This window comes from Triplophysa dalaica, chromosome 9, assembly GCF_015846415.1.
Source record: "Triplophysa dalaica isolate WHDGS20190420 chromosome 9, ASM1584641v1, whole genome shotgun sequence".
NCBI classification, from domain to species: domain Eukaryota; kingdom Metazoa; phylum Chordata; class Actinopteri; order Cypriniformes; family Nemacheilidae; genus Triplophysa; species Triplophysa dalaica.
The window spans coordinates 15,636,830-15,708,918 of record NC_079550.1 but is presented as its reverse complement, the minus strand read 5'-3'; the positions used below and the strand labels follow the sequence as shown (position 1 = coordinate 15,708,918).

Sequence of the window (72,089 nt, the reverse complement as noted above, 5' to 3'; positions counted from 1 at the left end):
AATTGATAGTTGCATGCCTGCTATTGATCAGGATCACGCATCTGCCATTTGCAGAGGTGTGCATTTTCCATCGGCAGTGGGTTTGCAATTAAGACCCGATTAGCATTCAAAGCCAATCTGTAATTTGTTGTAATGGGTGTTCATTAACCTGCTACCTTGCATTTGGAGGTCAGGGGGAGGATCCCTAGGTGTTTACCCTTCGCGCCTACTTCATGACAGTCCTTTTATTTGCAAAGAATCATTTTGCCGTTATTATGAGTAACGTGTATTGACGTAGCACATGCATAGATATAAGCAAGAGTCTTTTTGAATGTCGACTCTCCTCAACTGAATTACAGGACGTATGAACTCAAGGCCAGCCGTACCTCCACCCCCACTTCCATCTCTTGCTGCGAAATCAATGGAGTGATGTAGGTATCTGGAGGAGGACATGAGGACAGGCTTAAGCAGACTGCTTGTCTGAGTTCCATTTCATGCATCAGCGACTACAAGTCCAGACACCGTGATCAGTCCTCACTGTTCAACACTGCTTGTGCACTGCCTCATACTAGTATGCACTGTATGCCCACACACATATATAACAATGTGGACACAAGACACATTCACAAGGTAACACAACATGTTCTCAGATGGCATATTGATCTGCTGAGTTTCAAGTCTCGCTGCACCAGCGCTTCAGTGGAAATTTTAGTATTTCTTTCTGGAAGTATAACTACGCTTTTGTCAGTTCAGACTGACATGCACATATAGGATACGTAAGTAAATATACAGGCAGCACTGGAAAAAATTAGAAACAACTAGAAAATTGGCACTTTATCACCAGTTACATGTGTTGTGTTTGTTAAATAACAAAAAAAATAAACTTAGGAGTGACATAATATTACCCAACAGCAATGTAAAGGCTGAAAGCAGGCAAAGAAAAAAATTCACCAAATATGATCTCTTCTTAAATACAGGTAAAAATACAGTAGTATTGTGTTATTTGAAAATAAACTTTGCTTTGCAATACAACAAAAATATTGCATAATTACAGTTATTTGAACTAGTTTTATTTTCTAAAAATAATTAAGGAATATTTTGAATGTGAAAATAAATCATAAAATATTTTATTAAAAAATATATATATATTTTTGACTTAAGGAGAAATGTAGCGAGTGGATCACAGATGAAACAAATATAACCATTTTACTTAAAGGGGTCATGTGGTGGGACTGTGTGTTTTTCTGTGTCTTTGGTGTGTTGCCCATGCATGTATTAGACACGTAAAATTGCTAAAATTAAAGTGACAGAACAAAAAATGCATTCTATCTAAAAGTGAATGCTCACCCAGACCTGCCTAAAACACATTGTGTAACCAAACCCCCACAAATCTACGTCAGTTTGTGGTATGATTTGACGAAGACTAAATGTATACGCAAGTATTTCCGCCATGTCCTTGCAGCATATGACCAATCACTACATACTGGTTAACTGGCCAATCATAGCACACCTCGCTTTTCAGAGAAGATACAAAAATGCACAGTATGTTGAAAATACAGCTTTTTTGAACCTGACAGTTTTTACAATTGGTTATCGACGATTTTAGAAGAAAGGCTGATTTTCTCAAAACGCTACACACATTTTTTACATCTACACACACAATTAGCAGAACATCTCAGATCTTTTGCAAAATGAATCACTTCATTCAAAACTTTACAAAACCCAGTTTTGGCACAGTATGGTACAAACATGGTTTATACAGTTGGATTCTGTTTGAACCCCTTACACACTGCTGTACTTAATCTTAAACACTTGTAAAACTTCTATTGGTTTACATTGAAAATATATTCACTTAAAATCAGAATACTCGATATACAATATAGTATATGAACAAAAACATTTGTGGAGACATAACAAGAGCAAAATTAAAGTGGAAAACAGCTAAGCCTCATCTCTTCGCCTAGCTGGATCTGGCCATAGCACTTCATCCACATCACAGGCGATGTCCTCTCTTGCAAGACAGCGAGGAAAGAATTTTCTTGAATGCCGAATCCATCCTTGCACAGACCCTTCATCAATTAGGTCACAGGCCCGTTTCATGGGTTGAATGAGGGGTATCATTAAAATAGAGCAAGAGCATTGCGTTAACAACGCAAGGTTGTGGGTTCGATACCAGGGGATTGCACACACCTATGTATAAGATAATGCAATGTAAGACACTTTGGATAAAAGCGTCTGCCAAATGCATAAATGTAAATGTAAGTGTTGTCCAGAATTACTGTAGCAAAAGTATACTCTCCGTCCAGCCTCTCTCAGTGTCAACCCATGGTTTACAACATGGTCAACCAAGTTTGCTCGAATCGAATCTGATAAATTTGGTCCCAGTCTTCCTTGTCCACCTCTTCCTTTTGCTACCCCCTTCCTCTCTCTACCCCTCTTCCTCCACAGGCTCCCCCCTCTCATCCTCACGCTTTCTTTTACTCCGATGCCGCCTTCCATTTTTGTTGAAGACAGGTAATTTCACCTGTTGCCTTTTTATAGTGCTTAGTGATTCATGAGTTTACAATTAAGCACCTAAATGTCTGCACACCTGAAGGGCGTGTTTGAAGAATTGGTCATAGTGTAGAATTTTAGAAAGCAGCTTAAAATGGCAAAGACATGACATCATGTTAGATTTCAGTGTTGAATGTAGAGCAGTTAGTGTTTTGCAAAAAGTGTGAGGTTGAGAATGTGCTCATAGCTCAAGTCTTGATCTTTGAGTGTCAGGTTTCACTAACTGTGTGTTATTTTTAATTTTAGTGTATAAGCAATCATAAAAAACTGTAAATCATGCATACACATTGCATTACATCTTAAACAAACGATAATACTCTTTTTAGCCGTTTCCTATGACCCCTTTAACCCTACCCGTCTACCTATTAATAGTAAACAAAAAGCTAAGTAACTAATTGTTCCAAACGCTGTGTGTTTTGTGTGATGAATTGAATTCATTGCTGTCTATGGTAAACTGATCCATGATTTAAAATGCATCTTGTCTTAAGCTTTACGTGATGATCGTTGTCAAATGTTCGCCGTCAAAATTTATCCTCGATGTAACATTTACCGTTTTGGATTTAAGTGGGTCTTACACTAAAACTGTAAAATCAATGTTCTTCATTGTACCCTTTAGCAAGATATTGACCTCTTACTGAAAGCAAACTTAAAGACTGGATAACATAACAGCATCCATCTTACTCAGAAAACAAACAAAATATCCGTCTCTGACAGCACAGATCTAATCAGGAGATTGTGTCCAAGTTCTAGCTCGGTTCTCCATTTGTAGGTAGTGAAGCTCCTTTTCTTTGCAGTAGCCGTAATAAAAAAAAGGACCTCCTGATCTGTAGGTGTATTATAATAATGCTAGCTGCCTATAGTTGACCTGATTCATCATGACATGGTCAATGAGGATCACACTGGTATGCCCTGCAGGGAAACTCCAATTTGTTGCTGATGGGATGGACTTCAGAGAAACAGATCTGTAAAGAAAACGGATGTCCAGCCGCGGAAACATCAGTTTGAATGATTTAACATTTTACATAACAACATTTCTCCCAAATTTCTTTTTTGTTGTTGCAGAAAATCAAAACTGAAGACACGAAATAACAGAAAAGAGTATTTGTTTTTTCCAATATGGCATAGAAAACAAGTTCATACAGGATTTTCTTTTAAGCAATAAAATAGTCATTTTTGTATATGTATGTAAAGAAAAGTTTTTTGTGTGATAACCTCAGTTTTATCAGAGTTTTCATGTGTCTTGATATGTATTCCACGTTGCTGTTGGAGGACTTTGTCACACCTGAGGATTGTCAAAATTGAACAGTGGCCACACTTCTGATCTCTAAAATTTTTCCACGGCTGCATGTGAAGACAAATTTAACTTACAGATTTAGGGTGAAAAATCTGAATGGACTTATAATGCAATGTAGTACATTTCAACTTATCAAAGACTTGCTCTCAATAGTGGTCTGATCTCCCCCGCCCAAAAAGTAAAGACTCTCTTCGTGGGAGAGAATAATGATACCATATCATGGGGTTGAATATTGCAATCCTTTCACATATAGATTCCTTCCCCATCAATATATATTAGCCGATAATATGCAGCACGGATCATTTCCAAGAGGCTTCATTTAAGTTTGCTAGGAAGAGGTGTCATTCATTGCTCGAAATACCCAATTAACACTAGGAAGGATCTGGCGGAGCAGTATTTGGGGAAATCAAATTCCTTTTCAACAGGCTCCTTGCTGGAAAGCCAGCAGTAAGACCCTTTATCTAATATATGCCAAGAATAATTAGGTTATTGCAGCGCTGCCTGTTGTTGCTCAGTAATTAGAAGAGTCTCTTATGGATTTACTCCAGGTCACAATGACCTTGAGGAAGAAAAGAAAATTGGCCACTATTGACATCTAAACGGAGGATAGCGGGTCAATTCCCACAGACGGCAGGTGCACCCTGATCACGTACTGTGCGTTCCAGCGCCGGCGATGTGGAAAACCGTTGCAAGTTGAGGACGTGGAGATGAAAAGGAATGTATGATGAGGTGCACCAAGGTCCTCAAGGAGACAAAGAAGGCTTTCGCCCCTCCCATGTCACTTTCTGCATCTCTCCTCGATGCATTTGGCCTTGCTTTTGAGGTAACTTGAGGGGATATTTCACCTAAAAAGGAAAATTCTGTCATCCTCATTTCAAATCTGTATGATTTCCTTTTATTGCAGAACACAAAAGAAGTTATTTTTAAGAATGTTGATCACCTAACAAAGGCGGTACCCATCGACTTACATTAGTCCATACAATAGAAGATAATAGGTATCACCATTGTTCAGTTACCAACATTCTCAAAATATCTTTTGTTGTGTTCTGCTGAAGAAAGACAGTCATTCAGGTTCAAAATTCTATGAGTGAGTAAACATTGATAGCATTTTCCCTTTCAAAAATGCAGAGGTGAGGGTGGCCAAACCTGTCATCGCGAAACAACATTTTATTCTATTCTAACTGGGACATCTGGGACGCGTATAGTGATACGAGAGATGCTGTATTCACACCAATTTAATAAGTGTTTGTAGGCAGCTTTCTTCCATTGTATGCCCTGATACACATTATAAATGATACATTGAAGGGTCACCTTGTAAATTGTAGCACGCTGTTATTATGATGTCATCTGCAATCTCTTTAGCAAGACAACGCGTTCTGTCAGGTAATCCATGCTTTTAAATTCCTTTTTGTGGTGATAGATAGATGCATGCTGCATTTTAATATGGAGTAAACACATTTTTGTTCATTCGTGCTGTTAGGCAATATACACGCCATTACAGATCTTCTGTCATCTGCATTGTGCTAACATGGCTTGTTACGGTGCGATAATTGGTCATATTGGACCCTTAATCAAAAGCTTATTGTTTTTGCTGTCTAAAAAGAAGCGATTACGGCTCCATGTGCTGAGATGAAATGAAACAATTATGGGTGATGGAAACCAAAAATCTTCACCAGGAAATAGCTGATTCTATTCAAGACCCATAATTGGACTAATTCATATTTTACTTTTCCTTATTTTATTCATGTGTTCCTATGTATTTATGCAAGGAAATCAATTTATGATTTAAAATATACGTTTACTACACCAACATTATTCTATTCCGTCAAGGTGACACATTCATGAGTACATGGGAGTGTTGACAAGACATATTGAGATATAAACTGGATATGTGTTAAAACCAGATAAAAATCAACGTCAGGTCATCCTCACAGGTCATCCAGTCATCAGCAGGAAGCAGAAGAGGTTGCGAAAGGTCACGCTGATAAACATCTTCATTGATGGGTGTGCAAGTCACCAGCAGCGCAGGAAATGAAGAACTCCACCCCACAGGGGTCACAAAAAGTTAAAGGTCCCTCCGAGGACACGGTTCTATGACGCAGGACAACACAAGCTGCTCTGGAAAAGATCAGGCTGCATTGATGCTATAAAGGTTTTTAATCACCCCCTTCTAGCCAGGACGGGCTGAGCTGTTAGTATAATGTCAAATCGGGTCTATTGAAGGGTTGCCATATTTTACAAGCTTTAAAAGTGTGCATACATTAATAAATGAATGAATATATAAATATGCATACGTGAATGAAATGAATAATTGAACCACTTGAATAAATTGAACTTTCATCCATCTCATGTAAATGCAGCTTTCATCAACATGCGAAATTAATCGATCAATAATAGGAGTCGTTTACAAGAGGATGGAGAATATTATGGAGCATAAATGGAAGTCTTTTTATTATTTTCCACATCAAACTGACCAGTCTGGGCGTTTACACCAACAGTTCAATTCCTTCCTTATCTTTAATATATGGCTTTGGAATTGTTTGGGAAGCATTTCTCATAACTTAAGTGCGATTATAAAATTGCAGACATTGCAGTCATGTCTTCAAATATAACAGTTATGACCATGAGATGTATTTAAAGACAACAACACGATTTCCACAGAACAAACAGGAGCACACACACACATATTAAGATGTACACAGTGAGTTCTCTGTTCAATGTAGACTTTAAATAAACTGGCACATAGTGACCAAGAGGATGCAGCTGGACCATCCATCACTCCCAACACTGGAGCTGAATAGGCAGGGGGTGAAGGGAGATAGTGAGTGAATGAAAGAAAGAGAAGCGGATGAAGGCAGAAAGGAGTGTTAGACACCGCAGCACAATGTGTGCACCTGGATAAAGCTTCCCCATAGTACTCAGCTCTCGTCCGGCCGAGTCCGGATGCCCTCAAAGAGCCTTCATCAAAGACCCCTGCTGTCTAAATCACCACCCCTCCTGCGCAACTTTCCCTTCCATTTAATAACTCCTCTTCCTGCTCTTTAATTATTTTTTTTACGGCATCACGTCTGAGCTTTAAATGCTTCCTGGGACTCTGAGAAGGTCTTGGAATAGTTTTAAGTGGCTATTAGTGAGGACATGGTGTTGTGCTTAAACTTTTGCTTAAACAACAAAAGATATTGTTGCAAAGTTAGAGCAGTATAATGTTTTAAGAGAGATCCTTTCAGAGATCTGAGAGGGTTTCAGATGTTGTCTGACGTCAGCGTGTAATGGTGCATTTCATGTGAAAATGACATGATCATTTATACAGGAACAATGAGTATTTAGCTTTTTATTTGCAATAAAATGAAATATGGCAGTAAATTTAAAAAACAAGACTGTGGTTTATAAAAAAATCTCATCAAAGTCTCGACAAAATAGAGCAAAACATTCTCCAATTACCTAATATCTATAATGTATTTTGCTGCAAAAAATAAGAATTTCTTTCTTAGGTCCTGTTTCCAGTATGAATATAAAAATTCTTAAATAAAGATACATTCTCTTGAGAAATAGATGTCAATTTAGTTTATGATTAAAACAAGCAAAAATATCTTCCAATGGGGTATATAACTAAATAACTATTTTAATAATTAAAATTAAATTAATTGTATTGAGTAACTTTATGTTGAAACTTGAAATAAGTTCATTTTTAGTAACCTTTTGGCTTAAATTTTGCTTGTTTTAAGCATAAAATTGCTAAAGTTTTAAAAACGATTTATTAATAGGAAAACAAGACTAAACATTTTATGTCTTTTCTGCTTCTCAAGTAAACTTATTTTGATTTATAAATCTTTAGATCTCAAGATGCAAAACCTTCTAAGTCTGTCAGATGACTTTCTGCCTAAATGAGCATTTTTCTTCAGACTCCTAAATTTAATTTCAGCAATATATTTTAGACCTGGTATGGCATGGTATTTAGTGGGTTTTGAAGCAAAATTATTTGAGTAACTTATACTAGAGCATCGTACATCGAACCTCATAATCTTATTTTTGACTGAGTGTTTTGTATCTGAACTCTTCATTTTTTCTGTAGTATTGACCTAAATAGTCTATATTTCCCAGTCTGTTTAAGTTATTCATTATGTAGATACATTTTTTCCCATACTTGATGTAACTCTTCTAAGGAAAAAACAAGCCCATTTGTCTGCCTTGTTTGTCTCCCAGCATGCTTCTGGGCTGGCTGCTCTATAAAAGGCAACTTTAACACTGAGGCAGAGAGGCCAATGGCCCCGCATCGCTCTGAGGGACAGGAGTGCAGAAGGTCATCTACAGCATGGCTGATGAGTCTCTGTCTGTAACCCAACTCACTGAGGGAACAAAAGGCCAAAGAGGTTGCGGCCTCTCATAGTCCCTCAGCCGACCAGACAGACAGGAGCTCGGAGAGAAAGAGTGGGATGTGGATATGATGAGTCATTATCTGCAATCAAGAACCGTGAAATAACTCGAAAGGTGTGTAAATATTACAGAAAAACTATAGCCTTTACAATAATGTCTGAGGACTGCAGTACTACATTATTTTCTCGTTGAAAGATCCGGTTTATGAAATGTAGCGGCATCTAGTGGTGAGGTCCAATATTGCAACCAATGGCTCACTTCATCTCTCCCTTTTGAAGCACTACGGCAGGTGACACAGGGCTAAGATGTCATTACTTTTTCGAAGGAGATAAGTTATTTGCAAATTAAAAATTGAGGAAAGCCTACAAGTGGAATGAATGAAGGCTTTTTTATAAAAAAAATAGATGAGTACCTTTATTGATTTTTCACCCCCATTCTCAGAGTATGGTACCACCCACAATCTCAGCAATACCTCTCACCTAATCGCCGTACCACAAGACTCTCACTAAGACTCTGACTCCATCACTTAATCCTGTGTCCTGTTTGATTCTGCGAGGCACTCATCGTAGGGCTACGTGAACGGAGTGGAATATGGTTTCACGCCTGGCTGGTTATTTGATTAGCTATACCGAAGGTTTATGTGATAAAGCGCCAGCCAGGTCTCGCTGTAGTAAGCTCTGTTCCAATTCAGAGGCAAGGACAAGAGGAACACATGTACGTATTGGACAAGCAGAGAGTTAAATGTCATCTTGCTGCAGTGTGCCTTACACACGCCTACCTGAGACGCTAAATTGTGATTCATTTTAACGTAACGTTTATAGGAAGTTTCCATTCTTATGAAACAGAGAAACTTGTAAAATAAAACAGCATGCGGAAATGTACGCTTTGCTTGGCGTCCAAAACAGTTACCCAAGAAGGGTGACAAGAACACAAACGGCACTTTTTGTTCAGTAAAAAATCAAAATCCATTTAAGCCATTTATATGTTCTTCATATGTGTTCTTTGGGACTTTCATCATATTTTATTTGAACATTTGACTGTAATTTACATGTGGAAGAAATATAATATTTAGATTTAATGCCAATTAGCTTTGTATCAATATTTCATCTCAATATTTTTATTTAATGTATTTTATAACAACACTTTTATTGTATACTATAAAATATATAATGTAATGAAAAGATTTCTTCCACTTGTAAATTAGATTCAATGACAACCATGGTTTTATTTAATTTATTAGCAATTTTACTTATGACATGACTTTTATTATATAAAATATGCAATGTAATAAAAACTGAGATCTTCTTTATGGAGTATCATTGTTAAATTAGATATCAGACCTCAGGATGAGTGAATAATGATGGCCTGCTTCGTGTATCGAACGTATTGAGCTTGTGGATAAACAGTATCATTAAAGCGTCTCCTTTAATGAAACTTTTCTCGTCCCGTTTTATTGATTTCTCTAAATTCTTCCAACTTTCAACTGCATTTGTGGCAAAGTACGCTTATCAATATGTACATACAGCCATCTTGCTGTTTCACTGTTCTCTGGGTGACACCAAAGTGGGTTTAGGGTGGTAATCTGTTAACTTTTCTGTTAAACGCATTCATTCTTGTATTTGGCCGGCACAGTGTGGGGCGTGATGCCGGGGGCCGCGGGCAGGCCGCTCAGAAAGCTGCTTCATTACCCTTTGTCACATAAGCTCAGATTTATGGGGCCTAATGGAACACACTCTGTTTCGCCAATTTACCGGGGAAGATGGGAAATCGGAAGCGTTTTCCTATCCAGTCACCACATTGTTCTGTGAAGGAGAGACTGATTTCTTTGAGATGTAGGACATCGACTACAGACTTGCACTGTCAGGCTGTGTTAACATCCATATGATAGCATCTATCAGAGAGAGACGCACTGGAAATCATTGCTTTGTTGAAATTGTGATGGTAGATTATTTTGAACAACATCAAGCTGAGATGATATTGGTTACTTAGCTTGTAAATGAAAACAAACTGGCTCAAGTGCACCATCTGCTGGTTATACGACTGCTGATGTTAATGGTAAAACCTCATAGGACGGACAAGAGAAAACGAATGCCCTGTTCGGACTGCTATCAGATTTATTAACACATCTAGTATTATGTTCCTACTTTAAAACCATAGGACACCGTAGCATTGGATCCTTGTAAATAAGCAGTGACACATTCATGTTAAAGTTAGAGAAATAATCATAGGACTCTTGAACAGGTTAGAAATTGCTATTTGTGTTCTTTGCGTGTTCTTTGTGCACTTACACACAACATAAAGTTCTTTGACACAGGACAGACTGTTCTATTCCCACAGTCTTCATGGAGCGGGCGGTGACATGGTTAGATAACTGTAGGTTTACCTCCAGAAGGTCAAATGGTCCACACCATAAAGCCTACTTTGTCTTTTTAGATTCACCTATCAAGCTATTACACCTACACAGAGGCAATCCCAAATGTTACTGATGAGCACTGTTACCTGTATTCATCGAGGCTAAATTAACTTCAAAATTTTATATTGAAGTGATTATTTAGACAGAAATCCAATTGCTTAGAAATTCAAACTGCTTTCAGCAATTCATTTAATGCATCGAAAAATTACATTAGGAGCCCAAGATTTCATTTTGTTGAGTGGTGTACCAAAGGACTGTAAGCTTTCCAATAAATTGCTTTTATTTAAAGATGAATTAATGGATCGATAGATGTAGTATGGTCGGGTGATTTATGAATAAATCACTAATGAGATGGATAGGTTCTGTTTCATCTCATAGAGAACGTTGTTGTCTAAATTGGATCTTCTATGCTACTCTTACATACTTGTGTTTTGGCTGTTGTGTTACTTTTTATGATTATCTGTTATAATTATTGGGTGTTTAATTAGTTGATCTCTGTTGCCCCCTGCTGTCTGTGCTAGTTCTGTCATAACATCTCTTTTGTAATGGTCACCCTTTGGCCTACATCTTTTTTCATACTTTAATTTTTATTTTTATTTTATTATAACATAACTATGTTTATCCAAGAGGATTATCCTCTTGTGGCAATTCATAAATCCGGAAGGTTCATTATCACTTACTCTCGCTTTACTAATTTACTCATTATAATGTCAAGCATTAGTGTCAGCTGCTATAGCTGTCCAACTTTGTTATCTGATTCACTAGTTTCTGTTTTTTGGCAACTTGAATGTTCCTTACTCTCAATAGCAAAACTTTGCAATTGCACCGGCACCTCCAACCCTAAATATCTCCCCTTAGACCAAAAAGTGATTTCAGACCTTTGTGAACATGCCGGTGGATCAAAAACAATACAATACCAATTGTTATACAGATTACATTACCCATTAGACCTCTCTGTCCCAGTTCTAATTCACTTGGCTTCATGGCCCTGGGGTACTTTCCTTTCGAGCTCTTGTTGCCAGCTGGCAAGTAATTTGTACTCTGAGATCAGATTTGCATTTTTAATAAGAGCTAAGAAGGCATGAGAGGTTATGAAATAACTGAGAGATTTAGGATAAGAGAAGAACAGAAGTGGTCTAAGTACAAATCCCTGTGGAACATCTCTAAATTGTTGGTCTAGAGATTCATTTGATGTTTTCATCCACCCTCCTGAACTTTTGTTTTTGAGTTAAGGGGTTGTTGGGGGCTCTTGATTCCCCTTCATTTTATGGACTTTTGTAACATCCTGTTTCCTGTTCTGTTCTGTTTTTATTAGCTTAGAATGAGCTATTTCTATCTACATACGTCGCAGGTTCCCTTAAAACTTTCATGTTGTTTCTACAGTAGCCATAAACGGACAAACTGCTCTACAGAATGCGTTGCGTAAATATGTTATCTCCTTTGGCAAAGAAGCAAAAACGTGACGACATCTAAGTCTTGTGTCATCCACCGTCGTGCTTCGAAAGGGAGGGGTGGAATGGTGCGTCGGTTGCAATTTGCAACCTCAGCACTAGACGCCGCTAAATTTCATAAAGCCTACTGGACGTTTGATAAATCAAAGCAACTTAAAACTAGCTGAAATTTACATTTTAAATTGTGAACAGACCATTTGTGTAACAGAACCACTAAGACGATGAGAGTTAAGCGCTTCAACAATGTTTATTTAACACACAGGAGAACAACACCTGAGCATTAGATATTGACTGATGCAGGGATACTTGTATAAAGGCCTACTGTCCTTGTATTGCAGGAGATCATGGACGGCGGGCAATTGGTTCCGGTGGAGTGCAGGTGAGGAAGTGCAGCGTGGTGAAGACGTGGAGAACTTGGAAGACTTGGAATACGTGGAGGACTTTGAACACTAGGAGAACTCAGAGAACTTGGAAGGCTTGGGAATGAACTCTGGATAACAGTAGGGTTAAGAACTTTGTTACTATGAAATACTGGACAAAATTTGATCTGTGCAGAGGTGCGAATTAGCATAGGCAAGACGTCATTCAGAAACAATGTCGCATTTGGGCCTACTTTATGTAAACTGATGCGCGTCAGAGGGGCTGTGATGAAATGACAGGTGTCAATATCATTCGCAAGTGTCTTGATATCACTGCTCCTGCTGCTGTTGCTTCAATCCGCGGAGCCCTCAATAAACGAGACATGGGAAGTCACGTACGGGACAAATCAGGCAGGCTCAATATACGGGACGTCTCGTCTAATATGGGATGGTTGGCAACCCTACAGGTAAGTCACACAGGTAGGTATCTGCATGTGAGTCCATTTCAAATTGAGACCAGACACTGACTAAGTGATGGAGTGAGTATTTTGTAGTGACGCTGATGAAGGAGATGATTGATTGCAGGCTATCAGAACTCGGGAGAGTGTGAGCAGTGTGTTGGAGTGTTGAGAAAGCCTGGTGCTTCCGTGTCTGTTTATACTTAAAAATTTGAAGCTACATTTTTATAGTGAAATTCTAACATTACTAAACTGTGCACGATTGTGCTCATTATGATGATGAGATTGCGTTCTTGAATTCATTTTTTATTCTTGGGATAAAACATGCTCTTAACCCAGTATTTTAAAAACCTCCCCCATAAACAGATCAATTGTTCTGCTTCTAATAATCTTAATTCAAAGAGGAAAATATGGGTCAGGCATGAATCAATCCCCGTCTGTTTTTTATTTTTCCACAGCCACAGGGACGGTTATTAAAGAGATTGAGGATTTTCTTTAAAAATAACCTGCTGCACACCTTCGCACACACGCACATTCCCTGGCGCATCCATTTATCTTTTCATGTTCGCTAACAATTTATTCTAATAGACGGCAGAAGATTAAGAGCCAAAGACCTCGATATGTTGAATTGACATGGCATTTCTTTCAATTTACAAGTCCTAAGAAACGAGCAAGTGAATGAACTCCTTTCTGAGAATCCGAGCTCTTTCGCTGATTAAGAGAAAGGGATCCAAGAATAGCCATGAACAGTCAAAGTAAAGGATTTAGGAGAGACAGCACACAATGATGGAGTGAAATTCAATGAAATTGGAACACACAGTACTGCACTTCTGACCAAGGTTTTGCAATATTATTTTGATATTAAAACGGACGCCAGAACAATGCTGTTATGTCACAATAATACATTTCGGACTTGTAAAAATGAGGATCGAATAACCATTACATTCCACCGAATTTAAATGAACTATTTAAGTGCATTAGTTGTACTTTCTGTGCCAGTATTATTAATCACACGAAATTGCCCTTTTCATAGCATGGTATAGGAAATGAACAGATTGGAATATTTGGCACATCTCCGAAAATCAAACCAAGCCGATTATCACTCAAGCAAAACAAATGTCTGATGACCTTCATTCTGTCCCCAGCACAGCCGGAGACAAACCATCAACACCTCACTTTCATTCTGACCTACTTCCTCCACCAGTTCACAGATTGTTAAAACAGACTCACTTCCTGTCCTGAGGCCTTCACAGCCGCAAGACAATCCACATATAAAAGATTAAAGTTCTAGAAAAGTCATCACATGCACATTAGGTAAGAAACACTCGCTGTGCTATAAGGTACTGTCATAGGCCAAGATGGTGTGGGTCAATTTCATCTTACCTAAAATTCCCCATTGGGCTTTTTGAAAGAACCTGAATGATGAATCCCGGCAGGAATCATGGTTTAAAACCATCTTCTGTACATATTTAAACATGGCCTTTGTTTAATAAAGCATTTCTCACTGCAGTATTTACATATTTCTTTGTCAGTAAGTTTTTCTGCGCAGAGAGCTTATGAGTTTACCCATAATTCCAGTGTTCTTTTGATACATGTGATATTTGTCTCTTTGGCTTGTAAAGTGAAACAAGGACAAGAAAACGTAATATTAAAATCAGACGTTTGGATCTAATCATCCTCGATGAAACTAAATATTTTGAACATTTATCCATTCGGCATACCGTAGGCTTTCATTTAAGTGAACCTTTGGTTAGATGTCAGCAGCAGATTTAACATGCTCAGGGTTTGATTGAGGGGCTTTCTGGAGTGGGAATGGTCCTCCACATCTATTGGATTAGAGAAAGGATGTCGTTCACTATTAATCTGTAAAGCAGTGGGCAGCCTGGATCACTAAGCGTTCTGCTTTCTGTCTGTCTGGGACTTGTCATATTGTTCATCCTTTGGTGTGGGCACTGGAAACAAGCCACACTTTCAAGAATGAATCTCTTCTGCTTCTCTCTGGTAAGATGCGATTCACCTTCTCCGCTCTGTGGTTTGTCATGTGTGAGTGAAACTTGAGCCGTCAGTGTATGTGGACTTAATGAGAGCAGGCATGACGTTAAGCGTGCTTTATCTGTTGTCATCTGACCGCCTGTTGACTGTTTATATTTTTCATTGCTTAAGAGGCATGTCGAAATTGGCTGTCTCAAGGGGTAATGCATTAAACGAAAGAGGAAACGTTTCTTTCTGTTTAAGTCAAAACGTTTTTGGTTAAACAAACTAAAGCACAATTGTAAATGTGTTCTGACCTCACTGAGCATCTCTGACAGATGCTGGGTTGTTTTGAGCAATTCAGGATTAATGATGATCTTACTTCACTGAACTCGTGCTGCTCTCAGTTTCCATTAGCGAAGAAATGCGACGCAGTTGCTTTGCTACTTTTGTGAAAATGTGTTTCACTTACGTTTTCAAGTAAATCAAAAACATATTCAAGAAATGATTGATTCATGCATTTTCATTGGTTTAAACCTAAAAAAAAACATGTGATGTCAATTCAAATTGTCTTAAGCTCCTTAAATACCTTATAGTACACTTCATTCCAAATGTGCATAAAACAAGTTTTACATAATGTTTCATTTAAGAATCGAGCAAGCATCTATATGCTTAGACTTTCCTTGTACAATATAGGAAAATAATTCAGTAAATTGAATTTCCATTTAATAGATTATTGTCAAAATTCTAACTGTTATAGGAAGGCTCAATGGACAGTCTATACGAGGCGGTACAGGAGTCATGTGAGGCCCAGGTTTACACAATCCCCTGCAGATCCTGCAGTCCAGCTGTTCCATTAGATGACAACAACAAATGGAGGAGTACGGGGCGTTGCATCTCAATGGTAACCAGAATTATACAATATCAGACTTGATACTGTGCTACAATGTCATGGAAAATGTATTGAGCATCTATACATCAGCGTTGCGATTATAATATTTTCATATATTTTACACGCTTTCATGATAATAACATGAGTTTTAAAGTTTCTGCCATGTAATGAAATGTCTTAATACTGTATTTATTATCAGGACATTTCACAAATCAACACAGACAACACAAAAAAGGCGAAAAGAAGGTAAGTGCTTGGTAATCAAATGAGAGAAATATTTGCTTATCTCTAAAATTGTACTGAGTGCACCTTTTGCAGATGTCCATTTGTAACAAGACATATTACTCAAAGTCATTGCTCTAAAACATGTACTTTCGTGTCATTTTCAGCTCACTACGAAAGTCTATCTCTGAAACTGAAGCTCTAGGTATGTCACATATTTTGAGAAACTGCTTGAACATCTTTCCTTCCTGTCAGACTTAACCCTACATTTCCTCGTCTTCAAACAATGAGAAGAAAATATTGCCGAGCCCTAAATGAATAAACCTTTAATGGTCATGCTGTGCTTCTTCAGATTGTACCGTCTGTACTAATTCCCTCTGGCAGGCGACCAGAAAGCAAGAAGATTTAGTCCTCTTGAGGAACAATCAGAATGAAGGTAAAACCGTTCTGAGGATTTTTGTTAAGCCTGACTACATTTCATTTACCAGACACACAGCTAGGCAACATCCACTTACCATCAGCCAATCAGGTTCTCTATGAGTGTCTGTTGTGTCAATTCCCATCTGCAGTCAATGGAGAGTGAAACCAACACGAGCACAGTGTTTTACAGACATCAGCTTACACACAACACTTGCATGTTATTTGTTAGATTAAGACACAGCAGGGTATTGTAAATAAGGAAATAGACTATACCTTCTCAGTACTGAGGAGGACTTTCACAGAAAATGTACAGTAGTGGGTAGTTGAATCATAATGTATGAATGTGTTAGAAACCTATGAACCACCTTCAAAGGTGTATGAAGATAAGTGTTATTACCTTAGAATGAGCTATTTTACACTCCGGGTCCCATTTCACGTAATTCACCCTGTTGTTTCTATGTTTCATAAAAGCGCTATCTTATTCGGCAAAGAAGAGAAATTGGACGTCATCTAAGTCCCATGTCAGCCTCCATAATGCTTCAAAAGAGAGGAGAGGGGTGGAGTGAGCCATTAGTTGCAATTCTGAACCTCACCACTAGATGCCGCTAAATTTCATATAATGGACCATTAAGATACAACACAGTACACAACTTTCACATGTATTTCATTTCAGTTGCCCATATGCTATATACAGTTCATATGTATATATATATATATATATATACTCTTTTAATTTTGTATATGTGTTTATTTTTCATAAAAAAGCAGTAATGGGGGATTCGCACGGTACGCGGTAGTCGCGTTTGTCCAGTTAATTTTCAAAGGGGGATATTTGGTATTTGGTGTGAATCCACCATAATGCTGTAAAAGTAACACACCGCAGTCATGCTGTCTTCATACTTGATTTCCTTGATTAAACAGATTAAAATCACCACATGATATTTCCCTTCGTCAAAATATGCAGGAAACAACGTGCTAAACCACAAAACTTTTCTCATATGGAATGTACTATTTAAAGCCCTGCACTGGTTAACCCCTTTTTGTTTGTAGTACCAACGTTTCTATAGTGTCATGGTGTGTCATAAAGTCCTAGTGACATTAACTTCTGAGTAACAAACAAGGTTAAAGTTGACTGTATAATGATTTCTTGGTACTACTGTGTACCAGTTACAATTTATTTGTACATTTCAGATTTGAGACCTCTAAGGAAGGCTGAATATTCTCAGACTCAGACCGGCTCTAGAAACACACCACAAGATCTGTCTGTCCAGGTCAGGAAATTGTGACATTTGTGTCTGACTGTAGTTACATTGCAGTTTTGACCTAGAAATATAAAAAAGTGTTTAGATCCTGTTGTTATCTTACACTTAAAGAGACATCACATTCTGTTGTTTTTTTATTTTATGGATATAATGTTAATTCTGAAGAATGCAATTTAAGTCAATATCGGCCCCACAGCAGTGAATTCAAACCCTCCATGCCAAGATGAGTCATGCCCGCTGCATGTGTCCCAATATCAATCACGTATTACATTGTACATCAAAACGGGAACAAAAATTGTAGCTGAATAAGGGAATACACACATATTTGATTGTATCATTTGTTGTACAGATGGTTAGGTGTGGTACAACATTTTGCCCAAATGGCATCATGTTCCCCCAGGGCTACAAAAATTGTTATGTTATTGTATATAGTAACATATAGCGATATTGTTAGCATAATAAAACAGTGTTATCGCAACAAAACACAATACTTAGTAGACCTACATCTATTTTGTCTGTCAACAGACTGAGACAGCAAGCAGAGAAATGATCCCACTCAATGGCACAAGATTTAAAAAAGTTGATCGGATGTTGAATCAAAGAGGGACCCCAACACAATACACAGCAGGTAAATGTGAATTAATTTATAAATAATTTTATGTACAAACATACTCAAACAAAATCTGCCAAACTAGTTTGTACGGTGAAAAAGTGCCAATGTCATTCAAAGCTATTGATTTTTATCTCTGTCTTTCAAAGGTGCCAAAGGAATGGTGCCTTTATTATTAGATGTGGGAGCACAGGTACATACACAAGAGAATTCTGTGGGGTCAAGGGTCATGGAGACAGCATCGTCCAGAAAACGCTGGAGCAACCCTGCTGAAACACCCCTGACCTGGGTACAAGCACATCCTTCCGGTCAATCCGTTGAATATCGAATCCACAGCTCTAACCGCACAACATCCAAAAGCACAAATCAAGGACATCAACTCAGTGTTCAGACCATAAAGAGAGACCCCTCCCCAAAAGGGGTTGTGCGATCGACAACCAATGTGGATTTCCGTGCGTCTAATGTAAGTCCTTTATTCAGTTTAAAACTGGCTATATACTGTATACACATGCTTTTTACTTAAAAAACGGGAACCGTTTTCAAATATATACGGGTAGATTACATTAAATAACAAGACAGGGTGCTCCGTGCTATTGAAGCATCATATTTGTGCAAAATGCTAAATTGATCCTATACAAACTTATATAAGACTCACAAAGACCATCCTGGCATGCCATCAAGCTTTAGGGATTGAGAGGTTTTCGCATACATTAAACGGTCAAGACTTCAAGTGGTGGTATATACAGTAGAAACAGGAAAAACACAATTTGCTACAAATTCTAATCTTCAATCATTATTTCCTGTTGTACACTGTAACTGGATCATCATTGAGGTTTTCTAGCACTGGATAATGGTAAACTGGCACAGTCTACTATTTCTCTCTGATAAAACTAACAGGTTAGTGAGGGTTGTTTGTTTATGTGGGCTTGTGGTCCTTGAGGAAATAGATTATAAATGTATAATCCTGGATTTATTTTGGCGGATTGAACACAGAGGATTAGACTGTTATTGTCCATAGGCTTGATCGCTATTGGTCAGTTTTTATTCTCTGTTTCCAACTGCGGTATATATTGAAACTGTCCTTGCTCATTTAAAACACAGTTTAAACTTGAGAATTTAAGAAGTGCTGGATATGTTTCATAAAAATAAAAATGCAAAAGGTTGCAAAAGTAGACAGGAAGTGTTTCGAGAGCATAAATCCTATTGCTTTGCATGCAGATGAGTTTACTTCCCCAATATAGAGAACAGATTTTGCAATTTGGGCAAAGGAAATAAAGGAATTTGGAAATAAGATGCATATATGTATATATTTACTGGTTTATTTGTTTGTTTTTATTTGAAGTTTGCCATCTTAAAGGTCCAAGTAGAAGCACAGAGTGTTTTACATTTATTTGAAAATCTGAGAGCCCCTTGTAACGGTGCAGTATATTATGTTAACATCATCTCCATGGAAATTTTGCCACAATGGTCCCAGTTACAAAACTTGTGTTACTCGAAATGACTGTGAAGTGGTGAACCACAAAATGCATAGTCAAGCACTCAGTGTTTTCCCCTGTGAAACTGTGGCCACCAACATAGGCAGAACACGCATTGGCTCACATCCTGTGTCATTTAAGGAAGTTCTTATGCTACACCGTTCTGCTGAGACATTGCATTTTTCACTTTTGGAGACGTGAGGCAAAACCACTAGTTTCTGATTATCATTCTGAGCTCAACATAAATCATAGAAGCAATGCTTCAAAGAGCTGCCTCCAATGCTTCAGACAAACCAAAAAGTCTTAAACCTAAGGTAGGTTTTGTAATTGTGTCTTGTTGGAGTAAAATGTGAGTGATGTAATTGTACGATATAGTCCGGTAGAACTAATATATGCAATAGAAAATTTGGACCTTGATTTTAATTTAACATTATTTTATTTTGAATATATACATTATTTCGGATTAATTCAGATAATTATTTGTCATTTTCTCGTGGGATTTTTTTATTGGATTTGAAATCATTGTGTTTTAGCTGATTAGACAATAATTGTCAGTTGTCAACGTTGTAATTTAATATTGTGTAATCAGCTAAAACACAATGATTTGAAGTGAAACTTTCAGCACTTCAGCACTGAAAAATAAACTAAAACTGCACAGATAACCCTAGATTATCAACTCATTAATACTCATTAGACCATTGTGTTATTGAAAAAAATATTTTATGTGTGATGATGTTAAACGATTTATTTTTCTGTATATTAAATGTGGTCTGTTTTGATTCACACAGCGATCTACTAGTTTTGGAAGATTTGACACGTTCAGAAATCAACACTCTCCTTCAAAGCTTGAAGAAAATGGAACAACCGAGGTAGACATAGTTTACATTACAAAACAGATTTCAATTCGCAAATGTAGTTCTCAAAATGCTTTCCACTGTCCTCAAAGGCAAAACGATAAACCCCCTTTCTATTGTAGTCCACAAGTCTTATCCGTGACTAAAAGACAAAAAAGCTTTACCAACAGTATGCATATGGAGTAATTTAAAACTTTTTTATGAAACAGGCAGAGGGTGAATCAACAGCAGAGAATTGCGAGAAACCGGGAAGTCTGGGCAAAAAGATGAAGGCTATCTCGATGACTATGCGTATAAGGATGGGCAAGAAAAACGTCAAATCTTGCTCAGAAGACATAGTGAGTCACACTCCGAGTTCCTCATATGATTACCAGCAGTGCTTAAGCAACTAAATCTTAGACATCACAGGTTCAGTGGACCGTGTATCATTATATCTGCAGGATAGTTGATAGAAAACTGATATTTTAATTGACACAGGCAGATGACACGGAAGGAGAAGCAGAGAATGGGTTTCCAGTGGAGAAGAGCTCAGATCAGACCAGAAACTCCTCAGAAAGTCTATGCAGTGGACGAAGTTCCTCCAGTAAGTATCTGTGCACAATAATTCATGGAGTCTTCTGGGGAATCACATTAAAATACATTATACCCATTTATTAGAAAAGCTTTTCATAATAGCATTGTTAATTCAAAGTGGCTAATCTTAAAAGCAACTTTCCGCCTTGGAGTAATACTTTTATTGTGACTTAGGTGGTGTGGCTAGCAATTCAGACGTCTCCAGTAACAGAGACAGTCTTAAATTGGAGGAGGAAGTGACCTACACAGGGCAGTTTTGCGGACGAGCCAAAGTACATACTGACTTTGTCCCCAGTCCATATGACACAGACTCCCTCAAACTCAAGGTGAGATAAACACTGTGTTCTAGGTTCTCTCATGTCCTCTTAAAAAAGATTGTATCAATTGCTAGGAGGAAGTTGTCGTTGAATATAGAAAGAGAATTGTACATTTGTTTCTTAATGAAATGTGCGTATTTTTATAGGTCGGAGACATTATCAACATCATTAGTAAGCCGCCGATGGGCATATGGACCGGCATGCTCAATAACAAAGTGGGAAATTTCAAGTTTATTTACGTGGATGTTCTACCAGAGAAAGAGAAGGAAGATGAAGAAGAAGAGGCCCCAAGAATAAGACCTGTGAAAGTTTGCAAGAAACCACGACCAAATACACTGCTGGAGTTATTAGAGCGGCTTCATTTAGAGGTAAAACCAGACAGGAAGTGATAAGATATTTGTATCTTTAAAGATGAAATCCATGACGTCACACATACATCTGTGCAAATCAGAATAAATAAATAATAATAACTTTGATTAGAAAATAACTTGTTGCATGTTTTGTCGTAGGAATATGCATCCTCGCTACTTCTAAATGGCTACCAGACAGTAGATGACCTCAAACATCTAAAGGAAAGACATTTGATCGAGCTGAATGTGACGGATCCAGATCACAGACACAGGCTGCTTGCTGCATCAGACTGTCTCTATGTCACAAGCAGTAAGTGTTGTTACAGCAAGTTTGATTGACAGCTATCATTAAAATATTTCCAGTTGAAGAAACACGATTTTGTTTTCATCGTGTTTGCATTTGTGAAATACTAGAAGTAGGTTACGAGGGCCTGTAGTTCTGAAAGTCACAGCATTCCTGTTTTAATTTAATCCGTAACGCTCTGTGCGGCGAAGAACGGCCGTTCCTGTAAAAGCAGGTCGGGATTAATTGCTGTTTGGATGTGAGCTCGCTGTAATAGCAGGTGGCACATGGCTGGGCTGCTCTGGCTTAAATGAGTCTCTGATAATAACCAGGAAGACACACTGTCATTTAATTAACATTAATTACATTTGGGTTTTCGGGCACATGCAAACCTGATTTGTTAGGCAGAGATGAAATTAACCAGCAGGAGTTTATATGAGAGATTTAACCTTTCTTTGCTGCGCCCTACAGGAGACGAACAGGAAGAGATGAAGGGCGAGGAGGAAGACGAGGCTAATGACTGTCTCAGAGACTCGGGTTGTTTTATTCCTGCAGAATGTTCTGACAGCTGAGAGACACTCATGGAATAATGTCTCTTTCCTAACATGTATCATATTCATAAAGCTACACACACAGACACAAAACTTAGTTAGGATGTTGTCACTATATGTGTTTAAGATCTTTCATTTAGATGTGCTTGGTTAATGTAGCTTGTTTGCGTATGGTAGCTTTTAACATTTTTACATGTGTATGTTTGTTTTGCTACATGATTTGTATATAACACAAATATTAATAAACTATTTATTCTGGATCCATGATTTAATCATTTGATTATTATAATTCAGGCATTCATTTAGCTGTTGTTTTACGGACACAGCTTGCTCAGACCTTGAAGATTTTTGCAATTTGTTTTTATAAAACTATATGGCTTAGCTTAACTTGGTAGGATTTGCTAGTCCTGTGCTTTAAGACTGGTTAATATTTTCACAACAATCCTCGATCAAAATGATAACGTCTATTTCTGCTAACTTTAACTGGAAATATATTGATGTCCGTTTTTGCATTTTTTTCTGTTTGAGAACAAATGTTACCTGATAATTTAAACCTGATAATTTAAACCAACCAAAGATCAATCTTAAGCAATTCATAGTCACAATAAATGATATTATGTTTGTACACTGAAAAGAGTTTTAATGTGTCCAACACTTACTTACGTTCATAATCCCCGTTTCTCCCAAACCCTAGACAGTGCCAGAAATTGATATTAAAATAATATTAACGTTGAGAAATGTGCTTGTACTAACTAAGAAATATAGGCAATAATAAAGTAAGCTTTGTGTGTCCTACGAAGAGAAAACGACTGACGTAACTCGTGTATTTCCGTATGTTCTCGGCCATTTCCGTAGGTTAATGCCCTGTAAAAATGCACTGTAGACAAAGAGATATAGATAATTTTAATAGATTAATCTAATGTTGAATAATGCTTTTATTAAATTGATAACTGAATGGTTAATAAAGCTAAAGTATCAAAATTCGCAAATTAAAGAATATCATCAAACGTCACGTTTTTTGCAAACACACAAATATAATAAATATTAAATATTAACTATTTAATATTTTTACTACAGGATTTATATTTTCTATACATTTAGCATTCGTTGTCGTTAAATAAATATAAACAACAGGGAAACGCGCAAAAGTCCTCAAAGATTCCTTTGCATTATGGGAAATGTATTTCGCGCAGTCATGCCTCCGCTTCCGTCGCCGTCATGTCTTTGATGAGAATAACTACAACCTCCATCAGCCCAGCAGTCAGCGTTAAGTTGACGTGTATATGTACGCACATATGACACTAGCGGCTAAGTACAGTCGGCACAGATACTAAAAGAACATCTCATATTAAGCTTTTCGTAACTTATCGAGTTGAAGAGATGTCTGGTGAAATGTCCATATTAGGTGAGTATTAAATCAAACTCAGAATACCGGATAGTATTATGTTAAAATTGACAAAACAACATAGTTTTATGTAGCCATCTGCTTGACTGACGCAGTTGGTGTCCCCAGTAACAGTAACGCTACATGAATGACTGTAGAAATTAAAATCATGGTATTAAAATATAGACGTTATTCAGTACTGCGGTATTTAACGACCTGTTATTATATACAGTACGATACACTTGAAATCTGCCAGACTAGTCTCACAATCTTTCATTCTGTTCCTGTATTTACCCCCACAGGTTCTGTCATCCTTGCTTTATTTCTAGCGGGGTATTTGGGGCAACAGTATCTGCCTCCTCCAACGCCCAGGGTCATTGGTTTGGATCTTGGAACAACATTTTGCTCTGTGGGAGTGTTTCATCCTGGCACAGGGGAGGTCGAAGTTATAGTGGATGAGAAGGGTCACAGAAGCATCCCTAGCGTGGTTTCATTCACCCCCACTGGTGTGTATTCTGGTCACGAGGGACTGGAATTATCCGACATACCTCCTCAAAACACAATCTACGATGCCAAGAGATTCATAGGGAAGATTTTTGAACGCGAGAATTTAGAGCAAGAGAGCGCACGGTATCCGTTCAAGGTAACAGTGTTGCCTGCAGTGAGCCCTTGATGTTACTTGTGTGAAGTGAGGTGTATTGAAATGGCCTCTCTGGTTACAGGTAGTGTTTAACAACGGGAGTGCCGAATTTTTGGTTTCTACAAATAGCACCTTCACAGTTACTCCCGAATTCATCGGATCCCGGCTCCTGCTGAAAATGAAACGGACGGCAGAGAAACAACTGGGAATTCTTATTGAAAAAGCGGTCATATCGGTGCCGGCAGAGTTTGATGAGAGGCAAAGAAACTACACAATAAGAGCTGCCAACCTCGCTGGTCAGTTGACTGTTTTAAAGACGAATGTTTTTTGACCGATTTTTTTTTACAGTCTTTCCATGTTTTCACTGTTTCTCTTCATGCAGGGCTGGAGATTTTGAGGGTGATCAATGAACCCACTGCAGCAGCAATGGCTTATGGACTCCATAAAGCAGATGTATTTAATGTGCTGGTGGTGGACCTGGGAGGTGGAACACTGGACGTGTCTCTGCTCAATAAGCAGGGTGGCATGTTCCTCACCAGAGCAATGGCTGGTCAGTATAAATGACACACTGTGCCATATATGTTAGAGACTAATTAATTTATCCATGATTTCATTGAAGCATATGGTGACCAGAAAGTCTCTCCGTAGGTAATAACAAGCTCGGCGGCCAGGACTTCACCCAGCGTTTGTTGCAGTATGCAACAGATCGAGTGCGGCAGCAATACGGTGTTCCCCCCACGCTCAAAGACGACATCCACCTTCTCCGACAGGCCGTGGAGGTGGCCAAGCTCAACCTCACCAGGGAATCTCATGTGCTACTCAAAGTTCCTCTTCGCCTGCAGACGACGGGTGAGAAAGGGGAGCAGGAGGAGAAAGTCCTGTTTCAAGAAGAGCTGACTCGTGAACTCTTTGAGGAGCTAAACGCAGATCTCTTCCAGAAGATTTTGGCACCCATTCGGACGGTGCTCTTAGAGGGCCATTTAGAGAAAGAGGAGGTGGATGAGATCGTTCTGGTTGGAGGGTCTACGAGGATCCCCCGCATTAGACAGATTATTAAGGAGTACTTTGGCAAGGAGCCAAACACCTCTGTGGACCCTGATCTTGCCGTAGTGACTGGCGTGGCTATTCAGGCAGGCATCATGGGCGGCTCTTGGCCCCTGCAGGTCAGCGCTATTGAAATTCCAAACAGGCACCTTCGCAAGACCAACTTCAGCTGATAAAGAGACTAGAATTTCTGCTTTGTTACATGACTGATGTGTGCCAGAAAACCAAATCCTGGTTAAATGACATATGTTTTATGACTTTTTCTTTTATGCATTAGCTTTGCAATTCTTGTCATCGAGCCAAAAATAACAGTTCCTTAAGTATTTGTACTTGTAGTTTGGACTTATTGGCCTAACTTTATCATCAACAGAGTCTGGGTATTTATAAAGTTCAGTCCATTATATAACGTTTTTCTCCTGTTATCCTGAGGAAGTGACTCCTTTGGATTTTATTCGCAATGACTGTTGGTTAGTTTATTGGCATCTTTGTGCCTATTTACTGTAATTACTGACTGTGCAATAAGCCTATTTGTAATTGGACTCAATGACACTGTTTTCAGGGAATAGCTCTTTGTATGTTACTGTGACTTATCATTCCAGTCTCTATTTATTTATTTATTTGCCAAGTTAGCTGTTTGTTTCAGCTAGCTGTTTTCTGTTTACTGGAGCTTTGCTTGTGGCTTTATAGCATAACCATAGTCTGCTCAATGTAAACAGCAGATTAAGCATTGTTTTTATGTATGTCCAGTTTTTATCCCCAAAAACGTTAAATAGAGTTAAGAGTTTAAAAGATAGTTTAACCTAAAATATATATATGTCATAATTTATTCAGCTTCATATCATTCAAAAATTGTACAGATCTTCTGTGGAATACAAAAGAGGATATTTTTGAAAACATCTAGGATTGTTTGGTTACAAATGTTCTTCAAAATATGTTTTGTGTTCTGGAGAAGAAAGTCGTACGGGTTTGGAATGGCAAGAACTTTAATTTTGGGCTGAACTGTCCCTTATCTGAAATGTACAAACATTGCTATTTGTTTACATGTAAGCAGGCTAACGCTTTTTATAAGAATGTCGTTTTAAATATACGTTATACATAAATGTATATTGTATAATTTAAGATTTAAATGTTTTGTGAATGGACCAACTTGGGAAAAATCTAGAGACTTGAAGATTTTTGGTTTGTATAAAATATCTAAACCTGAAATCAGCCTGAAACATGTTCAAACGTGATCACAGATTATTGCGCTTTACAGAGAAGTTAAGTTTAATATGGGTACAAGGAACAAATGAGGGGGGTGCAAATGTGATATTTGTTAATATCAATGTGTTTGCACTTGAAATGCATGAGGGATAGAAAACATTCTACAATTCTATTTTTGTACAATCCTATTGCATTTCAATTGTTGCAATGTTGTATTGCCTTTGCATTATTAAAAACTTGAGACCTTTTTTTATTCTTTCTGTGACTCATAGAAAAACAAAGACTGTAAAACCAGCAGTTTTTTATTGATTGAAACACATCAATACAAAATAAAAACAGCACAATCATTCAACCTCTGTCCTCTGTGACGACAATCCACTGTAAACAATGTCACATCTTACATTTACCATATTAATGAAGGGGTCACGACCTCACTCAATGGGAAGCCCTGTACAAAGTATTTATTACATGAAATGCCATTTTAATAATCAAGACAGAGGCTTGAAAGATAAAATGACAAAATTCACTGAACAATATTTAGACGCATATATAATCTAAAACAGTGATATATTAAATATTGCACTGCATTAAAATTCCAAGCCAGTTTTCATATAAACAGTGTTAAACTACATCAAAAGTTTTAATTACCATTTTCCGCCTAGTTTGGCTTTTTATTTTTGTTTAAAGTTTGTTCATAACAAACCACAGAGATTAAAAATCTAAATATATGCCAAGTCTTGTTGTCTAACATGGTATATAAAATAATACGATTGTAAGGCGTGGTGATTTCCTCCCGAAATGACACTACTCAACCACATGCAAAATGTTAACTTTGCTAAATAGGTTTACATCATCAGAAGGATAAAGGCAGGCACAGTGTAAACACCGGTTTGCTCATTCTTTCAATTCACAACAATTTGAACAGAAGGCATCATTAGACTGTGAATACCACATCAAATTGGAACACAAAAAAACTGCCATACGTTATATTCCACATCAGCTGTCTAAGGAAGATTAGACAAAATAAAATCCTCAAGAACCGACAGATAAAATCCACAACGTTATTACAGGCATGCTTGCAATACGAAGCAAGTAATGAGCATCCCAGCATTTACTTAAGCATTTAGTGGGGACAGAGGCCACAAATTTGGGTAAAACTCTAGAACAGAACACTATTGTTTCTGGCCCACAATTTAGAACAAGCAATGTAACAGCCGAAGAAAAATAAAAGAACAGTTTTTCTGTACACGGGTCCATAATAAACAGCAGACTGTTCAGTAGTTCAGTGGAGATGCCACAACAAACTGGATCAGGCCGCAACGTAGTTTTTCCAAAAAGAAATCAGAACACTGGCTGACCAATGATTTAATTGCTGTAGAAGTTATACCCATTTTCCATATATGCCTCATCGCTGTTGACTCCATTGCTCACCTCTGTAAAATGATAGGAGAATGACAAGACAAGGCAACATGTTAGTAAAATGTATAACTGATGATACACATAAAAAACATAAAAAAAAAAACAGAGAAATTTTAATCACACAACATAGACATTATTTTTAGGATTCATAGTTGTGTTCACAACACCAACGAATATTTGCTACCCAATACGGTTTTCCCTTTTAGATGAACTTTTAGTCTTATGTTAAAAACAAGGTTATCGAGGTTCTCCGTAGATCATTTTAGTTCAGTCATTTATGAAATTCCTTAATTCCTAACATTGCCTTAGAGGGTAGCTACCTTCAGTAGTGAGCAGGGCAGTTATCAAGCCTTAACTCCTCTGTATAATTTTAACCCATCTGAATGATCAGGCAGTTCTAAACACCTCCATACTCACCACATGCAGTCCAGAGGCACCAAGTCATTGATGCTACAGCCCTGCATGAGCTAGTAGAGGTGTGGGATATCAGCGACGTATTGAATGATGCACGCATGGATGAATGGATGCTGGAAGTGCAGGACGGTAAAATACAGGCGGGAGAAAGGTGGGAATGAGATGGAATGGAAGGATGTGGCCCCAGATGGGATGACAGAGGACTCAAACCCGGGAATAGACAGCTACTGGGGCTGATCTTAGAGACGAGGTTTAAAAGAAACACACAGAGAGGCATGCAAATACAATTTGGGACACATGCATCAACCACACCAACCATTAGACAATGTATGAGAGATCTCACCAGAGAAGATGAGCTTCTCCTTCATGATGTTGACCTCTCGGCTGGATCTTCTGACGGCTGCACTCAGCATGATCTGCTCTGGGTTATAGCTACGCATCCCGCTCATTCTCCACCTGTGATCAGATGTGCACACAAGCACACGTGGGATAAACCCATAACCAGAATCATCAGTACAGTTTCAGCGATTTATGCATTTGATAGATGGACTACATTTACAAACTCTGAGATTTAAAATACAGCGCACTTTACTAAGTACAGAACTGAGTACAAGTACAGAGATCATTTACCAAGCTCTGTATGACTTGGTGTTTTTATTGACCATCTGTTTTATTTTGCTCAAAGTACATTTTTAATCTGATAACAGCATTTAATCTGATGCCATCTGTCAAAAATGGACATTTTGAAGTTCTGTCAAATCACAACAAGAACGCTGATTCATAAACCATGTCGTTCATGTACAATGTACATTTATTTAAGTTACCATGTTATATATCAATCCACCACAACTAAAAATAAAAGCAAGCTACAGTGCATTTCTAAAAGTGTGTCACCCTCTAGTGGATCAGAGCAGAAATAGTCGCATACTTCCTGTTAGCCAGCGCTCCCAATATCCCTCAATTATATCTTGATGAAAATAGTATTAAAGTGAAAATACTCCACATGTGCGGTGTAGTTTAGTGAAACAAGTTAGTGGTAGCATTGACAACAAAATACGGTAGAGAGAAAGACAGATAGAAAATGGATTATATAGAGAAAATGGGGCAAGAAAGGGAAATACGCTGTGTATTGGCAGCGTGGGCCAACAGTAGTGACCCAATTACCTGATTATGTGATAGCTGAGAGATGCCAGAATGCAGCAGAGAAGAGGAGCATGCACATCAGGCAGAGAGTGAGAAGAGGAGAGGTTCAAGAGAAGCAAAATATTAAAAACACAGGGAGAGAATCAAGAGGTCAGTTCAGAAGAAAAGCAGATGCACGTGTCAAAGGCAGCAAACGCAGAGAATCCACAGAGCCTCATTGTATTCGACACAATAATTCACAATTAGGAGAAAACATTTACCAGTGACGCTCTAAATTATCAATAATATATTTGATTTTATTTTAAAGATAGAAAGAAAGAAAGAAAGAAAGTGCACACTGCACATTTAGGTGCAAACATACTTGGCAATAAAGCTCTTTCTGATCGGATTCATTATAGATGTCTTGAAATGAATCAATAAACAAAAGAAAACAAGACAAATTCAAACTAGTGCACACTTACTTCTGGAATACAAATATTCCAATAACTACAGCAAAAGAGATGAGATCAGCGGAGATCCATATCAAACTGTACTCCTCTGGACTCTGAAACGAATCAAATACTAATGACACAAACGCACCACTAGATGGCACTATGTACAAAGCAAATGATTGTAACACCAAACAATATTTTCACAATCAAGAAAAATGACTCATTTTCAATCTAAGACAGCAAAGAGCATTGTTCTGTAAAAACGTAAAATATCCCTTATTTATGGTTTAGGGTCGATAGTAGATCTAGAAATGGTCTTAAAGGGGTCATATGGCACAAAAACTTGTTTTTCTGTGTCTTTGGTACATGTTGTACATGCATGTATTAGACACCTAAAGTTGCACAAATTAAAGTGTCAATCGGAACGAAAGACACATTCTATCTAAAAGCAAATGGTCACTCAGACCTGCCTGAAATGACTCGTGTAACCACACCCCCACAAATCGACGTCAGTTCGTGGTATGATTTGACCAAGACTGCCCGAATGTATACGTAAGAAAGGTGGGCGTACCTGTCAGTAAAATTGCTTTTGAACCTGATGTTCAAAATATGGTAAGAGGAGGTACATTTCCGTCACACGCTTGCAATATTTCGACCAATCACTACGCACTGGTTAACTGGCCATTCATGGCACACCTTGCTTTTCAGAGCGATGAGTTTTTATAAAAAGGTGGGGGAAAAGAGGAGATACAACCAAGCACGCTATGTGGAAAATCCAGTGTTTTTTAACCTTAAATCGTGTATACAGATTGCATCTAAAACAAACTATAATATTGTTTTTTTAGCAGTGTCATATGACCCCTTTAAAACAAGCAAATCATACATAACATCCTACACTTAATAAAAGAATCACATATTATCCCAAAATCATGAGATGCAGTGTATCTTAAAATTGATGTCAAAAGCACAAATGCAGCAGATGCTGAACGATGAGATATCAGGCCAAGTGAAAGCTTGGTGTCATTGGACCGTATTTTCACTGCCTAATGAAGTTGCAGATCTGGGCTTTATACCATGAGCCAGAGTGGAGAGTGCAGCTTCCTCAACACCTGCGGAGCTTCCGAGGAGACGGTCGGCACCCCGCTGCACCAAAGCAGAGAGTAGAGCCATGGATCATTCACCGAATACAGGATCAGACTGATGTTGTGTTCATTATAGAGCCTATGCAAACAAACACACGTACAAAGACAGATGAACACACTTGACTGGGGAACAAAGGCACCACGTGCATCACACATTTCAGTTTATTTTCTTTCTTTGCTTGTGTTCCCAAACTGTCCTCTATACATGAGAACAGGTGGTGTGAAAGTAGGGCAGGAAAGTACCGAACGTCCTGCCCAGACGCTTGATTGTAGCGCAGCAGGAGACCACCGATGCCTTTATGATGAAGTGTGTTGGGGGGCAGCATCTGCAAGGAGGTCTGCTGTAAACCTGGCGCCACCTGCCTCACCATCTCTCTGTCACTGTCTACGGTCCACACCACCTACATGTACAGACATAAAACCAGATTTAAACAAAAGAAGCACAACTTGTGCACTTTTTTTATTTAATTTCCCTACATTTAATTTACTTGAAATTATTTGAAATTAAAACGCAAAGTAACAATGTGGTTTTCTTATTTTTTCTTCTGCACAGCTAGGGGGCGCTTCATCCCAACATATTTAAAGGCATAGACATTTAAATCGCTCTTAAATATATTTGTTTTATCCCAGGCCAAAAAAAAACGAACATTTTAGTAGTAAATGTGAGCATCACTGCCTCGACACACTAACCTGCCGCTGTGGTATGCCTGACCTCAGAACAGTGTCCAGTGTAAGGTTGACCCAGTCGTGGTAGTGGGGATGGCCAGGCGGCGGTCTGTGTAGCATGAATACAGCCAAGCTCCGCGACCGAGCCGCTAGTTTGAGCATCTGTTCAAGGCTGCACACTGTCTGGTTCCCCACTAACCAGCGTTCAGACTGTGACATGTATTTCACCGCCCAGAAGGGATCATCCTGCGTTAAATCAAATCAGTAATAGTTTAGAGTAATTTATTATGAATATTATGAATGAAGGAAATCATTAATCGATGCAGTATTAGGCAGGAAACTATTTAGGGAGGGGCTTGATTTTATCCATCATGATTTGATCGGGTGGAAAACAAATGCTGATATACAGTTCAGTATTACATTAAAAACATAACACTCCTTCAGAAATTATTTCGAGCCATAGTGGCACACCTTCAGAAACCACTCGCCAGCATTTAGCGAGCGCAGATCAGTCCAGTTAAAGAATGAAGCGTCGTCGTACTGTCTCTCTGGAAACATTCTTTTCACATCGGTGGTTCTCCTCAACGTCCGGTCTCTCATGAGGAAGGGCACACCATCTAGACTGCAGCCAGAGACAGTTACACAGCGGTGTATGTGATTAGACAGCACTTATATGCAACTGAGAAAGCTCTTCCCTTACGGCTCAACCTGCCACTGCTGCTATGTAATATTCAATGATAAGAGAGAATAGAAGTTGGACGTAGCCTTGTAGCGTGATAGGCAGAAAAACATCCAAATGCATACACTTGTCCTAAACCAAGAAAAAACAACAGATGGACAACTTCTGCTCCATTATCTAAAGATATGTGTTAAGCAGGCAGGGTAGATTATAGCTTAAGGGACTTTTCAATTACCATGTACTCTAGTGGGCAAGAGACATCACGCCACCCTCTCATTACAGCAGTCTCACAATGTCACACAAGGATTCACACACACGGATAAACATTGTGGCCTTGTGCCTTTAGATCTGACACACACGAGCAAACACACAGCTGTGTACTTTGTTGATTTAACTGTATTATGAGGAGAAGAATGAGACTAAATGAAAAAAGGAATACCTGATGGTCACATCCGCCTCCAGGCCGCTGACGTTCCTTTGTAGAGCTCTGTGAAAGGAGAGGAGAGTGTTCTCTGGAGCTATCTGTAAACAATAAAGATGACCTATAGGTTAAGACAATTTTTTTATGCAGTATGAATTTAGAGACCTACAAAAATATGGTCTCATCAAGGGTTAATATCATTTAGTTTATTGCGCTTATTTTACGCTTCATTTTTAAATGTAGTTTCCTTTGTAGCCATTTTGTAACGTGTTTTGTTTTATTATTTATTTTCAGTTAAAAAATATATATAGCCTGAACTTATTTTAGTTTATTTTTGAAGGAAACATTTCAAATTTTTCATTCATTTTGTCTTTCAAATATTTTTTATTTCATTTACAGAAATGTTTGACGTTTAGTTAACTGTAGACCGTTTCATCAGATGCCTGACCCCCAGTTAACATCCAGTTTGTGTTTGGCTAGTTAATATTAATTAATATCATTATTTTATTGTATAATAATTGTATTGAATAAACTGTTTGTTGAATTTTGTTGAATGTTCATTTTATTAAATAAATAATTTTGGTCGCATTTAAACAAAACCGTATGGTACATTGACCTCTTGCTGTTGAGCTTGCTATCGTAGCCTAAATTCAAAATATTGGAGAGTTAAGTTTAGCCAAGTAACGGTCAATCTCGGTTTCTTTTGATAGCTATCAGAAATAATCTACATTCACTCTATTGTTTGTGAATGTGTACCGGAAGAGAAGTTATCATGTGCTGTAACGTTTTTTTATGTTGTTAAGATGAAACCATCTATAATGGCCTCGGTCTCATCTTATCTAAGCAAAAAGCCCCAACTTAGTTTCCATTTGACGTTAGTGGGGTATTAAAATGCACTTGGTCACATGACTGAACACAACTGGTCATAGGGTAGAAACAGAAGAATAAAATTTATAAATAAGCAAAAATAAAACAACTCCACAGATTGGCAGTTGCTAAAGCTCCCCTGTTATTTTGGTATTAATCAATAACTCATCTCATGCAGGTTTCATGGAGTGCTCGAGGGCTCGACCAGATGCACGATCTACGGCTCCTCAGTGATGCGCTTTTCTTGTGCTGGCATGCAAGCAGCAACTTGAGATCATCTACACACAGCAGGTCTTGATATACTAGCGCACGTGACTTTAATGCAGAATGAGGTCTAGATGCGCATTAGAAGATGGGAAGAACACAATATAGATAAACGATTGCAGTGTGCTGTGTGTCTTCTGAGAGCCCTTACAGTTATGGCCCTCGTCTTTGGCGTTTATTGCCATTGGGGTCAATACTACACTTTGGTGTTGCGTGAGCTTGTTTTGGACCTGAGCTTGGCTTTTTACAGCGGCACTCTTTTTGTTCTTCCAAATAAAAAAGATGATCACACATCATTCTTTAAACTGCCAGCTGAAATGTCGTATAACAACGTGGGCTAGACCAAACGGAGTTGTGGCTTGTCATTGATGAGAATGCTGGGATGTTGTTCATTTACACCAAACGAAATTAAACAGTGCAAAACATATTAAGCAAAAGAAACCTGGGTTAGGGTTTCATGTTTAAAACGATTTATCATTTAAAATAAAATATTAAAACCTGTCTACACTTTATTTAAAACCAACACAATGTACTTTAAAAAACCCAGAGTTAAAAGAATAGTTCACCCAAAAATAAAAAGTCATCATTGACTGAAATTGAAGAATGTGGGACACCAATCTGTTCTAGGGCACAATTGACTCCCATAGTAGGAAGAAAAACTATGGTACTCTATGGTGCCCCAAAACATTCCTCCAAACATCTTTTGTTGTGTTCAGCACGAGAAGAAAATGTATATAGGTGAGTAGATTCATTTTTATTTTTGGGTGAACTGTATTCCTTTAACATTCTTATTCACCATTTCTTATGGCCAATAAAACAGTAACTGCACGATCATGTGCTGCTTCAGAGCAAAATACACACGGGTGTTCAAGTATATGAAAAATTCTTTATAAATACGCCTACACAGAGAATATCAGCGGCTCTTTCCCCGAGTTATTTATAGCTACTGGAAGCAAGGGAGAGAAATATGAGAAAGATAAATTGATGCAGAGACGGCAAGAGAGAGAAAAAGAGCGAGGGATGGAAAGACAGAGAAAGGATGGAAAAGAGGGGGAGGCAGAGGTAAGAGGAACTACAGAGCTTCCGCCGGCGTCCAATGCCACACTTAGGGAAGGATCTATCCGCTCACCATCGGAGCTCCTTGATGGCCGATGATGCCTGGGGCCGCTTTGAGACTCCCACGGTCCATGATGCAGGGTGAAGTGATCGACAGAGGAATAAAGTAGAGTGTGAGGAGAGCGCACAGGTAGATGAGGACAACCATCACCTGGAACCCTGTGAAAAACAACGGATTAGTTGCCAAAACAATATACTGACAAAAAAAAAATGGCATTTCATCTGTTCGGTTATCTTCTGAAGGAGCTGAGAGACTCAAGTTAGTTTTCATCCTAAATGAAGTGTCTAATGGAGCTTTAAGGCCAGAAACATGTTTAATAGGAGTATGCAAAGCAGACAGTTGCACTGTTATTCCAGCAACCAGCTTTAGACATGTCAACAGTTAAAGGGTGTGGCTGCTGATACAGCAAGATTGTCTTTAAACTGTTGCTCTCATAACAGCAACCGAACTGAAAGAGAAAACTCACTGTAGAGCTAATGCACTATAACATCCCTTGAGGCAACACTGAGAATGCACCGTTCTTCCGCTGCATTGTAAATTTTGTTTTGACACATTCGCAGTGACATGTGAAATAGCTTGTGTAGCTGAAAGCTCTTGTGTACACACTACACATACTTGTGTAGGGCATGTTTTGATTCTTCTGATATAACGAAACATGTTAGTATTTAAATGAATGAAGCGACTACTTCGCGAACTTCAGAGATCATTGAGGACAAAATATGTCCCTGTGGAACTCTTAATTTTCAACAATGGAGACTAAAGCAACAGGTCACTTAAATTAGAGGAGCCAGTTAAATGTGTGCCTGATAGAATCAGATGAGTTTGGTTAAACTGAAATGAGGAATCGATACGGTGTATTAATTCAGCGTAACGTTGTAACATGAAACAAGCAGCTCATTGAGTTAGTGGAGATAACATAGTCTCATGATGTGACGATCGGACAGAAGAATGTATCTAAAGGTACAACACATTTTTCTCACGACTCCTTTAAATAATTAACATCTGGTCAATAGTGATTCGTAACTGATTGTGAACCTTATAGTGGATGTGGGCTTACTGGTTTTCTCTGCTCTTGCCACCTGTCCAGCTATCAGCCAGGCCAAAGCTGTGAGCGCAGCTAAAGCACCGATGTGCAAGAACGGACCTGTAGCCTGAAGAATAGACAATCATCTATTACGATTTTTAATAGAACTTTCCTTATATGGCATAAAAAACTCATAATATCTGCAGAAATTGGATGAAGATCTGATGCTAAATACAGTTAAAGCTGTAACATTTTTATTTAAATACAAACAGAAAACCTTTATGTGCATGCTCAAATGTGTTAAACACACTCACCACGATTCACAACTGGAATGATTTATACTATGATTTACAGCCATGGAAAGTAGGGGTGTGATGAGATCTTGTGGCACAACATCTTGCAAGAAAAATGATATCCTCGAGCAAATTGGCATGATGCTGTGCTGGGTTAAAAATTGTGACCATTTTCGATGCATATGCTCCCTAAATTTAGCCAGTGCAACCTCAAAATATATTTGGGAGCATTTGTGTGCGAGTTCACATTTTGTTGTGGTGCAACCTGTTTTCATTACTGTAAAGAAAACACAAAAATAACCACACAAAGTATGTGCGTGGTGTGGCCCGGCCCAGCCACTCATAGATAGGGATGGGAATTGATAAGAATTTAACGATTCCGATTCCTTATCGATTCTCATTGGGTGAGGGAATAAAAGTTAACTTCGGCATTAATAGCAGATGACGTCTCGTTAGCTCCGCTGCTGCTTGACTCACTTGTTGTTGCTCTGTCGCTAAGTAGTAGTGTATCAAACACGCGACAGTCCTGCAAATGCACTAGTGTTTACGCCGGTTCGTGCTGCCAGTAACGCTTCGGGAGCGTGCGGCTGAACAGCAGCAGACTGTACCACAAGTACAGTATAGCAATTGCAAGTTCACATTACGTTATTTTAAACACATTCACAGAGAAACCTCTTTAAAAATCATCTGTCTCTGTGCAATGTAAGAATAAAACATGTGTTTATGAAGGCTGTGAGGGTTCAGTCAGTGGAGGAAGGAGGATTGACAGTGTGATATGATCGCACCTCTGCTAACACCAGCACTATACAAAAGCATATAGAGAAAACTACTCTTTACTAAAAGCTATGCCTCTTAAGAGATCGAACGCATCATTTTTGTGCAATTACTGCATGTCAGTTGAGTTTGTGACAAAATATTTTGCAGTGTTTTCCATATTTCTTATTACTGCATAATATAAATCATTAAAAAAGAAGTTTATTTTGTTTCATAAAGTACATGTTGATTTTATAATGGCTACATTTTGTGTTTTTAAGGTGAATAACATACTTTATATATTTAATCATTGAGAATTTCATTTAAAAAGTTAAACATTCTCATCTTGTCTCGTTCTCGTGAACAGGGTCTCGTCTTGTCTCGTGGAATAAGTGTCTCATCACACCCCTAATGGACAGCTTATCTTCTTTTTAAAATGGACCATTTTTAGGTATGTGTTTATGTGAAATACTAACAATATTATTTACCAAATTTCAAATAGGAAGATTGTTTTTGCATTTATTAGCAAAAACTGAAAACAAGCGAAAAAGGCCAAAATAACAGAAAAGCTGCTCTGTATTTTTTCAGACCTTAAATACTGCAAAGAACACAAGTTCATATTTACTTTTAAGCAATTTAGGAATAAATCTATTTAGGAATAGTTAATAAATAATTTTTAATGTGATAACCTCCATAATCTCATTGGATGACTTCAAGTTATGGATTGCAGCTTTAATAACCAAGAGTGTGAATTTTACATTTTGTATTAAAAATATTATATAAATACTGAAATAAACATACCTGAAGAGAAATCCAGATGACATCCCATTCCTCCCCCCACATCTGTGTGACCGATATCACACCGATTATTGTAGAGAGCAAAGCAACCGTCACACCAATCTAGCAAAACAAAAACTTACTTTTAGAATACCACTACAAATATTCTACACATTTTGTGTAAACAAATCCTAACTGTCTGTTCATAACTAAACAGGAAAGACCACTTCACAGTGCCAGTAGACATAAATCTTCATGGCATAACAAGATGCATGTGACATTGTCAAGGTTCATTTGGCCCGTCTTGCACAATCAGATTTTTCTATTCTGGGTATAAGAGCAGTTAAAAGGTTGACAGATACCTTGTGGAGCCAGTGTAAGTTCAGCTGCTGCCCGACACCGACATGACACAGAGCTAAAATCTGCAACAAAATAAATATATCTCAGAAACAGAGTAAAGTAGACCCTAAAACCAACAGAAAGCATTTGATCAAATAAACCGAGAACTGTGAAGTTAAAACATTTCAGAATAGTGAACTAGACACATGTATGTGAGAGATAGTTGGTGGTTGTGGAGAGGTTTTGGTGTGTAAAGCTACAGTGCAGCAGTATTGGTGGCAACTTACCATTAAAAATGCAATATAGGTGAATCCAGCAGCTGTGATGGCCAGTATGGGAACGGTTCCATCGCTCCACTCCCCTGAACGGTTGTATAAAAACCTGCATGACACACAGTGTATTTAATGGATAGTTTCGCATATTGTGTTCACTTTGCTGAGCTAAACCAGAACATATTGTCTTTATTTCTGTGCCTGTCTGTTGTGGACTAATACCAAATAAGTCCACCCTTGAGAAATACAGCAAATTAAGCTTTTTACCGATACCATTTCTCTGGTTCACTTTCATGAGAGCTGGGGATTGTATAACAACACTTTTGCAAAAGAGGAGGATGAGCGAGACATCTGTTTCGCAAAAAAGCATCCGATTCCTAGTGGGTATCTTTGAAACAAACAACAACAACAACAAAAAAACGGTAGGACGCAATATCAGAATCAGGATTGGCTTTCTTCGCATCTAAACAAAATGTTCAAGATACAATACAAGCTTTTTACTAGCTTTTCAGTAAGGTATTATTTTAAAGCAAATCTTTCAAAAAGAGTGTCAGAGGGAGGATGTATTTTTGTATGAATAACCCATGGTTAGCAGTTCGGCACTTCTGGTTTCATCGTCCTAAAGTCAATGTTTTATTGATAAATGACTGAAATAAGACTTACACTTAGTAAAGCTTTAAACATTTTCATGTCTTATTCTACAAATAATTCTACATGGGCACAAATCGTATCTCAAAAAAATCGGATGGAGATTCATTCACAGAGCAGTTTTTAAAGTGGGAACATGTTTGTAATAAAGCAGGTTTTTTATGCATACATTATGTGTGAAATATGGATGGAACTGTATTTTTGTATGCTAGTCTAAACACAGTTTAAACCATAATCCAAAGAGGTCAGTCTGATCCTAGATCAGACCTTATTCCTTCGCTATTGACTGACCAAACAGCAGTTTGGTGGGTGAGGCCTTATCAATGATTTGCCAGCTGGATGCATCTACTGTCTTATCACCGATTCTACTGACACAATCCCATGAGACATTAGTGGAGGTTGTTATGAATCAAGCCTCTTGTCCTCTACAGTTGCCTCAATGACTCATGTACTACTCCTGAGAGTATGCGGGGGGTGATGGGGGCGGGAGTGTGGAGGCCACATAAGGCACAGAGGTGACATTGAAACTGAAGAGGAAACAGGCGATGAACGAATAAAAAAAACAACCTTGAGGGACAAAGCAAACAACGTCCTTTATTTTGACCGAGTATGTGGTTCCTGGAAGATCAGCTGACATGGTAACTGTGAAAATGTGATTGTTCAGTAGCTAAACTAAGAATGAATATAAATGTGAGTGTTTTTTTTCTCTGTGTGTGAATGTTAGACAGCATTATTCAGACAGTATGGAAATTTTCAATATGCATAAATACATAAATAACAGACAACATTTCTGACAAAATTGCGATATACTGCAGAGCCCAATGAACTGTATCCCACAATGCAATGCGCCCAATTTTCCTTTATCATGTGAGACTATTCAAAAGTAATTACAACTGTGTTTTTTAACGTCAAATGGCCAAAATTTGTAAAAACAAATTTGGTTTTCTAGGATTTTAATTTGCCTCTACTTGCTATATGTGTATGCAATGTCAACATTATACATGTTGTTGTAACGTAATACAGCAAAATACATACAGTATATGTATTAAAGGATAAAGTTTTTTTTAGAAGTATTCAGTAAGCGAGAATTCTAACTGACCATAAAATCATTCAGTCTGTTAAAGTTTTATGCAATCTGTTTTAACAGAAAAATCTGACCTCATGACCTGCGGATTACGTTAAGCGCTGGATTATCCCAAATTTGTTTCAGAAAAGCTCATGAGGTACTCGTATGTGCTTCTTCGGAGAATGAAAGATATAGGATTTTGACAAAGTATGTTACTCATTTTTTACTTAAGTATAATGTTACAAAGCTTACTTACCAGTTAAACTCACTGTAGTCATTGTGGGCTTCCCACCAGAAGTAAAACCACACAAGTAACAACGAGAAAGTGCAGAAGAGTATGAAGGACCACAAACACTCCCACTGAAACAGAAAAGCACAATATACAAAAAACTGATGAACCACATGTTAGAGGAATCTGGTTCCACATGATCTGACAATCAGCTTCAGTAATAAATAAGAGTGTCATAATCTAACACAAGTGGTGTGCCAAAGGATAAATCTTCGCAATAAGATGGGAAACAATTTTTCGAGAACCATCATCAAATCAATTATATATCCACTTTTAAAGAAATTCTAAGAAATGTAATACAAGTGCCTCAGGATATGACTGCACCCATATGAAACTCCATTAGGTTTAATAGAGCTGCTTCAAGAGTGAGATTTGCCTTCATTATCGTTTCATTAGTGAAAAATTACTTCTGTTCTCTGCAGGGCATCTCCGTTACTTTTATAAAAAAACACATCAAGTATGATATAAAGGCAAAACATTCATCCATGCAACCTTCATGTGTTTATCAAGCACCATCATTCTTCACACGAAAACAAAGAATAACTTTTCTGAAATGGACTTTAAATTTATTGCTAGCACTTCCCACACATTCTTTTTACACTCACCCCTGGCTCAGCCTAACGCTAAACAATACCCAACAAACCACAAATACAAACACCTTCATATGAGAATACCACTATTTATATGCATCCCAGGCGATTAAGACATTGTGTTTTCAAAAGCACAAAATGAAAGTGGATTTGTGGATTAATCAAATAAATCGCTAAAATAAATCAAATCACAGTCATTTCTCTTAATGGTTGTCTTCTTTTATCTATTGTGGTTCATTGCTAAAGACACTGCAACCACACTGGGAAACAAATGACAGGAATTCCTGCTTACTACTTGGATGGGCGTTCCTTGAAAAAGTAGACAAATTACATAATCAGTTAAACTTGTGCATTTGTCTTTACTTTCATGTAACACATTTCAGAAGGTTAACCTGCAATGACAGGAGTAATTCGATAAAATCCAGCTTTGATGCAAAAAACTCACAACGTCAAAATCATTTTCTTCATCTAGAAAGAAGACACAGTCTGTCATATGGAGTACACAGCAATACACAAGGTTGGAAATGGATGCTCCACTTGGCACACAAAAAGCAGTTAAAAGCATGTAATAATTCCTAAACCCCATCATCCAAAAACACCTAAATATAGAAATAAAGAGGATTATGGGTAATTCTAAAAGAACGAAAGCATAAATAAATTGAGCTAAACCGAGAATCTCCCCCCAGCACCACATGCTGTCCGATTACATCAAATCAATGAGCGCGTTTACACGCACAGTCTTACGCTGATTATGCTTAATGAACTGATATATGTAAGGTCATGTAAACGTGTAAAACGCTTTTCTTTTATCGGGGAAAGGTCATAAACGGCTTAAGCAAAAACCGATCGGCAGAGATAGCTTTTTGCCCATTACTCCGATTTCGCGCTGCATATAAACGCATTTACCGGTTTTCTCTCAGTTTTGTTTATCTGCGCATGTTTGAAAGCCTAGTAAAAGTACCAAATAGAAGTAATAGTAAAATAACGTATAAAAGTACGCTCTCGAATTATGCAGTTGATGTAGAAATGACAAAATGAAGAACTATTGTTGCATATGCTGGTACTGAGGACATGATAAGAGATATAAAAATACAGCTTTTTGTCCGTTTTCCAGCTACATTTTTAATTACAAAACAGACTATCGACGATGACATCACTGCACGCAACAACCCGGCAAGTCTCAAACTTCCGTGTAAATGCAGTTTTCTGCATCTAAGATTCTTTTTGAGCAGATTTTTGATCGATATCCGTTTATTTTGTGCACGAAAATGCACTCACTACATCAAAAACATGTTGAAAATGTGCTTTTGTGATTCCAAATGAATTCCCAGATATGTCATAAAATATCAACAGCTTTATTGTTTAGCACTGACATTACAAAATAATGACACTGACACCTGATAAAAATGTCATTGTGTCATGTGTTCAGTGAATCTTTAAAAATCAACTAATTATAAACTATCTCCATTCCACCCGGAAGGGGTGGAAGTAGCGTATAGACTGTGTTAAACCCAACTGTGTTTTTGACAGCAACATCATTACGGACATATAAATAAGAATAGTTTAATCTAAACTATACGTCATTAAATCTAGAAGTCTTATTTACAAGTTTATTCATGGCAAGCTGATCTGAAATGACATCACCACTCAGATCAATTCAGGGCAGATTTCCTGAAAGGAGGGGAGAATTCTTCCTTCATCTAAATCAAGGCCATCACCATCATAGTCATTGTGGAAATGCTTTTATAAAGATGTATGTAATAAGATAAAAATACAGTAGAATGAGTCACTTAAGCAATCCCAGCAAAGCTCCACAGCACATTTGTTTTACAGCTATAATTAAAGTAAATGCGGTGGACATTCACTAATAAGCAAAAGTGGGGTAATATCCCACGATTACAGTGGCTGACTTTAATGATTCTCATTAAGTTAAAGAGGCATATCTGAAACTAAAATATAGCGGGTAATTACAATATCTCAAACTAAAATCTGCCATCAGGACAATTATGAAAATTAGCCATCAGTTTCCATGTTTGCATTTCCTAGACAAACATGGAAACCAATTCAGTTTTAAGGCATTCAATTTTCATCTATGTAAGCTGTCTTTCATGCCCCTATCATATGATTTATTCATACAGTAAGTATTTACCTTCACACATCTGTTCCCTAGTGGCACAGACTGTAGTGAAAAATCCCACTGACTGCTAAATACCCAGTCGGGAAAGGAAAAGGGCAAAGAACACAGGAGGCCGGCTGCCAATGTGAGCAACGAGAGATGTTGTCATACGGTAACAGTATCATTCAGTGGTAATCCCATCCGTAACTAAAGTTAGATGCAAAAAATCTAGTTATTTTTACACGGTGGAGCTAACACGAGGAATAACATTGCAAAAAATTATTTTTCTAATGGGGTACATGCACACGAGTCCATGACGTACTTCCAATAAAATCTCAGCAAGGCTGTTACATCCGGCGCCATAGGGAGCAATGGCGTTTCGCTTCAAGACGCACATAGGATTACGATCAACAAAGTGAGTCTAAATAAAACACTTTGCCATACGTCGACAACCAAAATGGAGAAGCACTTTAGGCTATCCGTTTCAAGGTACGTCAACAACTAGAAAAAAAGCACAAAAACAGGCACTTAACAATGCTAACCCGTAGTGCTGTCTGTCCGTTATCACTTGGTGATCTTATGCTGAGTTTTCAGCGGAAGTGTGTCATCGTCCCTGTGCATATACCCCATTAGTTTCTGAACAGGACAAAATCCCTTGAGGAGCAAAACTGTAATTGAAATCTACTGTAAAACAATAATCTTCATGCTGACATGAGAGTTTAAACATGACAAAAAGATGCCTTATAGGTCACCTTGCTGGCATTAGGAAATGTGCTGGCACTAGAATTCACCAACAGATACCTTTGACAGGGGTGTTTAAATGCTGACGTGCTCTCATCCGTAATCATAATCCTAAAACGCAGTGTGAAAGGAGAGTGGAGAGACTCCTGTAGAGGGGAAACTAAACAGTCCTAGTACATCTGAATCCACATTAATACAGAACATCCCATCAAGAGGATTGGATGTGCAAAACGTCGTCTGGGCAGCAGAAAGTAAATCACAGGCCGAATCGAATATTTTGAGGGATGAAATGACTTTAAGAGCCCCGTTGCTTGTGTTTCTGCATGTAACACAATAGTTGTCTCCGGGGGCATCATGTATGTACTTGTTTTTGAGGGGCCGACACTGGCAGTTGTGTCTCGCGTACTGCTCTGGGCAAGATCAGAGCCCTTGAGAGAGACAGTCGTATCAATTCACTTTAAAAAAAACAGCGTTTTCACAGCAATGGCGGTTCATGGAGCCCCTCAATAGTTCCCTTAAGTTACCAGCGACACATGGAGCTGCGGCAATACAGGCCGACGGAGATGAGCTTTTTCATTGGAATAATAAAAGGTATTAAAAACGTAACGCTACATTATAATGTCTTTATACACCTCAGAAGACATATTTATGATTATTATATTGCATTCCTTTCAATAGATCCTCCAAAAAATACACACTGGACGTTCAATGTCGCTGGTATAGTAACATTGTGAGCAGTATTGCTTTTACAGAGCTGGAGCCCGTGGAAGATGACTACACTCTTATTCAAAGGCCTTTTGTGTTGGAAGTAAAGGGATGAGTAAATGGAAAAACTCTCAATTATTACTGAGGAGGATCTCTTTTCAGTGGAGCACACGCTAGCCTAAACATCTTAAACAGTAGATGGTCAACGTATACTCTCACACTCACCAGACACAAGACTGCATACAGGTAAACTCAACAGAAGTAAATATCTGTAATATTTATAATTCATTCAGATAGTACTGAACGTTCTGAATGGCTTTTAACACAGAGACTGGAATCATAAAATATGTCTCTTTGCATCATCGATGGCCACTGGGGAAGAGAGAGAGTTTAGGGACGAAGGTCAAATTCTGATGAAGCGTATCCTGTATCTCTTTTAAAAGTGACGGGAAACTACACTAACTATTCAATGACAGGACTGGCTATGATGCACAGAGTGCTCTGGTTTTGGTCTCTCTCTCGCTCTCTAATTCGCTTGCTCGCTCATTCGCTGGCTCATTCACTCGCTCGCTCAGACAGCTGAACTGGCTGTTTCTGTGGCCAGGGTAAGACCTCCTGGTGCGGATACACAAGACTGAGCCAAAAAATGCTGACGGCACTGTATGAGCAGCTGAGAGTCAGAGAACAACAGGAAACCAGGGTAATGTGGAATGTAAATGGAAATCTATATCTGCACCTTTTTGGCTGTTTTATTGTATTAGGCATCGACCCAACGCCCTAGTTATTGTAGATATGCATCCAAGCACATAGGCACCTCGTCATAAGCACATTCTGAATCTTTAAAAGGCATAAAAAGCAAACTCATGCCCTTACAAACACAGTGATCAGATGCATACCATGGTATTTCGACATTGCACATACCCCTGAATTGTTGTATTATCAAAGTATTTACATTTCAAGGTATTCCAGTTTTTCTACAATTACAGACAGTAATGTGAGATGATCATGCTTTAGATATCGGCACACATCTCTACAAACTTTATCTTGGTTTCTCTGACAAAATCTTTCCTGCTCTGCAAGCTACGCAGCCACGGACAAAATCTGTGTCACCAGTTTAACGCAAAGTCTCCTCCTTTCGCTTTCATCTCATCTTACACAGTCTGGATCTCTGACACGCAATTGTGCCCCAACTATCTTCTCCCAAGGGACCTTTACAAAGTACACATGTGTAAACAGTAATGCTCCAAGGCAAAACACTCTCTTCAGGAAAACAAACCATGTAATAATTGTGCCTTCTGGGAGTTTTAACTGTTTGATTAATATTATTTTTTTAAGTACAGTACGGGTTAACCAAAAGTTTATCAATGTAAAGGTTATTGAACAGGATGCGAAAAATGTCCACATGTGTTTTCACATAGTAACACAAATTTCCATATATGGGTCAATGACAAATAAGAAAATGTCAGGTGGTGCGACCATATATTAATTTAAAATAATATACATTTAATGTATTTAGCACTGAGTATTTTTCCCCTCATATATAAGAAATTTAACATAAAATCATGCCAAAATATTTTATTAAGAATTTTATTGAGAAAATTAACATTTATTTCTCAGTTTTGTTCTCTGTTTGTATGTTCGGACGGTCGCACCACCTGACATTTTTGGTCTTTCAAACACCAAAACTCAAAAAATCTATTGAATTTCAATAAAATGAAAAGGGTTTCTTATAAAGGACATATTGTAGATCCATTTGATATATGACATGTATTTATTCAAATTCTTTTTAGGAAAATAATGAATTTGGACAAAAAATACATGTCACGTCATTGACCCATATACAGAGCTTTAATGTACTGTATGTACCTGTAATACATAATAACCTTTTTATTATAATATTTTAATGTATTTATTTAAGAACTGTAACAGTAATGTTAAATAGACCTGTCATGTTTGATTAGAAGTAGTGCTAAAGCAGAACATCTCTGCTCCAGGACTCTTGGCCTATTTCGTTGCATTAGGCAATGAGGATGATACCATTTGTGGACAGTCTGCAGGCAGCGATTTGAACACACATAAATAATGTCCCAATTGCACTGATGCGCAGTGCTTGTTCTTTAATCAACTGCACAGAAAGGATGTCCTAGAAAAAAAGGTCTAATACATAAAAAACCATTCGTTTCCTGAGTCTATTGAAGAAGCAGATGTAAGCGTTTCAAAAGAAAACCAACTAATAGGAAAAAGACGCTGCCTTATATAATGTTCAGCCACTATCAGCTAATGTTAAGCATTATGTAATGTAAAAACAGTAATATCTCAAAACTGGACCAACTAGCTGTAATAATTACGCTCTCTTTCATTTGAAACAGCCTTTGCATCGAAAACAACTCAAAGCTGAGCTTCCAATAACTTAGTTTCATAATAAACTTTTGGTTTCATACACGGACACACACATCTTGTCTATTTAAAACACTGTAAGTGTTCGCTTGTAAGTTCTTTTTTGACCCCGTACTGCACCGTGACCCTTGACTACTCAGAACTTTGATTTTGTGAAAAGTTTTCTTCGAAACTCTGACTAATCCTATGACCCTACGACCCTTATAAAAACCATTGTTGTAGGTTGTTCTGAGAAATGTTATGCTATTTAAACTGCGCCTACTCGTTATTTAAAAAAAAAAAATTTCCATCCACATACTGTTCCGTTTATTTATTTTTATTTTTTATAACTATAAATAAAAAAAATGGCTTACTTAAATCAAATGTATCAAGACCCCAACTCAACGTGTGCCAAAAATCAGCATTAAATCTGAAAGCTTAACTAAAGTCCTTGAACATCAAAGACACATGGCATTAGTAATGACGGGGTAACTCACCTTGGTGGTCTCATCATGTGACCGCTGGTAGCGTTTCCAGCGGCAACCGTAGATCCCGGTCAGACATGACAAACACAACTGTCTCTCATAGACCTGTAGAGGTTGGTGCTTCACCATGCTCCTTCAATCCAGTCTCCAGCCCACCTCACTATCATCCCAGTGACGGCCAAAGACCCTGCAGACACACAGCAACACAAACAGCACTGCATAAACAAACAGCACATTAGCATTACTGCCATGTGACACTTACTAAAATAGGTGACACACCCATAAATCATATAAGGGGAGGTGAGGAGAACTAAGGGTCTATCTGTCATTGTGCAATGCTGCACCAGAGCTTTTGAATCTGTTAAATAATTTAAAGATGGTTTCAAAGCAACAACATAAACAGAGGTTACTGCACATGCACGCTTTTCTAGTCCAAACTTAACTCCTGGTACACATCTGCAAAGAATAGAGTCCCTGATAGTTATTTCTGATTACAGTCAAAAGAAAAAAACAAGTAAACTACACTAGCTAGCAAGTTAAAAGTATGTCTAGTTAGTTTTATTTTGGAAAGAATAGTTATTTGGCTAAACTTAAATGCAACCCATTCAACAACTTGTTTCTTTAAGACAATAATTATTCAATAAAATATGAATACAAATTAATATTAATATCCATCCATCCATCCATCCATTTTCTACCGCTTATCCGAACTACCTCGGGTCACGGGGAGCCTGCGCCTATCTCAGGAGTCATCGGGCATCAAGGCAGGATACACCCTGGATGGAGTGCCAACCCATCGCAGGGCACACACACTCACTCATTCACTCACGCACTCACACCCTACGGACAATTTTTCCAGAGATGCCAATCAACCTACCATGCATGTCTTTGGACCAGGGGAGGAAACCGGAGTACCCGGAGGAAACCCCCGAGGCACGGGGAGAACATGCAAACTCCACACACACAAGTCGGTAGCGGGAATCGAACCCCCAACTCTGGAGGTGTGAGGCGAACGTGCTAACCACTAAGCCACCGTGCCCCCTAATATTAATATAATTAAATAAAATATAAATATTAGCCACTAGCCAGACTGATCAGCAAACACAGAAAGGAAGTTAACTCCGGGCCAGGTATGTACATCTGATGAAACCGTCTATAGCGACTTCTTAACCTGACAGCCACACAATTTTGTCTGTCTGCTTGACAGTCATCTGCCAGCAAAACTCTACTGTCCCCTTCAACACTCATGTCTGTCTGACGCCAAATTTGCAGAATGCCTCTAGTAATCATTACTGAATTTCTCAAGAGAGTTAATTCACATTCCTGCAGTCTCAGCTCAGGGATTTTCTACTGCTTATCAGTCACTGCGGGAGAGGAACTAAACCTCTTATCGGGCAAACCAGGGCGTCTACAGAATCAGCCAAAACATTGTCATGTAATGACGGAGCTTTTTCATCAACATAAATAAGCTATGAGGAAATACAAAAATACGAGAAACGCAAGCGCAAAAACCTTTTTACATATTTTCTGTCGAAGTAAAAATGAGTAGAAAAAAAACACACCAGACTTGCCTCCCAGGAGGGTCACCAAATTCACAAGCATGGTACATAATATCTCCTAATAGCTAATCTGCCTATCTGCTAAATGAAGCATTGCTGTGTGGGCCCAAATGATAATGAGGGACATCAGGCAGAGAACGGAGACCACCAGCAGCCTTTTATTTGCACTGGTGAGAGGCGTATCCGGTTATTAATCTACCCAGCAGAGCAATGGGAGTTAGTTCCGTCATCAGGGCCTCATGTAAATGTCACAAAACCCTCCTACATGTTAAGAAAACACTAATGCTGCGTTCACACCAAATCACGTCCCTATTACTTTATTACTCGTGGGTCATGGGGAATAGTTCTTTATTTTCGTTTGAGTGATGCTTAAAACATCGTGCAACAGGAAGTGTCTTCCCATGTCCGGACGTGTTAAAACAGTAGGAATTTCTCGCTCAAGTTGAAATTTTTTGCGACTGATGCAAGTTCACGTCTATTCACTTCTTTGTATTGACTTTGTATGTAAATGTATGTAATTTACTGGCGCAAAACACTGCATTAAAGAGTAATAATACGTTATTTTTAAGGTCCTACTTTGGTTCATGGAGTGTCCAACAACAAGTTTACGTACACCGCATATGGAACATAGATGGGCATTACACATAGTGACGCAAATCCGACACGGAACTGAAATTAGAACAACAGACGACTTGTTTGCGTGATTCAAGCTTTTTTCACAAGCCAATGACTTTGTTATTCGTTCATTTTCAGCTTTATGACTTTGCATACTGCTTACATTCACACACAGCAACATTACACACTACATGAAATGTCATTTTAAAGATATTGTAATATTTACACTTTAATGTCTCTACACAGACATGGCTCTGCGCGACATGTCACGATAAAAGCCAATAGAACGCATTAAAACCAATTATAATTTTACATCTTGTCCACACTGAATGGGGCGCGACCCGTTGCATCTGGTGCAGACACGGTGTAAGACATCTGAAGGTAAGAAAAAAATACATTTACACAGAGGTTGTGAAACCCCTCCATTTTCTTTCATTTCAAAAAGAACAATCCTGCAATGACCTACAATGAAGGTCATGGGCGACACTGTTCTATAAGCATCGGCTAATCTGTTTTAACAAAACAAGACCGCATGTCCTTCCAAGGTAATTGCATAAACAAAAAGATATGAAAAAGCTCAAAATGCATGTTCAAGGTTGTACTAAATATGACCAAATGACAAATGTTTGCTTTAAATCTGTAATAAATGGTAAATTGGCTGTAAGTTCTTGCAAACTGAGGACAAGCAGTTGTTACTGCACGCCCGTGCGGAGGACAGAATCCATTTTCTAGAACTGCTGAATAATTCAGCACCTCCTACTGTAGATTTACTGCTGGGTGTGTGGCACATAAAGGGGCGGTTTCCTGGACAGGGTTTAAGGCTAGTCCCAGACTAATTTAAATGTTAGAGGTGTCTTAAATGAAAACAACTTCCACTGACATATCTTAAAATATATCAGTGTGATTATTTTGTCTCTAAATACCGACCAGTAATGTTTTTGTAACGTATGTTTTTAAAAACAATTTAAATGTTTAATTTAACCAAGGCCTAGTCCCGGTTTAAGAAAACCCCTGTCAGGGAAACTGCCCCCTAGATAGTAACAGTAATCTAAAGAGCCGGCGGGATCATTTCGCGGCTAATCTGATCTGGCCGCACACCAAAACACAGGTGAAAGGCTAGATTACAGCACGGTTTTAACAGAATGTAGAAAGAATCAGAGAGCAATGAGCATTCATTGTGGGAAGTTCACAAATTTTTACTCCTATTAAGCACACGTGCAAAGCACTCTGTGTACACAAAATAAAAATAAGTCATTGTGCATTGTGTTTATTTAGTAAACCCATCCAAACATTAGATGGCTCAGGTTTATACAGTCAATAATGCTGGAGGTCACAATGATTATGATTAGTCACTGTTGTTATAAGCCGGTGATGAAATGCAGTCGTCAGCTGTTCTTCGTCTCAACTGATCCTTCAGAAAATGAAAACATGCTGGTGCACTAGTGAGAGTCAACACAATCATATACTTTTACCAGTTCTCTTAGTAATCATCAGGTGAAACAGCAATGTTCTTCAGAAGGAACTAAGATTCATCTTAAGACATTGCACATTCAATTGTGGGTTTAAAATTTGCATTTATTGATCCGAGCAACAGTAAACGATGAACAAAATTGTCAGAATGTCTTTCAGTAAGAGACGCAAAGTCACAGTATTTCCCATTATCCTAATTTTCATGTGAGCTAGTTCACTCAGAAATGGGCAAGTTTAGGAACATTATTCTCCTTTCTGCTGCCTCATTTCCTATTTCCAGAAAATAGCGTCAAGCAGTCTCCATTAGGGGAAACAGTTCAGCAATTTAAGTCTTAAGCAACTGAAAGCAGAAGAGATAGGAGATCTCTTTCCTTAGACTCAACAAACACAGTATCAATGAAACATTCTTTGATCTTAAAGGGGGGGTGGTTGATTTGGAAAGGTGCAAGGGTCCAGACTTTTTTCGTCACTGCTTTTTCAAATAAAAATGTTTTGTAGATCTACTTGTTGTTGCTTCCGCAGGAAAGTTTGATTGTTGCCGTTTGTCCGCCATTCTCCCTACATTGACACAGCGGATTTGAGCGCGCTGCGGCGCGGATGACGTATGATGTCTGCGTGAAAATGTACACATGACCAGTCACAGTGCTCGGCCAGAACGTTTTGATTGGGCGAAAGTTTTTTGGTCCTACGCCTTTCACAGATGATATAAAAAAATTAAAATATGATTTGACCACTATACTTTTTGATTGCTATCAGATTGTAAAGAGATTTTTAACCAACATGGCAAAAAAAATCTGTACAGGATGGCCCACCCTGCCTTTAAGCAGATAAGAAGATAAAACAGAGCTGATCTACATCCAGTGTCTTAAAGCCATGGAACAGGACACAAGTGAGTTTACATCCTGAAGACAAACAAGGCTGTGAGCCATTACTAAAGATGTCAGTGTACCAGGGTCAAAGAAATAACAAGGGCTTCTCAAACTGATGCACTACAAATTACTGCCATTGCTCTCTGACAAGTGAGGAGACAATTGCTGAAACAATGGAGTCTTTGCTACAGGGAAAGGTGGCGGACGTAAAGCTACTATTCTGTGGCAAGATGCCAAAGCTGATCAATTTACAGTATTAAAAAATAAGTATTTTTCTCAGCAGGACATTCACATTCTTAAAGGGATAGTTCACCCAAAAATGAAAATTCTGTCATCCTTAACTCACCCTCTTGTCCTTTCAAACCTGTATGACTTTCTTTCCAAGAACACAAAAGATGCTGTTTTGAAGAATGTTTTTGTGTCTATACTAGAGGTGCACCGTTTGACCGGTCAGAGACATGAATGGGCCGGTTTTTCGCATGATCGGCTGGGGCCGGTGACCTGTCAGTCAGTCTCACGTCTTGCCGATTCCAAGCCGATCTTCTGTTTCCCACGATGCAGGCAATAACATCACAGCCGTAAGTACACTCAAAGCCACAAGTAAATATGTAAATGTGTGTGCGCACAGTCTGTCTTATAAGGCTTGTTTTTACTCGCATGTGGGTCCACCGTACCGAAAAACTCTGCTGACTGACACGCATCTCTCATATCTGCTGACTGCACTGCGTATGCTAACAGTGATGCTAAAAAACTCTGACACATGCTAAACTCATGTTGAAGTCGTTCACTCTGTGTAAAACAAATGCAAAATTCCTTCAACCACATTGCTTTTCATGATTAAACTTGTTTTTAAAATCCATATAAATATTAAATATAAAACATGAATAAATCAACCTATATATGTGATTATATGATTCAGTTCATTACCAACTCAAGACATGTGATGATTCGTATAAATCTTATTAGAATTCATACATAAAACAATATTCTTATAGGAGGTTGGACAATCTGATAAGTTGTAAAAAACGATCTTTACACAATTTGAGCTATATATATATATACACACACACACGAGACTGGAGCCGTCTGGCAGAAGCCCCTCCCATGACGTGAATTCGCATCTGTAGTGAAGCGAATTTCATGCGCGAATGAAGAGAGTAAACTCAAAATGTTCAAGCGTCCGATTCATTCGCGCAAGTCACGTTTGATGGGAACACTCTAGTAGACTTTTGCGAGACGAGGACAAAAGGAAACCGGGTCAATAAAGTGATATTTTGTTTAGTTACATGTATGATTTCTCCTCCTTTTCAGTCACAGAGCTCTTCAAAAATTTACATGAAAGAAAAGTAAATATGGTTTTATATATACTGTTTGTGTACATCAAATATAAGTTTGTATAAGTTTGTGGATATCAAATTGCAGGTTTCAAATATAATAAAATTGCAAACCGGAATCCGCCAAGAAAATTGAATCTCTAGTCTATACAATTAGAAGTGCTGTTCGGATACTTATTTTCTTCAAAATATCTTCTTTTGTGTTATGCAGAAGAAAAAAAGGACTGGGACATACTAACGCAAAATGGAAGTGGACGTTGTTGCCTAGATGACAATGTAATAATGAACTGCCACAAACCTCAAAATACAACTCTTCTTTGCATTTAGATATTTATAGATTCATTATTTCATATGTAATGTTTACAGTATACTTACTGCACATTTATTAATTTAGCAAGCATCTTTCATTTATTTTTATTAAGGTAGTGGAGGATCAATAACTCCGCCCTCTCGCGGTGAGTTGTGGGTAATATCAGCCGTTAAGTGACCATAGATTCGAGTTTTCGCCGAAAATAGTAGACCATTGGTGTCCTTTGAGAATACTAATTTCAGCACACAACCAGTGCTCTATGCGTTAGTTTTATTATAGCGTGCAAGGTCAAATTTCACACTGTCGCATAGGTGCAAGTGCGTTAAACAAATTTTAGCCAGCCAAAGATTTATTTTAATATTTGATGTGATTTATTGAATCTCGCGCTTGTGATAATTGCAGGAAAGAGCGAGGATAAAGCTTGTGCACTCCCTCTGTCTCCAAACTAAAGACAAAAAGTGTGTGTTTGCTCTTTGACTTCATTGCGAATTGGAACACAGCAATGTTATCATAATGTTATTTCACCTTAATAATATACCACAATATACTGTAAATTCAATTGTATGTCCTCTTGACCTGTATGATTATCTTTCTCCTTTTTTTCTGTCACACAGGAAACCCTTGGCCATTTATTTACATACCACCGTATACACAAAATAGAAATATCTGTTGTGGTTGACATTGTAATAAAGAAAGGACTTTTTTGTTCTGTTTTACATATAAATAGTATTTGCTTAAAGAAATAATTAGTTTAATGTCCAATGAGGCTGTCAGAAAGTATATCACCTATGTATTTTATTGTTACTGTTCTCAATCTCTTTGAAGATATCAATCAATGCATCTATATTACCGGGGGGAAGGGTACAGTAATAACCCTCTGTTATGACCTGACAGGTTGCTTGTTAGCAGGTTGTTTGTCCATCTTCCATCCAATTGAACTCATTCCAATGCTGAGCCAGCATCTCCACTATATCTCCCTCTCAGCTAACGGTATTCCAGTTACCATCTGTTTACTTTAAACTGCCAAATCCCTAGCAAGAAACCTCCCTTATAATGAGGTAGGGAGTGTTGCCTCACAGATTTAGACCATTTTTCCAAAAACATTTCTGTCTGGAATTTACCATACCATAGTTCAGACTTGACCCCATCCAATGTAGACATAAATGCAGGAATGGAAGACCATCCAACAATTTGCAATTTTGTGTGCTATATTATTCAACATCAAAAAAATATAAGCACACAAAATTGAATGGTCTAGTCTTTAGTAACTTATGTTGTTCACCCACATTTGGAACATGAATATTAGGGACAGCCTCAGCAGACATTATGTAAACAAGAAAATTATTTCATTTAAATTCAAATGTTGGCTATTGAATTTGACAACATTGCTATCCTATACATTTGGTGAATCAATATTAATCATACATCTAAAAAAAAAAAAAGAGATTAACGTCTCAATGGTATCGAAAACAGCATTATAAAAAAAGACTGATCCTCCTCACACAGTTATTGCTGTGTGCATTCTTGAATAAAACTGTCCAAATTTTTCGAAGGAAAAACCACTCAAGCCAAATTAGGTTTATTCTTGTGACAGAAATTGACAAAAACATGAAAGTCTGTTCGATTTCAGACATGGATCAATTTTATCCAAGAAAGGTGTGATGCACCAACTTCAGCGCAGCCTGCTCAGAATGCTAATGCACAGCAAAATGCTGATGTGGAAATCTCTTAATTCAAGGCTTGTTAAATGCAGAAATAGCACAAAAATTACTGATGTGTGTTTATGTAATGTTTGGAAACCATTAAAAAGCTGTAGGCAAATATAACACACGAACAAACAGACAAAGTCACTACTTGTGTGTCAAGACACTGGAAATAAGCCAACAGATAAGGCTTAAGAATTACATTCTACTGCAACAATGTGACTGCTGTGAAAATTTAAAACACAAAAACAAATCTTAGAAAGTACTGTTTGCAAGCTTCAAAACTGAAATCATTAGACACACATCAAGCATGAAGAATTAATTATTGATCGGCTTTGCATGCTAATGGGCCCTTAGGAAAAACAAAATGGCTGTTTTCCTACGAAATAATTAAATATGTGATTCCCATTCATTTCTTATGCCAGCGGCCCTTAGGAAAAACAAAATGGCTATTTTCCTACGAAATAATTAAATATGTGATTCCCATTCATTTCTTATGCAAGCGGTTGATGGAAATGCTCGGTGGATTTTAACACTGATGCACAGTTCATTATCGGTACATCTATCACAGTCTCCATCATCTAATTTAATTGCAGGCTAGTTTATGGGCACATGCCTGTTGCCACATTTCTCTGATAAATAATTGTAAACAAATATGCATCTCATTTCCTGTCATGAAATGACAAATAGACAGTCAGTTAATAACGGCTACAATAATCTCAGAGAACCGATCAAGAACTTGCCTTGACCTGCAAGTTTCCTTATTTATTTTTCATTCACTGAAGGTATTTATTATATATACACAGTTTTCATCTCCAACTCCAGGCCAAGGACAGGACATCTTCAGTAAGAAAAAATTCTGCAGAAAGCTGAGCCAAGGGAACTTGAAGGAAGGCCTCGCGCTGATTGATCGGCACCGTAATAGATTTGGGATAAATATAGCTCCTCTATTGTGTAACACAGGTATTTGATGCTCGGTCATCATTACACCTGCTGTCTCTTTAGAAGACACATACTGTCAAGACCCAACAGGGAAAGTTTTGTAACACCATTACTAGTATAACCAATTAGAAATTAGCGACAGGGTTTAAATCGCTATATCGTACATGGCCACCACAGCCCTTAGGTGACAACAGAAGCTGTAAACCTCATAAGGAAATAACATTTTATGAGATTTCACTTGTAATCATGTTAATGGATGTTAAGTGACAGAATGGGCATCTTGTGAAGCAGAAGGTTCAGTCGTTCATTTTAATAACAGACACGCAATCAGACAATAAAACACTTTAAAGCAGCCCTGCAACGATGCGTCATGCATACTGACTTATTTACAATGTTAAACGTGCGATCTTCGCATGCTTAACATGGTCAACTTGTCAAAAAAACGTGTTGGCCGTATTACGTAGTATTTCCGTGCTCGATACACTCCCCCAGCGATCGTACAGGTTTCGAAAGTTTTTTTCGAACATAACTGTTTCGCAGCAACTTTTCTTAGTCCCTTATTCAAGGGAAAATTCTCCCGGAAAAGCACGCGGCACGGCCACATGAGAGCAGGAGAAGGAGCATGCGCAGACCTCACTTTCACTTTTAAGCAGGAGAGAGAGAGCATATGTTCGCGAAGTTCAGGTGTTTGTTTGTTCACTGCATTTGGGTGATGAATGTTATATTAACTGTGGATATAACGCTGGATTTGGAGATCGTTTGAAACTGATACATGGAGCCGTCCCAGCGCTAAAAGATGCCGGACATGAACCACATGCGCTGAGTGAAACTGATGTCTCTGTTTTTTTGACAATGGGTGCTTTGGTTCAGCCTACCTGTATGTTTTCGTATGCTTTGGTTCAGCATGGGCCGTATGTTTTCGGAAACAATCGTAAAGCTGTATCTATCTTTTATAAATATGATCAAACTAAATATTCTTAGAAGATACGAAGTATGCAATACTACCCTATAGGTACTCGAAATGAATATGAGATTGGCAGAAACCCTGTGTGTTACAGCCCGCTTTAAAGCATTATACTATAAGGACCATGGTATGGCTTAATTTGACAAAACTATGCAGTAATATCACACAAGATTGAAACATTTTTCAATATTTCTATGTACTGTTACAACATTTACTATTTATAAATATATTAAAGAAACCGTTCACACAAAAATGAAAATTCAAGTTGTTCCAATTCTGCATAAATGTCTTTCTTCGGATGAACACAGAGAAAGATATTTTGTAGAATGCTCGTAACCAAACAGTACATTTGCCACTACTGACTTACATAGTAGGAAAACATGCTTTATACATTCTGTTCTGTTGAACACAAAAGAAGATATTTTAAAAAAAATTATAGGAAAGCATTCTGGGGCACATTTGACTACCATTGTAATTTTTCCTACGATGGTAGTTAATGGTGGCCAAGAACTTTTTGGTAACAAGCATTCTTCAAAATATCTTTCGGTGTTCATCAGAACAAAGAAATTCTTAACAGATTTGGAATAACTCGAGGGTGGGTTTGATAACATCATTTTTTTTTTTGAGTGAACTATCTCTTTAAACGAAATTCTTTGTTATGAAGATCGTGATATGCATTTTTGGGAAGATTGCCCAGCTCTAGCCAACTCACTTTATTTACGAGCCAATAACTTTCTTATTCCTTCACCTTCGGCTTTACAACTTGGCAGACTGCTTACATTCACACGCGGCAACATTACACACTGCATGAAAGATCATTTACATGATTTCGTAATATGTACTCTTTAATTCTAATATTTAAAAAAGATACAGATACTCATTGGCAAAAGGTGAATATGACAGTTTTTTTCACCACCTTAGCTACTAAAGAGCTACCTAAGAACTAAATAAAACAAGCATTATTAACAGCCCTGCGACAACTGATACAACACGTTTTGCACAAAGCAACAACCTACAATTTACACTTCTAATGCCTATCAGTGTAATTATAAGAGTTGCATTAGAGACTGGAGACACTCTATGATTCTGGATGTCACAGGAATGAGACATGCTCGGTGTTTGTGGACACAGAATATTTTAGGCACTTTCTGGCACTACTTAAAAGCAGCAGGCGGTGTCATCAGAGTACAAAAGAAAGGTAAAAGAACTAACCAAAACAACACAACTGACAAAGCAACAATGACCAGCAAGTAATTTGCTTTAAATTAACTGAAGCAGCTCTTTTAGAGCTCAATATTTGCATTCACAATTGCAGCAGACAAGTTCTTCCATTTTGCAATACTACAATTATTTTCCAAAATAACTAGCAAGGACAAATATGGTGAGTGTCCAACATTCAAATAAGCTCTCTCTTTCTCTTACATTGCTTTAACTGGGCTGTACATTACATATATGTCGCACATGCTACGAAAAAAAATCGGTCTGTGCAACAAATAAATCTAATAGTGTAGCACGCGTGCTACAAACAAGCTGAAGCTCAAGTTTCTTCACATCCATCCGCCAAAATAAAAGTCTGCCTAATCTGGACCAGATGATAAAATAATCAACTTGTAGTAAATTTATAAACTGTAGTAAACACTATAGTATACTTTAATATTTACTATAGTAATGTTTAAATATACTATATAGTACACAAGAATCTACTAAAGTCTACTAAAGTAAATACTACAAGAATTTTGTAAAAACTAAATATTATATGGCCCTAATTTATGCATTTGTATAAAGTTAATGTCCTTTATCAGTTGCCCATCTATTTATGTTATGACCTGCACTTGTGTTTTTAAAAACATGATAATAGACGTATACTTGTGCCACCACTATTTGGTCTGTGCTACAAAACTTTTAAACTGTGTGAAAAAAAAGCTAACGTACAGCCCTGTTTAGCTTACGTTAGGCAATATATTTTTAATTATAGGCAAGCGAGAAGCACAAAAACCACCAGGCATCCAAACTCACCCAATACATCACGGTGCTGATGTAGAAAACCAACGTTTTTAAAAGATCAACTGTGGCTAATTCAATCCCCCATCATTTATTCAATAAAGTAATGGAGCTAAAGACATCACATCACTCAGGGATGCTCTGTAAATAATCATTCTTTCCCAGCCAACTAATAGACTGACTGTTAATCTTCTTTCTTTGGTTAGAATTCACTCCTACGCCTAATGCTCCCGGTTGTGTTACGAAGGCTGTATCATCTTCGTCAGAAAAAAAACACTTTATACAAGTAAACACAAACATGGAATATCTTTGGAGACTCAAAACTACATGATGATGTAAGCATGTATGAAACACCATGTGACAAAAATGAAAGACTTGACTCCTCCAACACACGAGGGACAAATCAAAACTAACAACAAACCAGGATAAACATACTGTGCTCAGATGGCTTTACTCTATCCAAACAGAGAGATGCTGGGCTTGGCACGTTTTCCATCCAGCTGAACCCACTGCCCTGTTGAATGATAATGCTGAACGCACAGATTGGTCTAAAAAAAAATCGGAACAACCTCTAGTGATGAAGTCCAGGGGACTGGTGAGATGAATTTTGTTTTCTGCACAGGACTTTAATCTTACAGTAGGAGCTGATACATTTCTCTGAATAACAGCACCCGACAAAGGCATGCAGACATAGAAGGAAGATTTTTCTGGTGGAAATGAAAGCCTTTTTAGACATAATTCTTTCAAGACCTTAAACCCTGAGGCAGTAAGCACAGGTTCCATGATCTGTCCAGCTACAGGAAATGCGCAGCCAATGCACATACTGGGCGGCTTTGAAGATGCGCTGCAAGAATCACATTGGCCATGAAGTATTTAGTGTGATGCAATGGTTCTCAACACACGAGGCCACGAATGCACCTTCTGAGTGAACAGACAGCTATTGTGGGCAGAGTTTGGAAGAGATACTTGAACTGATATGGTTGTCAGTCTGCATCAGTCAGAATTGTTTGCATTCGATGTTTTTTTTTTCATAAAATAATTTTGCAATGTAGCCTATAATAATAAACAATCGTTTATTCATATTTTTGCTTGTGGAATGACACTTTTTAATGAACTGTTTTGTTGTAGGGGTGCAGAGTAACTTACATTACATTCTTTTAGCAGTCAGTTATAGGCCTAATTAATATAGGCAATTCATGAAGGGAGAGAGCTTAAAGAAAAAATGATTTACTTTGTTTTGCTCAACTTTATATTTAGTTGTATTGCGTTTTAGAGAGACAAATTATAAAAGGCAGATTTTGACTATTCAGTTTGTGCAATAGTGAAACAAATGGCTTTAAGAGCATGTTCCCCGCGATACCATTTTTCACCCTTTAGTTAGTGTGTAATGTTGCTGTTAGAGCATAAATAATACGTAAAAATGATAAAGCTCAAACTTCAGTGCCAGGCGAGGTATTGTCTTTAAAATAATTTGGTTTTCAAGGACTACAGAGAATGGCTGGATCGTACTACAGCCCTCTACTTCCCGGGTACATAATGTCACCATTCCGAGTGCTTTTAATAACCTCTGCCTAAAGGAAAACGCCAAAAAGATGTCTGTTGTCATTTCCCTCTCCATAGTAGAAAAAAATGTGATCAATAACAAAGATTGACGTTCGCGTATGCACTTCGATACACTTCACATCTTTACACAAACACTATAAGCGGGGAACCAATCACGACAGACCTGGTCAGCTTTACCAAACCGAGTGTTTCGGAAGGCAGGACTTTGAAAAACCGGAAGAAATCCAGTCGTTTCGTGAGAAGAGAGACAGCGGCGGACAATAGACTTGAAATATGTTGAACATCAAGTTTTTTTAAACTAGAAACATGAACATCCATTGTTAAACACCCAAAAAACACAATCAAAGCTTCGAAACCAGGGAAAAAACTGGGCCTTTAATAAATACGAGAAATGCAAAAAAACATGTTCGGTATTATAAGGCCTTTGGCCAAGTGATTCATATCATGTTCGACTTCGGCCAAGAATTCGGTCTGTGCATTCGTTTCGGTGCCTCCCTAATTTACATTTACAATTAAAGGTATGCATGCTACCTTAAAGGGGTCATAAAAGCACAGCAAAACAGGCTGCTCCATATGCTTATAAATGCTCTTACCGAACACTGATGTCATATTCCAATCGTTGTGCGCAGTGCTTCATGAAGTCGAACACGTTGGTTTCTGAACGGTCTCTCTCCCTCACGATTCAATCAAGGGCAAGGTCGGTAGACAGAATCCATGTTTCGCATGGAGAATATTTTTACTTGTATTGCAGCTGGGTATGAATGTGCTCAAAAATATGTACCCGGCTCCCTTTTCTTCCCTGACAAGTGTTGGGCACATGCAGCTGACCTACAGGAAAACTCCTTTCCAGTGAGCTGAAGTGTTTTGCTTTTTAACTTCTATCTTTTGCGATATGTCCACTTATGTCCGATTTGCAAGGTAATGACTCATTTAACTCATTTTAGCTCATATATCACACACTGAACTCTGAACTCACAGACTGAAACCCATCAAATCAGTCTCTCAAAACACATCAGAACACACAGCATGCTGAGACCACTTAACAAGAGTGGTTAGTACGATTTAGTTTTTAAAGTTTATTATTGACAATGTGTAGTAAATAGTTATATATAATTTGAATATAAAACAAAGTTTATTTGCATTTATATGTGCGACCATTGGGGAAAATGAGTCAAGAGCCTTGTATGCACTGGTTAACTGGCCAATAATAGCACACCTCGCTTTTCAGCGATGAGCTTTGTAAAAAATGTGAGCGTTTCAGAGAGGGGGGGCAAAGAGGGAACATATACGGTATGTGGAAAATAAACAGTTTTTTTATTTCCACATACCGTGCATGTTTGTTGCATTACATCTGGCACAAAACACATGGTGGCTGCCTGGCACAAACCATGTTTACATTCATTTTACATTTTATGTAGCTTGTGCCACCAGCCCCCAGTTTCAACGTATGCCCATTGCCCACTCAAATCCCGTTTCTTGACAGGGTGCATGTCATTTGGTCCATTAATGTAACACTGAGCTTTACGTCCCAAAATCTCCTCCATTATTTCTTGACATGTGGGAGGGGGTGTGGAATACTGACCACAGACAGCACATGGCTCAGTTCTCACAAGTCTGACAATAATAAGAGGTCACTTCACAGCATCACCCGGGTATCTTATGATAAGGACATATAAGTTACCGTTACCCCCTCAATGCTTGATAAACTGTGACCCCGTTTCCGTAGAGATGGGCAGCAGTGATTCTTTTTATAGCCGGCTCGTACATGCTTTTAGCGGGCAACAAGGCAGTATACATATAAATAGAGTTTATTCACTGATGTCTATCACACTTTTTGACAGCGATTACATAAGAGGAGGAGGCTTATAATCTTAAAAAGAAAAACAGCTCATAAAGTTATATTGGCAGTGGCAAGGTCTTTCAACATCAACAACAAATGGACAAATGTGACTTCCTAACTTTGAATATGCCTTGGATAATACACTGATAACTATCAGGTCAAAGTGCAACCCTAAACTGAGCATATCTGAAGTAGATTATGATTGTACAGATTCAACAATCTGATTTTTGTTATTTTCCAAAGCAAAACATTTCCTTAATCAACATCTTTTGTTGGACATGCAGCAACATTCCTATTCACAAATCTTTTATTAAAAAGGACCCACGTCCTGTTAGGAGTGCTGTTAGAATTTGAGTTGGTTACGGATATGTAACTCCAAAATAAGGGTTCAGGACTATGCCCAGCTTGGTCAAAGCACATTTTGCCATATGCTTGCATTATACAGAGGAAGACGCAGATGCGCTCTTGTCACCTGACGTTACCCGAACGGGCGTAACCGCATGCCAGGTGCAGGGAAACAAACAATTCAATCCTGTTTACAAAATCAAAGTCAATGAGGACTTGTATTTAAACTGCTTTATAAAACATTACGCACATTTCCTGCACATCATAAAGGCATTTAGTATAAAGTTTTGAATTTCCAGATACTTTACCCAAAAATGAAAATTCTGTCATCATTTACTCACCTTAGAGTTGTTCAAAATGTGCATAAATTTCTTTGTTCTGATGAACAAAGAGAAAGATATCTGAAATAATGTTTATAACTAAACAGATCTCAACACCTATAGACTACCCAAAATTATTCTGTTGAACACAAAAGAAGACATTTTGAAGAATGTAGGACAGCTCCGGGGCACCTTTGACTACCATTGTTTTTTTCTTACAATGGTAGTCAATGAGTGTTGAGATCTCATTTTTGGGTGAAGTATCCCGTTTAAACGAAGGCACTTATATACATACGAAAGAGCACCCCTTACAAAAATAAACCGTGGTTTTACAACACTAACCACAGTTAAACAAATGTACAACTGTCTCGCCATAGTTCAACGTGGAATTTGTAGCAAATGGGTAATACAAACGGTTATCAAAACCGGGAGCAAAACCATAGCCGTTACAGTTTTACTACAATAAAACCATGGATTTTAAACTCATTTACATGATTTCTTACCCTCTCTAGACGCGTTTGCCTTCTAGTGTTTCAGCAGGTGAAGTTTGAGTAACGTTTCCTCTAACGTTACGCGTCTCTTTCGCACCTAACGGGACAGGTAACCCTCAACCGACACAAGCACTCGGACGATGAATATTTAAAAAGTATAAGAGAATATCAAAAAATACTGGTTCCCAAATGCGAGATGCTACTGAAGAAACAATAAAAACTATCTGAAGTTTAAAAAAGCGGTTTATTTGCTCTGCTTTTTGGCTCTTTGTGTTGACAGCAAACGATGTACCTGTGCACGCGCTTCTGGCAGTGAGAGTGACACTAGAGACGGTTGTAGCACTGCCGATTGGTTATGGGCGGGGCTGATGAATTATGGGCGTGGCTAACTTGTGCTCTGTCTTATTGTGCTCCCTACTGTCCAATATGAAAAATGTTTTTGCTCCCTACTTTCCAATGTTTGTTATTTTTTTGCATATTTACATTATTAAACAAATTGCATGGTTAGTTATGGCATTCAAATGATTTTTTTTACATTTCATACATTTTCATTAAAATATAAATGACATTTTAAAGAATCCTCTGCTGTGCAGGTGGTAGCTCATACTGCGTTAAATAGCTGCAAAACACATCCAAATTAAAACATGTAGATTTATTTTTGGACTGTTGTCGGCATGTAGTTTAAGGTGCAACACATTTTTGAAGTTTAAGTTAGATGCTATAGTTCTCACATCACAGACACAAACAAACTTCAGTGATCCTCAGCAATGTGAGCATTTGTGTGTGGGCACGTTTGCATAGGTTGAAGGATAATACGCTGACAAAAAATCTATTTGACACCCATCACACGTTATTCTCTGCACCCAATTTCTCATTTATCTTTAAACTCCACTGTCATAATAGTCTGAGAGCAAGTATTGAATAAGTCACTGCTTTTACATTACACCAATAAGGTGACAATCTAATCATTGTGACTACCTGAACAGATTCTAACTTATAACATTTTGATACAGTTGAGTGTTGGTCAACTTGAGTTCACTCATTAGATTGCATGCACTTCAGATAATGGATTGTTGTTTTCAACATTGTATAACTCACTAGGAAACAGATAAACATTTTGAGAAACTATTTGGACTCCACGGACACAACACGAGGCCTCTCAAATACCAAACAAGTCTGCCCTGCCAGTACCATTACAAAGCTGACTGATTGCTGCTCTCTATGTGACATGTGGTCGTGAGGAATTTTTCCCTTCTATGACCTTCTTGTTTGTGGAAATGCCTGCACCTTTACTCATCATATAAGAGTCATGTGATGTCTCTAAATGTGCTATTTTATACATATGTCTGCAAAAAGGAACACACACACAAGGTTACATTTTTTGTATTTAAAAATAGTCGTAAATGTAAAAACCAGGGGTAAATGCAAGAAGCCAACAGAAGCCAAGGGCTGCATGACACAACTGCCTTGTTTGTTCGCCATCTAGTGGTTGACGCTAAAACATACGTTTCCAGTTTTATAACTTTGTTCCGAATACAAGGGCGAAGTTATCTTAATAATTACCTTTGAAACAGGATAAACACCTCGAGAACTTTATTGTGCCCTCAATTAGTAAGATTGGCCGAGGGCACTGTTAATTCCTCCTTATCTACTCCTGTTCATTGATGCAACAGACTAAAGCAAGAGGCCACTGGCCACTGGAGGGCACTGCATCTCATACGGTCAAAAACTTTTCTATTTAATTATGACAAAGACAAAATCATTTTAATGATATAATCCACAACTGAACCGAGGCACCAGGTTATTTTAGTTACTGGTGCGATTAGAGTTTTTAAGTCTTAAAGGTTTAATGTGTATACCACATACGTCTACACAGCATGTATGTACTTCTATGAGTGGTTGTCACGGTACCATAAACGTGTTTTACTATACTAGCTGAAGTATCTCGATACCAAGTAGTATCAGGATGCTGTGCCATGTTCATAATTCAAATCTATCTTAAACATTTTGTATTTACTAAAGTAAACTGTATTATACTTTGCACTAGAATAAGTTGTTGTACTAACTCATCAATTGTAGCAAATACTGTTGTATACTTCAATATTTGGGTCAATGACAAATAAGATTTTCAAGAAGAAAAAAAAATATTTTAAGCAAAACAGTTTGAAAATGTATTTTTATGTCCAAAAAAATGTCTTGTGTTGATTTATATTGGTTTTACAGCATTTTAGGGAGCATTAATTCATTATTAAACAAGATTTCTGATTTTACCACCCAGAAAATGTCAGGTGGTGCGACCATATATTAATTTAAAATAATATACATTTAATATTTAGCACTGAGTATTTTTCCCCTCATATATAAGAAATTTAACATAAAATCATGCCAAAATATTTTATTAAGAATTTTATTGAGAAAATTAACATTTATTTCTCAGTTTTGTTCTCTGTTTGTATGTTCGGACAGTCGCACCACCTGACATTTTTGGTCTTTCAAACACCAAAACTCAAAAAATCTATTGAATTTCAATAAAATGAAAATGGGTTTCTTATAAAGGACATATTGGAGATCCATTTGATATATGACATGTATTTATTCAAATTCTTTTTAGGAAAAGAATGAATTTGGACACAAAAAATACATGTCACGTCATTGACCCATTTACCATTGTAAGCCTAAAAAACACTAGTGAATTTTAGTAGTTTACTGTAATAAATACTAAAGTACACAAGATCAAGATCAAGACAAATTGCATTGATCCAGCAGTCTTCATAAAGGGAAATATTAGGCTTACTTTAAATGCAGAACTAAAACGGCCAGTAGGTGGCGTCAATTTTCCACTGAGTTAGTGAATCATTTAACCAACTCGTTCAAAACGCTAATTTGATTCATTATCTCGTCCGAGTCATTCAAAACACACATTCATTTAAGAGATTAACACCGCAAAAGGCAGATGCAAGTGTTCAAATGAATATTAATGCAACATTAACTACAGTACTACGATGCTTTCAAAAATAGAGAGGCATTGTGGGTATTTTAAAGCTTTAGCATCGCGATGCTACCGTAGCACCAGTACACGTGCAACCCTACTGTGTAGATCTTGGTGTATACAATTTTGTCATAAATGTGGTAGGACAAATAGAAAATAAAATGTTAAAACATCGAGGGGCTGTTTCCCAGACAAGGATATCTTAAGCAAGAGCTCAGTTAAATAAGGATATAAGTCACTCTTATTAAGATGCCAGATAACAAGATTACTTGTGTGCATCTTGAGACAAAACAATGCCACTGATGTATTTTAAGATATGTCAGGGCAATTTCTTTTAAGTTAAAGGGACTAGTTTTAATAGGCTACTTGTCTGTGACAAGGCATGAATTTAAAACTGTCAGCAGAATGTAGTTTGCATGTGTGAAATAATCTGGATATGGGTAAATTTGAAGAAGTTTGATAATTTTTTTATATCTGCAATAATATTGATTTTTGTGAGTTTGTGATTGTTGTGATCTCTTCTGAAACTGAGATTTTTGGGTCTCTATTTAATCTTATTGAAATTACTGAGATATTTACTAAATCTCGTTTGTGTAATGGGAGACATATATGTATATATGTTTTTTTAATTCTATTACTTATTTTCTTTGGTAAATGAAGTACAACAAACAGCTATGAGGTGCATTAAAGACCGGTAAAGAGAAATCATTTTCTAAACACATCATAATTGTTAGAAATATCGCTGAAACATGTTACAAAGACTCAGAAGTATAAAGTAGGGTTGTCACAGTACCATAAACATGTCTTATGATACTATAACAGCTGAAGTATCTTGATACCAAGTAGTATCATGATGCTGTGCCATGTTCATAATTCAAATCCATACAAAAAGCACAGATTTACATGAAATATTTTGTGTTTACTAAAGTAAACTGTATTATACTTTGCACTAGAATATTTTGTTGTATTAACTGTAGTAATTGGATAAATTGTAGCAAATACTGTAGTATACAAAAATTTTACCATGGTAAGACTCAAAAACACTAGCGTCTATGAGTTTTAGTAGTTTACTGTAGTAAATACTAAAGTTCAATAGATAGTTTGGGGGACAAAATTCATTGATACGGCAGTCTTTATAAAGGGAAATATTAGGCAAAACTAAGACAGCCAATAGGTGACGTCAATTTTCCACAGAGTTAAATCATTTAAGCAACTGAGCAACAAGGCCATTGCAAGAATGTAAAGGGTCTGATGTTAAACGGGTAGCTCCTCTAGTGTAAAAGTATGTTAAATAGGATCCCATATGTGCTCAAGTTATGTAAGAGATTTCATTTATTTGTTTTTTTAACTTTTTTTATTGAATTTTTCTAGGGACATCTTTTTATCTTGTAAATGCCTCACTCCTTGCCAGCACATATGATCATTTGAGAAATCCAGCAGTCTTGGAATAAATGTTTATTTCACTATTTTAAATAACTAAGAGGCTTTAGGGTCTTCAACGACGAAGAAATAATTGATTTGTGCAATTACCATTACTAGAATGAACGTGGATAAGGTGAAGCCTGAAGTAAATCAATCTGTTTTATGCAAACAGTTTTGCTCGCAATGGATTAGATTGATCTAACTACAGTTATTTCACTTTTTTATGCATGTGCAATACAGCACAAAGTTTCATCAGCATATAAGAAGTAACCCTGTTCGTGTCTTACGTCATACATGTTTAGCACAGCCCCTCTGCAGTCCCCTTAGCTCAGCCCATAACTCCATTACTTCTTTGTGCAGATTTTCTGAGGTTCCTTAAGCACATTTAAATTTACATTTAGGCATTTGGCAGACGCACATTTTACATAGGTATTTGCAATCCCCTGGGATCAAACCCACAACCTTGCGTTGTTAACGCAATGCTCTTACCAGTGAGCTACAGGAAACATTTAGGCAGATGTTTGCATTTCACACTTGTGTAAATCTGACACTTGCAGTATTGAAGACCTGGAGGAACTGAGCTATTTAAAAAAATTCTCCTGTAAACACCAGATTGTCATTAACAGCAGTGCTATATGTTTGAGAAGCACATACCACATACCACAACAAAGGCGGTCAAAGAACAAAACCCCCATTCTTTTGTCCTTCAAACATGTATAGTCATGTAGCAGAATTTCAGTTACTTAAAGGAAACTTTTATCTTTTATTAAAAAAAATCATGACAGGTTTGTTCAGATTTTTCAAGATTAACATTAAAAAATATTTTGAGTTTAATGCTTTTATTACAAATTTTTTAATAAAGCATATTATTGGGTGGGTTACATGCTGCAGGGGCAGAACAGGTATGAGTGTGGGTTGAGGTTTTGGCTTTTCTTACATAACAAGTTTCCTTAAAAAAAGCGTGAATTACATATCTAAGACCAAAAGATCTAACAAAAGTATTAAAAAAGATCACCACAAATTTCAAGGAAGCACTGCATTATGTTTAATGAATGATTGCAAAGTACATTTTAAGCAGCAATTCCTGCACCACACCCACAGCTTAAAAAAGAATCCACAGTTTGACGTGGCAGGGGTTTGGGGGGAGGATGGGAGCTTGGTAAGCATGTCCGTGCATCCCGAAAGAAGAGTCCAGAAGGAATGTTAAATAAACTTTATTTTACAATTTAATTTATACTTTTACTGTTTATGTATCCTGAACAGTTCACATACTTTTTCTATTTGTAGATAAAATGCATATTCTGTTCTGTTCGAAACATTGCCAACTCAGCAGACCAAGTCTGAGTCTCAATGGTAAAATATAACACATAATACCCTTAATGTAGGCTACACTCTTTATGACAAGAGTCATTATTTATTAAAGTTTTTATACTTTTAAAGAACAAAACAGCAGTTTAATTGTAGAAACTAGCATATGGTTTTGTAGATTTTACAAGGCTTTAGAACCAAGCAGAGATGGAATTTCCTCAGAGCTGTGGTCACTTGATCCAGTGGGAGGTCTCTCCCAACTTCACTGGAAGGCTCAAACATCCTTATTTGAATATTCCTGCACCAGCTTCTAGAAGTTTCTTTCACAGAGTATATATAGGCATCTGCAAACAACTTTTCTGCACCGAAGAAGCATCCGAGATAAGAAGAGGAGCCCTTCCGCACAGCAGTCCAAGGTAATGCTTGGGAAAATGCTTTCCTTTCAGAGATGTTTATTTGGAAATGCTTCTCTTTTGAATGCAGTAAAAAGGGGAAAAGAGACTTCTCTTATTACAGCTAATTCTAAGATGTTTTTCCATTGAACTGCATGCTACTTTAAAGTGTTTAAAATCCACTTTGAGGTTGTTTTTTACTTTTATGAGAATCAGATGACTTTTATGACTTTTAGATTTTCTTTGTTATACATTTAGATTTGATTATTTCTTCGCATAGGTGTTCAAAAGTTACCCAGATATTTTTTTACCAGAATATCATGATTTCTTGCAGTCATGGGTGTTGAAAGTTGCATGGATGATTTTAATCCACATTTATGCATCTACTGATTTGTGCAATTCTGTTGGCTGATACACACTTTTTGAGAAAATTACAAATCTGAAATGGTAGATTATTTTTTATAATTTAGATATAGATTTCCCTAAACTTAATACAGATTGATAAAACTTTTCCATTGGGCGTGGCTTGATGCTGCTAGATCTAAATCTGTGTTTCCTCTGGAATTCAGACAAAGCTCTACTGTGGCAAATCTGATTGGTCAGCGTTTGTCCCTAGGATCTGCTAGCCAATAGAAAGACTCTACATGTCTTTTCTTTGCTCTGTGTGCCAAACTAGCAATAGAGTTCTCAAACTTCTGCTCTAATTATTTGCGTAGTAAAAGGAAGATCCGAAATGTAAAGAAGTCACCTATTTTTCATTTTGAACATTACCTCCTGATCTGTGTATAAAACATGACTTTTGTGTAGATTATCTTTATACACCTCTTGTCTTTCAGAGTGAAAATCACAATCGTTGACAACTATGAGTATGAAAACCTATGAAGGTATCCAAGATGATGAAAAAAACAACAAACCAAAAAACTGAAAAAAGACACAAACAATGCTGATTTACCAGCTGATGTTACTTTGCTAATGGTTATATGACACGAAAAGCTTTGTTTAGAATATGTTCACATTTTATGGCTAAAAGAGTTAAACGTACACATGAAAGGCGTATGCCAAGCAGCGCATTCCTGACTGATGAGACAATGCCGGTTGGTGACGTTGCCTTTGCTTAACCTACTGTAAAAACATGGCCTGAAGGCTTTATATCTCACTGTAAGTTTACCAACAAAGGGTGCTTACATTTTTTAAATCAAAATACAATATGAAGATATTAAAACTGATATAAAACCCATGATCAAGCAAACACAGTGGATCTCATCGCTCCTCGCACAGACACATAGAACTATAAAAAATAGAATACTTAAAATGTCGAATTGGTGCACTAACAATCGTTTTTCTCCTGCAGACTTCCCTGCTACCCAAACACACAGCAAGCATGTGGGTGTCCAACCTTATTGCTCTTTGCCTTGTGGCCGTGGCCGTCTCCGGTGAAGACAAAAAGCTGAGTAGCCATGCAACCTCTATGGCTGACACCAGCGCTAACCTAGCCTTCAGTCTCTACCAAAATGTCGCCAAAGAGAAGAACCTCGAGAACATCCTCATATCTCCTGTGGTGGTGGCCTCCTCTTTGGGCATGGTGGCCATGGGCGGAAAATCTTCCACCACCTCCCAGGTGAAGGGCCTCCTGAAGGCTGATTCCCTAAGAGACGACCACTTGCACTCAGGTCTGTCCGAGCT

General features: G+C 37.7%; 4 protein-coding genes across 9 annotated transcripts in view; 3 read left to right on the top strand and 1 right to left on the bottom strand.

Moving 5' to 3' along the window:
- Positions 1–15,625: 15,625 nt before the first annotated feature.
- Positions 15,626–22,921, top strand: samsn1a (SAM domain, SH3 domain and nuclear localisation signals 1a). The gene is made up of 14 exons (XM_056756886.1): positions 15,626–15,756; positions 15,944–15,990; positions 16,134–16,171; positions 16,319–16,402; positions 17,578–17,657; positions 18,174–18,276; positions 18,408–18,721; positions 20,522–20,602; positions 20,797–20,925; positions 21,065–21,170; positions 21,335–21,486; positions 21,624–21,845; positions 21,987–22,137; positions 22,582–22,921. Exons 1-14 carry the CDS (start codon positions 15,754–15,756, stop codon positions 22,680–22,682), a joined length of 1,611 nt encoding a protein of 536 aa, XP_056612864.1. The 5' UTR covers positions 15,626–15,753; the 3' UTR covers positions 22,683–22,921.
- A 1,024-nt stretch (positions 22,922–23,945) lies between these two features.
- hspa13 (heat shock protein 70 family, member 13) lies at positions 23,946–27,181 on the top strand. Its single transcript, XM_056756562.1, has 5 exons — positions 23,946–24,066; positions 24,348–24,688; positions 24,768–24,981; positions 25,068–25,235; positions 25,334–27,181. The coding sequence occupies exons 1-5, from the start codon at positions 24,042–24,044 to the stop codon at positions 25,900–25,902; spliced, it is 1,317 nt and encodes a 438-aa protein (XP_056612540.1). The 5' UTR covers positions 23,946–24,041; the 3' UTR covers positions 25,903–27,181.
- Positions 27,182–27,216: 35 nt separating this feature from the next.
- On the bottom strand, positions 27,217–64,612 carry gdpd5b (glycerophosphodiester phosphodiesterase domain containing 5b). Of its 6 annotated transcripts, none has more exons than XR_008907473.1 (18): positions 64,308–64,612; positions 47,982–48,156; positions 40,924–41,027; positions 38,969–39,062; positions 38,705–38,764; positions 38,367–38,465; positions 36,553–36,646; positions 35,508–35,653; positions 33,266–33,348; positions 32,619–32,769; positions 32,172–32,393; positions 31,725–31,882; positions 31,413–31,560; positions 30,370–30,452; positions 29,930–29,944; positions 29,109–29,221; positions 28,769–29,003; positions 27,217–28,365 (listed from the first exon to the last, which is right to left on the bottom strand). XR_008907473.1 is itself a non-coding variant. In XM_056756560.1 (17 exons), the coding sequence occupies exons 2-17, from the start codon at positions 48,096–48,098 to the stop codon at positions 28,298–28,300; spliced, it is 1,755 nt and encodes a 584-aa protein (XP_056612538.1). In that variant the 5' UTR covers positions 48,099–48,156; positions 64,308–64,612; the 3' UTR covers positions 27,217–28,297. The 6 variants fall into 6 exon arrangements, 2 of the variants coding, with proteins under 2 accessions (XP_056612538.1, XP_056612539.1); XR_008907472.1 differs by having other exon boundaries at positions 28,769–28,998; XR_008907475.1 differs by lacking the exon at positions 29,930–29,944.
- A 5,765-nt stretch (positions 64,613–70,377) lies between these two features.
- serpinh1b (serpin peptidase inhibitor, clade H (heat shock protein 47), member 1b) overlaps positions 70,378–72,089 on the top strand; it is a 3,522-nt gene continuing 1,810 nt past the window's right edge. The window contains exon 1 of the mRNA XM_056757614.1: positions 70,378–72,089. This exon is cut by the window's right edge and continues 281 nt beyond it. Within this exon, the coding sequence (XP_056613592.1) occupies positions 71,788–72,089 (302 nt within the window). The 5' untranslated portion in view covers positions 70,378–71,787.

Coding starts and splice junctions, on each gene's coding strand:
- samsn1a (XM_056756886.1), top strand. Junction 16,403..17,577: donor GAGGAACAATCAGAATGAAG/GTAAAACCGTTC, acceptor TGTACATTTCAG/ATTTGAGACCTCTAAGGAAG. Junction 20,926..21,064: donor AATCTTGCTCAGAAGACATA/GTGAGTCACACT, acceptor TAATTGACACAG/GCAGATGACACGGAAGGAGA.
- hspa13 (XM_056756562.1), top strand. CDS start 24,042: ATGTCTGGTGAAATGTCCATATTAG. Junction 24,982..25,067: donor AAGAGCTGCCAACCTCGCTG/GTCAGTTGACTG, acceptor CTCTTCATGCAG/GGCTGGAGATTTTGAGGGTG. Junction 25,236..25,333: donor CCTCACCAGAGCAATGGCTG/GTCAGTATAAAT, acceptor GTCTCTCCGTAG/GTAATAACAAGCTCGGCGGC.
- gdpd5b (XM_056756560.1), bottom strand. CDS start 48,098: ATGGTGAAGCACCAACCTCTACAGGTCTATGAGAGACAGTTGTGTTTG. Junction 39,063..40,923: donor GACTACAGTGAGTTTAACTG/GTAAGTAAGCTT, acceptor TGTGTCATGCAG/GTTTTTATACAACCGTTCAG. Junction 30,453..31,412: donor ACTCTCCACTCTGGCTCATG/GTATAAAGCCCA, acceptor GATTCGTTTCAG/AGTCCAGAGGAGTACAGTTT.